The sequence below is a fragment of the Anomaloglossus baeobatrachus genome, chromosome 7, assembly GCF_048569485.1.
Source record: "Anomaloglossus baeobatrachus isolate aAnoBae1 chromosome 7, aAnoBae1.hap1, whole genome shotgun sequence".
Taxonomy (NCBI): domain Eukaryota; kingdom Metazoa; phylum Chordata; class Amphibia; order Anura; family Aromobatidae; genus Anomaloglossus; species Anomaloglossus baeobatrachus.
Window position 1 is genome coordinate 298,269,158 of NC_134359.1, and position 72,089 is coordinate 298,341,246.

Below are 72,089 nucleotides of genomic sequence, written 5' to 3' on the forward strand. Positions count from 1 at the left end.
TAGATCCCTCTGTGTGTAATGACTCTATATAATAGATATGTTTCACTTTTTGTATTGAATTACTGAAATAAAGTAACTTATTGAGGATATTCTAATTTATTGAGATGCACTTGAATATAAAATCCTAGCATGGGCTTTTTTTAATCTGTTTCTGGCTCAGACTCACCAGCTATAGCTCAAAAGAATGCACAAAAAAACACGGGTCACACGCAGGTCACCATCTGTATATCGTCTGTAAATAGGTGCAGGTGCTTTATTTTTAATTTGTCCACAGACAGAAAGCAGAACAATCACACCTTTATTATAATGGAGGAATACAGGGCTCTTTATAAGTGTCATATACTGCATGGGGAGTGTCCTGCTTCTTATAGATACGTTATTTTATTTACTTATTTTACTCACTTCTATAGCGCCTTCATATTCCGCAGCGGTTTACAGACATCATCACCGTCCTTATCGGGGCTCACGATCTGTATTACCGATCCAGGTTTGGTTTTATCCGCTTCATAACTTGAGACGCTGACCTATCCTCCTGTATTTCTGCAGTAAATATAGATTTTCCAGTAATTATTTACAGAGAATTTATAGCTCTGTTAAAACAAAAAACAACCTGTAATTAATTTGACAGGAAAAAGTAATAGAATCATATAAGAGGAGAGAAGGGAGAGGCGCTTTATAATGGTGTTAAAGGGAACCGGTCTTCAGAAATTTGGCTTTCAACCTAAATGTTCCCCCTCTACAGCTCCTGGGCTGCATTCTAGTAAGGTTTCTATACTTTTTGTGCCCCCTTTTAAACCAAAATAAATACTTTATAAAACTGTACCTTTCGGTTTGAAAATCTTGTAAATTTTCCATGGGGGCGGGCCGTGTGGCGTCCGTTGCTGTATCTTATGCCGTCCCCCATGCACCAAATCATCCCTCAGGACGCCGCCCACTGCGCCCGAGGTCCAGTGCACGCCGGGACACCTGGTGACGTGGTCGCAGGCACGAGAGTATGGGCGGCGCTGTGATTGCATCGCAAGTGCGCGCCCATACTCTCGTGCCCGCCCTTTCCCCACTGCCTCCAGTGTTCTGCGCCGGCCCGACGTCACCTCCTTCCCATCGTACCCTGCAGCAGGAAATAGATGGGAGGAGCGGAGCAGGCCACTACAGGAGAAGCGGAGGATCCGGGTGACGTACAGAGGGGAGAGCGCGCCCACGAGACTATGGGCGGGCACTTGCGATGCAATCACAGCGCCGCCCATACTCTCGTGCCTGCGACCACGTCACCAGGTGTCCTGGCGTGCACGGGACCTCGGGCGCAGTGGGCGGCGTTCTGAGGGATGATTTGGAGCATGGGGGATGGCGTAAGATACAGCAACGGACGCCACACGGCCCGCCCCCATGGAGAATTTACAAGATTTTCAAACCGAAAGGTACAGTTTTATAAAGTATTTATTTTGGTTTAAAAGGGGGCACAAAAAGTATAGAAACCTTGCTAGAATGCAGCCCACGAGCTGCAGAGGGGGAAACACTTAGCTTGAAAGCCAAATTTCTGATGACAGGTTCCCTTTAAATTGTGTGTTGTCAGTGTTTGTGGAGAGGACAGTTGCCATAGACCAGTGATGGCGAACCTATGGCACGCGTGCCACCAGGGGCACGCAGAGCCCATTCTGGTGGCACGCGTGCTGTCGCCTGATCCTGCCGCTTTGATCTGCTGGTGCAGTCGCGCCGGCAGATCAAACTGTGTTGGAGCGGAGGAGACATTTCTCCTCGCTCTGACACTCCTCCTCCCCCAGGCTGCAGGTCTGTTGCCTAGGAGACGGAGGAGCGTCAGCGAGCGGCGCCGGCGTAATGAGGTCTTCTGGCCGCGTGGGAACTGAAGTGACTGAGGACCCAGCGGCGCGCAGCGGGGGAGCGTGTGCAGGAAGGTAAGTTGTGTGTTGCTTTTTTTTTTTTTATATAACTAGTGTGCGGCTGTGCTAAGGTGGGGATGGGGGGGCCAGTGCCAGCATGGGGTGGGGGAGAACACACATGCCAGCATGGGGGGGGGGGATGACATGCATGCCAGGATGGGGAACAATGCATGCCAGGATGGGGAAAACATACATACCAAGATGGAGGAAACATGCATGGCAGGATGGGGAAAACATACATGCCAAGATGGAGGAAACATGCATGGCAGGATGGGGAAAATATACATGCCAAGATGGAGGAAACATGCATGCCAGGATGGGGAAACATGCATGCCAGGATGGGGAAAACATACATGCCAAGATGGAGGAAACATGCATGCCAGAATGGGAAAAACATACATGCCAAGATGGAGGAAACATGCATGGCAGGATGGGGAAAATATACATGCAAAGATGGAGGAAACATACATGCCAGGATGGGGAAAACATACATGCCAAGATGGAGGAAACATGCATGGCAGGATGGGGAAAATATACATGCAAAGATGGAGGAAACATGCATGCCAGGATGGGGAAAACATACATGCCAAGATGGAGGAAACATGCATGGCAGGATGGGGAAAACAAACATGCCAAGATGGAGGAAACATGCATGCAAGGATGGGGAAAACATACATGCCAGGATGGGGAAAACATACATGCCAGGATGGAGGAAACATGCATGCCAGGATGGAGGAAACATGCATGCCAGGATGGAGGAAACATGCATGCCAGGATGGAGGAAACATGCATGCCAGGATGGAGGAAACATACATGCCAGGATGGAGGAAACATGCATGCCAGGATGGGGAAAACATGCATGCCAGAATGGGGAAACATGCATGCCAAGATGGAGTAAACATGCATGCCAGGATGGGGAAACATGCATGCCAGGATGGGGAAAACATACATGCCAGGATGGGGAAACATGCATGGCAGGATGGGGAAACATGCATGCCAGGATGGGGAAACATGCATGGCAGGATGGGGAAAACATGCATGCCAGGATGGGGAAAACATACATGCCAAGATGGAGGAAACATGTATGCCAGGATGGGGAAAACATGCATTGCAGGATGTAGGAAACATGCATGGCAGGATGGGGAAAACATGCCTGCCAGGATGGGGAAACATGCATGCCAGGATGGGGAAACATGCCACGATAGGGTACATTTACCAGGAAAGGGAACATTTACCAGGAAGGGGTACATGCTAGGAAGGGGGACATTTACCTGGATGGGGGTACATTTACCTGGATGGGGGTAAATTAACCAGGATTGGGAACATTTACCAGGATGGAGGACATCAGGAATGGGGTACATGCCGGGATGCGGTTACATTTACAAGGATGGGCAATATGTCAGGATGGGGTACATTTACCAGCATGGGGGAACATGCCAGAATAAGGTACATTTACCAGGATGGAAGACATTTACCTGGATGAGGTATATTTACCAGGATGGGGCCTTGATGGGGACAAATATACCAGAATGTAGGAAATATATATCAGGATGGGGGACATGTTTACCAAGAAGTGGCCCAGGAAGGGGGACATAACTACACAATGAAAGGGGAGGGGAGCAACTCGTACGTCTTTATGGGATTTCAAGATGTTCAGACTTTGAAATGTAGATGTGGATTACAGGGTGACATCTGATTGCATTCCATGCGAAAATCTCTGTCTAATATGCTGCAATTTTTTCCAGAAAGATCAATCCAACTGCTGTGTCTGGAAAGGGCTCAGCTTCAATGTGTGGTAAGCATGCACGAGCGTGATGCCCCTGCTGAAGAGAAGACGGCAAAGGTAAGGTTACAATCAATTATTTACATAATAGGATTGGTTGGCACTTCGGAAAAAAAATTGGGTTTAGGGCTACAGTTTGGGCACTCGGCCTGTGAAAGGTTCGCCATGACTGCCCTAGATTGTGCCTGGTGAGCCGGTGCTAGAGCCGATTATCCTGGATCAGTGATGCACAATGAAAATTGAATCTTAAATCAAAGTTGACATTTTTGTAACTGCACATCCGCCTCATATTGATTAGAATAGGAGGTGGATGTGCAGTATCCGGCTGCGGCCACTATCAGAAGACGGAACAGCGCCAGAACTGAACAGCTGATCGGGGGGGGGGGTTGTCGGACCCTGGTCGATTAGACATTCATGACCAATGTAAAAGTAGTGGACAATCCCTTTAATTAGCAACGCGTTTCAGACTTTGAGCAAGTCTTTTTTCAGCTTAAAACACAATGTCCCCAATTTATCAAATCAATTTCAATAGGAAATTGGCATAAAATGCTTTGAAAAGTCACAAAGTTTTTACACTATGCAAAATTTCACATTTAGCATTATCACGTTTTGTCCAGCTGCACCAAATTGGCTAGAAATTGGCTAGAACAAGGCGTTGTGACGCTCTGCTCCTACGTTTTGTGGTGAGGAGCGTGACACTTTCAATATGCGGCAGATTTAGTAAGAAGCAAGCGACGTCGACTCCAACACGGCCCCTGATCAGGTCCAAAGCATTTAATAGTGCTGTACCCCATCCTGTTGTTTTTTATTTTGATATTTTTCCTCCTTTTATTCCAAGAGCGATAGGTTTTTCATTTTTCCTTCCACGTATCCATATGGGGGTTTGTTTTTTTGCATGACGAGTTGTAGTTTGAATGGCAGCATTTATTTTCCCATGTGATACAATGAATAATATGTTAATAACAATAATAAATAATAAATCTTTAACCCTTTAGTGACGGAGCTAATTTTCACCTTAATGACCAGACCAAATTTTGCAATTCTGACCAGTGTCACTTCATGAGGTTATAACTCTGGAACGCTTCAACGGATCCCGGTGATTCTGAGATTGTTTTTTCGTCACATATTGGACTTCATGTTAGTACCAAATTTAGGACAATATTTTTTGCGTTTATTTATGAAAAAAATTGAATATTGGCAAAAATTTTGAAAATTTTGCAATTTTCAACTTTTGAATTTTTATACCGTTAAACCAGAGATTTCTGTGACACAAAATAGTTAATAAATAACATTTCCCACTTGCCTACTTTACATCAGCACAATTTTGGAAACAACATTTTTTTTTCGTTAGGAAGTTAGAGGGGTTCAAAGTTTATCAGCGATTTCTCATTTTTACATCAAAATTTACAAAACCATTTTTTTAGGGACCACATCACATTTGAAGTGACTTCAATAGGCCTAGATGACAGAAAATACCCAAAAGTGACACCATTATAAAAACTGCACCCCCCAAAGTACTCAAAACCACATTCAAGAAGTTTATTAACCCTTCAGGTGCTTCACATGAACAAAAGCAATGTGGAATGAAAAAAAGCAAAAATTAAATTTTACCTAAAAATGTTTCTCTAACCCAAATTTATTCACTTTTAGAAGAAATAACGCAACAAAATGGACCCCAAAACTTGTTCCCCACTTTCTTATGAGTGCGCCGATACCCCACATATGGTCAGAAACCTCTGTTTGGACAAATGGGAGGGCTCGGAACAGAAGGAGCAATATTTGAATTTTGGAAAGCAAATTTGGCTGAGGTATAGTGAGCATTTTGGACCCACAGGTACTTCACAGATTTTGTTAACGTCACGTTGTCATATTGAAAATTTTAATAATTTTCTCAAAAATGTTGCTTTAGCATCAATTTTCTCACTTTTTCAAGAGGTAATTCCAAAAATTTGACCTCAAGGTTTGTTAACCACTTTTTTATGAGCGCGGTGATACCTCACATGTGGTCTGAAACCTTTGTTTGGACAAATGGGAGGGCTTGGAACGAAAGGAGCAATATTTGAATTTTGGAAAGGAAATTTGGCTGAAAAAGATTGCGGGCACCATGTCACATTTGGAGGACCCCTAAGGTACCTAAACAGCAGAAACCCCGCACAAGTGACCCCATTTTGGAAACTAGGCCCCTCAAGGAATTTATCTAGATGTTTGGTGAGTACCCTGAACCCCCAGGTGCTTCACAGAATTTTATAACGTTGAGCCATGAAAAAAATAAAATAAAATTTTACCACAAAATTGTTATTTCAACCAGGTAGCTTTTTTTTTTACAAGAGTAAAAGGAAAAAATTCAGCATAACATTTATTGTGCAATTTCTCCTGAGTTTGGCGATACCTTATATGTGATGGAAATCAACTGTTTGGGCGCACAGCAGGGCTCGGAAGGGAAGGAGTGCCATTTGACTGCAAAATTGGCTGGAATCAATAGCGGACGCCATGTTGCATTTGGAGAGCCCCTGAGGTGCCTAAACAGTGGCTGTCCCCCACAAGTGACTCCATTCTGGAAACAAGACACCTCAAGGCTTTTATCTAGGTGTATAGTGAGCAGTTTGAATCCATGAATACTTCACAGAATTTGATAAGCTTAGGTTGCCATATTGAAAATTTTCATTTTTTTCACAAAAATGTTGCTTCAGCATCAAATTTCTCACTTTTTCAAGAGACAACAAACCGTGGACCCAACAGGTTGTTATCCAATGTCTTATGAGCACAGGGATACCCCACATGTGGCCAAAAACCTCTGTTTGGAAAAATGGGAGGGCTTGGAATGGAAGGAGTACCATTTGAATTCTGGAAAAGTTGAGATAAATTGCGGGCACCATGTCACATTTGCAGGGCCCCTTGGGTACCTATACAGCAGAAACCCCCCACAAGTGACTCCATTTTGGAAACTAGATTTTATTCAGGAGTATAGTAAGCATTTTGAATCCACAGGTACTTCACAAAAATGTTGCTGTAGCAACAAATGTCTCACTTTTAGGCTATGTGGTCATGATCCAGCGACACGGCGTCTAGTATACAGTGTCAGCCTTCCTGCAGAGATGTGAGTGTTGTCCACGGGAGAACGCAGCTGCCCATGCCCACGATTTGGGTTCAGGCCGCTGTGGAGCTCTATGCTACCTGCAGAGAACACTCATCTCCGCAGCATAAATTGACATGCTGAGGCTCGGGAAGCTGCACCACAGGTCAGTGTATGCTGCGGAGAAAAGAAGCACAGTGGGCACGGGATTTCTAAAAATCCTTCCACTGTGCTTCTACTGCACAACGCAGCGCTATGGACGCAGGGAAAACACTCTGCGCCCAAAACGCTGCAAATACCAATTGTGGGCGCACAGTCTAAAATGCTACAATGGATGAATGGATAGATGTCAAACAAATATAACGTCCCACCCCTGCATATTCTAAGCTGGCGCCCTTTAGTGCTTTTCATGTGGCACTAAAGGGTGCCTAGCCTTGTATTTAGCCCCCCAAAAAATTAATAATTAAAATAAACGACGTGGGGTCCCCCCTATTTTTGATAGCCAGCTAGGGTAAAGCAGACAGCTGTAGCCTGCAAACCACAGCTGACAGCTTCACCTTGGCTGGTGATCAATTTGGAGGGCTCCCCAGGTGTTTTTTTAAAAAAAAACAAAAACGTGGGGTCCCCCCCAAATTAGATCACCAGCCAAGGTGAAGCGGACAGCTGGGGTCTGGTATTCTCAGGGTGGGAAGAGCCATGGTTATTGGACTCTTCCCAGCCTAAAAATAGCAGGCCGCAGCCGCCCCAGAAGTGGCGCATCCATTAGATGCGCCAATCCTGGCGCTTCGCTCCAGCTCATCCCGCGCCCTGGTGCGGTGGCAGACGGGGTAATATATGGGGTTGATACCAGCTGTAATGTCACCTGGCATCAAGCCCTGGGGTTAGTGATGTCACGGCATCTGAACAGATACCCGACATTACTAACCCATTCAAGTAATAGAAAAAAATAAAGACAAAAAAAAAATTTATTTGAAAAAAAAACTCCCCGAAACATTCCTCTTTTACCAATTTATTGAAAATAAATTTCGGTCGCTGTAATCCATTTTGGAGGTCCCACGTCGACTCTGGATCTTCTAGAATATGGGGGGCACGTTCAGGGAACGTATCCCCCATTTTCTGGAAGAGCAAGCTCTCCATGAGCAGTGTGGGTGCAGTAATCTGAGAATACTGCACTCACACTGCCCCGGTCCAACCTAGGGCAGAGTGACCTGCAGTAACCTCATTCTAGAATATGAGGGGCACGCTCACAGAACGTACCCCCCATTTTCTAGAACAGCAGTCTGTCCTTGTGAGGAGTGTGGCTGCAGATTACCGCACTCATCCTCCCCCGGTCCACAGTGGAGCAGCCTGTGCAGTAGCGACGTCAGCGTCCCTGCTTGCAGGGATCCAGCTGACAGCCGCTGTCTGCGCATGCGCCGCCAGCTTTCAAGAAGGAGGCGGCGTGATCGCGGGGCCGGAGCACCAGCAGCCAGGTAACGTAAAACCGGGGGCTGGGGGGGTGACGGCGGGACCTGGGGACAACTTTCTGCCGCATGTGACGTGTCACATGCGGCAGAAAGAGCAGGATGAATGCGGCCGCCATCTTCCACGCTCCGGAGGGGGGAGGCGGCTCTGGAGAACCGGAGGGGGCTCCGGGGACGAGATCTCCGGTGTACCGGAGGAGGGGTCAGGGGGAGGACATTTCCCTCCGATCTGAAATGTTTGATCATTTCAGATCGGAGGGAAATGAATGCAGAGCCGGCGGCGGCGGGAGTTTTCAGCGCGCGTCGGCGCCATCTTGGATTTTCCGGAGGGGGGTAGGGGTGGTGGGGGGACTCTCCGGTACCGGGGGCTTTGGGGGCACTAAGGGCTCATATTTATTTCTCATCTGACATGTTTGATCACGTCAGATGAGAAATAAATCAATTTTACCGGCCATTTATTTTTTTTTAATGTTGTCGCCGGTATACGGTGTATACCGGCGATCGCATTAACGGGGTCCAGAAAAAACACCCCGATTCATAATCTGGGGGGTCTCAGCTACCCCCGGTAGCTGAAACCCCCGAGATTTTCGGTCGCTGGGGGGGCGCTACAGGGTTTTTTTCGGGCCGCCGCTTTAAAGCGGCGGAACAGAATAAGTACCCTGTTTTGCCGCCGCTTTAAGTCGTACGGCCGTCGTTATGAGGTTAAATGACTGTTTTTACTTGTTTTTAGGCGTTCATCGTGCGGTAACATAGCAATATGATTTTTCAGATCAGTATGATGGCAATAAAATCCAATTTTAATTTTATTTTAGTTTAGAAGTGAAAAAAGAAAAATCAGCATCTTGCAAGAAATAAATGATGTGTTTACATTTTTCTGAAACCTGTAACTGATTTATATCATCAATGATGGATCTGTGAGTTGTTATTGTTTTTGTATACGGCATGTTGATCGCTTTTAATTGGATTGGAATTGACTTAAAAAATGACAATTCTGGCTCTTTATTTTTGGGGGCATTTACCATTCGGATTATATAACATAGTTTGATCGGGTTTTTAGGGACACGGGAATACCATTTTCTTTGCTTTATTTTTAAAACAAGAAAAGGAGGTTGATTCTAATTTCTATAATTTTTTTTTTTTTCACTTTATTTTTTCATCCCAATAATTGACTTAAACCTGCTATCCTTGTTCAACAGTGCTGCAGTAAATAGGTAAGATGATGGTCCTCCATGTACCAAAATGGCAAATGGAAACCCATCGACTCCACAATCAGTTGAAGGTGGGGGATGTGGACGCCTGAAATAGCGGAGCTCTCAGATTTGATGGCGACATTACGCGGATATCATCAGTGATCAGAGTTGGCTCCGGTCGCTGCGGTTAGAAGCAGATGATGGATGTGTCACATAACTGGCATCGGCCAAGTATGGATAAGACAGTGCTGAGCTGGCGTCATACACCGATGCCTTATGTGTGACGTACATCTGCTGAAAGGGGTTAAACTGAAGAAAGGGTCAGTCCAAGTCCAAATTTTTGAATAACCACTAGTTAGAGAAGAGTATACCACTTTTTTAACACTCTGATTGAAAAATGTTGCTTATAAGAGAATCCAATATTCATTTTGTGTGACAGATTCATGGGTGAGGACTGGTATGGCGGCCATTACACTGACTCTCCCCTTCTCTGTCACCAGCTGTGATCTCATCCGATGAGTCCTGTCTGACTGGCTAGGTACTTTGTATACACAGCTAAAGGACTGGGGGCGACCAAATAATATATAGAGGGATCGGGGCCTCCAGAGTGGGATCTCTCCTGCTCTGCCTCATAGATGGACCCCGTAAGTCTAAGACAGAGTGCACATACCGGGTGCTTCCTCCGTTAAAAGTAGAATCTGCTGTTTGTCATTTTTAGATAATTTTTTTCTCAGAGTTTAGTACAAACACAAGACTTCTATACACAGCCCACAAAATAACACCATAAGGCCACGTGCACACGTTGAGTATTGGGTGAGTTTTTTACCTCTATTCGTAAGACATAACCAGGAGTGGAACAATCTCTGATCCATTCCCGTGGTAAAAAATGTGATAAAAATTACTCGTGTGAGAAAATCCCAACTGTTCCAAAACCAAACCATTTTTATAAAAGCAGCTGAAGATTTGCAGTAAATAGGAAAATCGCTGTAATAATGATTTGTATAAATGCGTCTACCCGTGCACAGTGCCGTCACATAGATGTAGAGTGATCGCTGGTAACAAAAGTAAATATCGGGTAACCAAGCCCTTGGTTACCCGATATTTACCTTAGTTACCAAGTGCAGCGTCGCTTCCACTCGTCGCTGCTGGCTGGTAAGATCTGCCTGATTTGACAGCTCACCAGCGACCATGTAGCGACGCAGCAGCGATCCTGACCAGGTCAGATCGTTGGTGGGATCGCTGGAGCGTCGCTACCCTTATGCTTAGCCAAGGACACTCTGCTGAAAAATAAGACTTATGTTATGCTTCGTTGAGAAATGAAACTTATCTCTCTGTACAAGACACAGCTACACCCCTATTAGCTTGATAAAAACCTGTATGTGTAATAAACGTTGGTTCAGAGCACACTCTCTTGCCTTAAGTGCACATACTAGTCTCCGTCTGTATCTCATTGAGGTTGGGAGAAACCGAGGGGGTGACCGGGACCCTCTTCGCATTCGGACATCACTGGCAACGGTTGTGACCTATTGAGGGGTCAACCTGACATTTCTGGTGCCTAAACAGGGACCCGCATACCCCCCAGGATCCAGTGGACCGTCTTGCTATCCTGAGGACGAGGGGACCAGACGTGCAGACCAAAAACACCTGGCCAGGTAAGAGTTGAAAGCTTTTCTGCTCTTTTGCTCCCCATCTCTGTCCTCTTTCCTCGCCGCTGCAAGATTTTACGTGCCTTTACAGGAGTTGTGCCTTTCACAATTCCATTTGGTGAGTAGGATTGCTCATTGTGTTTACCCCATATATATTAGGGTAAGACCCTATTGCGCTTTTCTTTCCACAGCTTTTTTTTATCTTTACGTTTTTGGATTTGTAAGTTTCAAGAAAGGATGATGGACTAACTAACTACCAGCTTATACCAGAAGACAACGGCAACAAACAGTCTATTACAATTTAACAGTTTCCACCCGGCTCATGCTAGAACTATGCTAGAGGATACAGAAGCATGTTTCCACTATCAATCTAGCGACTTCAGACCAAAAAAAGGGTAAGCCACTTACGCCCATAGCAACCCACTTTTTTCACCATCATAAAGCTAACCCTAGGGGGATACGAGTATTGGGCTTGCAGAAGTTTAAGGGCAATGGTAGGGGAGGTTCTTGTCATAAATGGCTACTCCAAACAGAATCCAAATGGATCTTTAAATTGAACTCTATTGTACCATACGGTCTAAATGAGGAACTTCTTTTTACCGGCTTCTTAGGTTAACTGATGAACTGTACATCTGAACATCCTCACTTTCACTTCAAACAATGATCTAGTCACAAGACAAGACTGCTGGACCTGCATATGGCTGGTTGGATTTTAGATATGGACATATCCTTAATAGGAAAACTGGACATTGTTGGATTTTTTTTCCATCTCTGTGGCACCCTGGATTCTGAGTGGAAAATGTATGCAAGATCTCATATCGGAACTTTATTTCATACGTCACAATAGGCAACAGGATATTTCCAACTCAAATTGCTGTGATTGAATCTTGGAATACGGCTTTATACATTACGGGTCGAAGATTCTTTGTTATGTGTCCACTTGGGAAGATTTGATAACTTGGCTTACCTGTATATGTATACTAGACAGGTTAGGTACTGTAATGGACATATTATAAATGAATTTATATGTATTAAGTGCCCCAACAGCCACTCTCCTAATAATTGACTTAGGTTCCATTGTGACCGGTGTGTATATATATATATATATAATGATTTATAAAATGGTATTCATATATTCATGGTTACATTATTGCCATATGGGTGAATCATTGCCATGTGGCGTGTAACCTTCCTTATCTTTCTTCACACTCCATGCAGACCTTCACGTGGAGTTGGGACGTTGCACGCCTCATGGAAATACCTCCTTATCTAGATGTCTTGACTGGGTACCTTCTGGCTCCTCGATAATTGTCATATAATCTGGCCGTCTCCATTGCGCATGCGCGGTAGGTGCACCTACGTATGTTTGGAAAAACCCCCACAGCGCTTGCGCGCCTATTGCTTGGTGGTTCCTATGCTTCTCTCCATCTCCAGGATTATATCTTTGCCACATGATCAAGATATGCGCCGTGACTATAGTGAGGGGTTTTGTTAGCCTCCTCTCTTTCCATAATACCTACTACTGTATGTATTGTGCACTCCCTGCGCATGCGCGATCGGCGCCTCTATATTTTATATATATATATATATATATATATATATGGCATTCCCTAAGTGCACCCATGTGTCTTGTGGGGTTGTCTCTACATAAACGCTCATCACTATGGTAACATCCCACGCCCGCCTCCTGATTGCTCGCAGCGCACGTATACTATTAATGATGGGGCGGTCTTTGTGCCAACCCCCATCTCCATAACAACTAACGCCGGATACGTAACCTGCTACTGCGCATGCGCAGTGGAGGCTAAGTGACGATGTAAATCATTCCCCTGCTCCTTACGCCTGCGCAGTATCAACTATGGCCCATGTGACCCATGGCTGATGCTGCCCACACGTGGAGCACCTTATGTTCCAGCTGGTCCGGACCAAGCAACACCCCAAACACACAGGTAAAAACGGTTTTTAATTATACTTTATAGACATATAAGGTAGACTTTGTGTGAATTCTGTACACGAAGCCTATACGCGTGTTGTAAACCCCGGGCCCTCCCCCATCTGGAGCTGGTTCTATAATTGTATGGGTTACCTTTGAATTGCTACTATCTTGCTTCATGTGTAATATGCAGTTCATGCTGTTTAATTTCCATTATATGCATACTTTGATGCTTTGCTATTATTGTACTAACTGCAGCTGCATTCTCATGTAAATTCTTGTTACTTATGCTCCTGTTTTGATATAACTAGTTGTGGTGCACTGACCCAGGTATATGGGTGTTTATTGTGTGTGCTCTGTGATTTTGCCACAAGGTGGGGGGACAAGATACCCTGGTGTGGATACATAAGTTTTTAATTGTTTTTGTCCTTTGAATCAGTACTCCTTACTGCATGTGGTAGCACCCTTCAATGATGATTTATATGTATACATTGCAGTGCACCCTACTCTTTTTCAAATTACTATTGTAACCGAGGCTCCTTTATCCACATAGAAGACGACATGTAGGGGTTCAGTGAAGGAGGCGGTGAAGGTGTGTAAGTGTCTGATGGGGTCACACAGCTCATAGAAGGACAGATGCCCGGCCTCATAGTCTAAGAAGACTCCAAGTGTCGCACATGTTGGCTGTAAAGAAAGAGAATTTATGATGGAGTCATGCATCACTGAGTACTCGTCACCTTCCAGGGTCAAAATCCAAGATTTATCATTTTCTCCAATCACAGACTTATCTCCTTTCCTTTTTATACTGGGATAGCACATGCCGATGTCACATATTCCTGTCTGGTTCCACTCTACCTCCCAGTAATGTCGTCCTGAGGAGAGGCCACATCTGCTTAACGCCTGGGGGTAAGTTACAAATCTTTTTGATGATTTTGGTCTTTCTTGTAGAATTCTGGAATATCTTGCGGTCTTCAAATTTTCTGAAATCTTAACATTTTTATGAGCAGCGACCACATCCAGCAATATGTCTGGCACATAGACCCTGATCACTGATGCTACATTGGTGACAATATCCCTCATAGATCGGTGTAAGGTCAGTGAGATCAGAACCTCATCCAGATCATTAGTGATCATATGCATATCATCAGTCGTCTCATGTAGGTCACTGACTAGAGATGTGTCTTCAGATGCCATACTTGTATTATAATCCACTCCTTGGTCTGATTTTCGTAGCACAGTTATTGGGTCAGTACCGTTATCCTGCACTTTGGTGTTAGATAGAGGAACATTAGCCACATCCATATTATCTCCAGAACTGACCTCTCCACCATCTCCCCCTGTGTCCTCCTCACCTCCATGACTACACTCTGTAATGTCACTTTCTTCTAAGAGTGTTATTGGGTCGGTGACACCACACATCTCCTCCACGTGATGCATCTTCTTGGACAGTTCGTCCTCCTGTATTTCCAGATTCTGGATCTGATGAGATATCTGGGACACAATCTTCTCCTCCTGCCTGGAGACCTCACTCAGCACTTTCTTTTCTGCCATTTCCAATTGCTTCTTCATATCCATAACTATGTTACTGACGTTCTTCCTCTTATCCGAGGCTTTCTCCTGAATTTTTGTCTTATGATTCTGAAGATCCTGGACTTGTTTCTGAATTTCTGCTTTTCCTTCTTTTAGTTCATCCAGATATTTCCTCAGGTTCTCCTTCTTCTTCTCAGAAGCCTCATCTAGAAGTTCCACCTGGTGTCCTCGGTGTTCGCCAACCAGACAGCAAGACACACACAGACAAGCTGCGTCCACCGGGCAGAAATACTCCAGAACCTTCTTGTGGAAGGAACATCTTTTGTTACCCAAGCTGCCAGTGGGTTCTGTTAACATATGATCCATCGTCTTGTTGTGGACAGTCAAGTGGTCGTCACACAGGGAGTTCTCACAGTGTAGACAGGATTTCACAGCCGGGACAGGGGACTTTGTACAGTAACAGCAGAAGATTCTGGGCTCCTCCATCTCAGGCTCAGTAGATAATTTTTCCACTATATTCTCCATCTTTGTTTTCTTTTCCAGGGCCGGACGTTCCGGATATTGTGCTCTGCAGTCAGGACAGGAATACACTCCAGCCGCCTCCTGTGCATCCAGCGCACTGATAATACAATAGCGGCAGAAGAAGTGTCCACATCTCAGGGATACGGGATCTGTGCAGAGGCTCAGGCAGATGGAGCAGTGCAGCTCGTCCTTAAAGTCACCAGACTCCATTCTGTAACCAATGAAAACGGAACATGTGTTAGATTCTGGGACGCATCAGGCAATATGGCAGCTCATGTGAAACATTTTGTTGTTTTTCGAGCAACCACATTACAAAGCAGTCACAATCATCCAAAATATAAGAGGCCGATCCCAGAGCAGGTAATCAGCTTCTTTGTTCTAAACTAGATGGTACTTCAAAAATGAATTAAGGAAACTAATTACTTACTTTCTCTTTGGTAGGTGTCAGGCATTAAGCTCATTAATATCCTTTGACTAAAACCCCTTTAGTTCATGGTCTCTCCACACCAGCAGCCCACTACACAAGCGTGTCACCTGCTGCAGCGAAGCCCCCGGTCTACAGCCAGCTAGATTACTGCACCCAGCCTGGTACATCGCTACACCCACTGTCCCAAGTCTGAAACCCGCAACATCACTCCGGCCAGCTGTCACCTGCTACATCGCTGTATCCAACTTGTCACCCGCTACATCACTGCAGCCCACCTGTCACCTGCTACATCACTGCAGCCCACCTGTCACCTGCTACATTGCTGTATCCAACTTGTCACCCGCTACATTACTGCGGCCCACCTGTCACCTGCTACATGCTGTATCCAACTTGTCACCCGCTACATTACTGCAGCCCACCTGTCACCTGCTACATGCTGTATCCAACTTGTCACCCGCTACATTACTGCAGCCCACCTGTCACCTGCTACATGCTGTATCCAACTTGTCACCCGCTACATTACTGCAGCCCACCTGTCACCTGCTACATGCTGTATCCAACTTGTCACCCGCTACATTACTGCAGCCCACCTGTCACCTGCTACATGCTGTATCCAACTTGTCACCCGCTACATTACTGCAGCCTACCTGTCACCTGCTACATCGCTGTATCCAACTTGTCACCCGCTACATTACTGCGGCCCACCTGTCACCTACTACATCGCTGTATCCAACTTGTCACCCGCTACATTACTGCGGCCCACCTGTCACCTGCTACATGCTGTATCCAACTTGTCACCCGCTACATTACTGCAGCCCACCTGTCACCTGCTACATTGCTGTATCCAACTTGTCACCCGCTACATTACTGCGGCCCACCTGTCACCTGCTACATCGCTGTATCCAACTTGTCACCCGCTACATTACTGCGGCCCACCTGTCACCTGCTACATCGCTGTATCCAACTTGTCACCCGCTACATTACTGCGGCCCACCTGTCACCTGCTACATGCTGTATCCAACTTGTCACCCGCTACATTACTGCGGCCCACCTGTCACCTGCTACATGCTGTATCCAACTTGTCACCCGCTACATTACTGCGGCCCACCTGTCACCTGCTACATCGCTGTATCCAACTTGTCACCCGCTACATTACTGCGGCCCACCTGTCACCTGCTACATCGCTGTATCCAACTTGTCACCCGCTACATTACTGCGGCCCACCTGTCACCTGCTACATGCTGTATCCAACTTGTCACCCGCTACATTACTGCAGCCCACCTGTCACCTGCTACATCGCTGTATCCAACTTGTAACCACTACATTACTGCATGGTGCACTATTTTGTCCAGTAAAAAAAGACACCATTATAATCAGAGATTATTTATGAGATTGATCAGACGCCAGCTTGAATTCTGCTTCTCTATTCCAGTACTAGGAGGCAGAAACAGCGCAATGCGGAACATAGATGATCATATGCGCTCACCTCGGTGGATGAAATTAGACCTATAAAGTATCGCAGATACAGATCCACATGCTCAAAGAGCCAATAAGTAGGAAAGAAGGATGATTAGTGGTTGTTTTGCGCTGCCGGTCAAAGATGATGCTGTGCGTTATTCCAAAAAACGTAGTTCATTAATTCAAAGCGTTTCAAAGCTGCCTCACTTCTGAAAGCCACAATACAACAATACAATACCAACAATCGAATAAAGGTTTGAACGCTTAATTCATTCAACGTGCTTCGATGCTGGCTCAGGACAGATATATTAATGTTTTCATATTAATATTTCAATCATCTGTTTTTTAGTTCTAGGTTTTGATCCTACCTGCTTAATACTTACAGATTTATTTCAGTGAGGCCTAAGCCACACGGCATGAAAATCGGAGTGAGTGGAGTGTGATAAAACATCGCATTCCCCTCGGACCAATTCTAGCCTGTGTGTCAGTGCAGGAGCCATTATTTTCTCAGCACCAATCGGATCGAGAAAACAATTGCAGCATGCTGCGACTGTAATGCGAGACTCTTTCTCTCATATCTATTCAAGTCTATGGGGCGAGAGAAAGATCGCCCTGTACTCGCAGCACACCGGTATACCGCGAGTGCAGAGCAAGAATGGCAATAGCCAGCAACGGAGGAGAGGGAGATAAATCTCTCCCTCAGCTCTGCAGCACCGGCCCCCGCTGCTGTGGTATGATCGCATGATCAGTCCTCAGTCACAGTGACACTTGCATGACACTCGGCACTCGATACCGAGGATTGCTGGACTTCTCTCTGTGTTGCAGCCTCCTCCTCCTCTAGCCAGTGTAACACCCACACCACCAAATTCAGCACAGTCACGGGGAAATGACAGCAGGCTCTTCTGAAACTCATCTGTTTAGGGGAAAAATCCCACGCCGAGCAGGGATTGAGGATGGGAATCAAACAATAGACAGATGAGCGGCAGGTGCTGCTGAACTTCAAGTCCGGCTTGGTGGTAAGCGATAACAGACAAAATATCGTAGCAGCTCTGGGCCCAGCCAGTTTGACGCACATCCCCTGTCGCATGTGCTGAATTTAGTAGTGCAGTGCTTCCTGAAAAATTACCCCGAGATGTCAGAGCTGCTGCAGAAAGTGCGGCCCGTCAGTGCGTGCTTTCAGCATTTTCATCCTGCTGCTCTTTGCCCTCCTGCACTTGTGGCTTCCCGCTCAACGCCTCATATACAATGTACCCTCAAGGTGGAACTCCATCTAGTATATGCCGGAGAGATTGTGGGGGCAATAGCGGAGTTTCAGCTGCAGCACACGAGTGGGCCTGCATGCGGGACGTGTATGTCGTGTTGTGCTGCTTCGAGTACTCCACAAACATGGCCAGCACTGATGACTTCTTCATCAGCTTTACTATCCCACTTCTATGTCTCCATGAAAAAGATGCTTCAGGCGATGGATGAGGAGGTGGGTGGCACAAGAGGAGGAACAGGGACCACACAATGAACACAATAATCAGGCCAGTCGTCCACGCATGGCTTGGATGGTGGGTTCCTGCACCAACAAGAGGTACACAACTGTCCAGCCAGGGGACCGTTTTTGAGGATGAGGAGGATCAGTGTTCGGCCTTAAGCCCGCTTTACACGCTGCAATGTTATCTTACGATGTGTCGGCGGGGTCACGTCGTAAGTGACGCACATCCGGCATCGTAAGGTACATTGCAGTGTGTGACAGGTACGTGCGATTGAACGTTAAAACGTTCATCGCACGCACGTCGTTCAATTCTCTAGAATTGAACGTCAGATTGTTCATCGTACCCGGGGTAGCACACATCGCAGCGTGTGACACCCCGGGAACGATGAACAGATCTTACCTGCCTCCTGCGGCTCCCGGCCAGCAATGCGAAAGGAAGGAGGTGGGCGGGATGTTTATGTCCCGCTCAGCTCCGCCCCTCCGCATCTATTGGCCGGCTGCCGCGTGACGTCGATGTGACGCCGAACGTCCTTCCCACTCCAGGAAGTGGACGTTCGACGCCCACATCAAGGTCGTATGGACGGGTAAGTGCGTGTGACGGGGGTTAATCGTTTGTGCGGCATGTTCAACAAATTGAACGTGCTGCACATACGATGGAGGCATTGCAAATCACATACAATATCGTATGCGAAATTGCAACGTGTAAAGCAGGCTTAAGACACACGGCATGAAAATCGGAGCTAGTGGAATACGATAAAACCTTGCATTCCACTCGGACCAATATTAACCTATCTACCAGCTTCCATGAGTGATTATTTTCTCAGCCCTAATCGGACCGAGACAACAATCGCAGCATGCTGCGAGTGTAATGCAATCCTTGTTTCTCTCGCACCCTTTCAAGTCTAAGGGGTGAGAAAAAAATCGCATTGCACTCGCAGTACACCGGTGTACTGCGAGTTCAGAGCGAGAATGGCAATAGCCGGCAACGGAGGAGAGGGAGATAAATCTCTCCTTCAGCTCCGTAGCGCCGGCCCGACCCCTCTGCTGTGGTATGATCGCATGATCAGTCCTCAGTCGCAGTGACACTTGCATGACACTCGTCTACCGCTGTGCTGCCAGTATGAGCCGAGTGTCATGCAAGGATCGCAGTAGTCCCCCGTATGGCCCCGGCCTTCATAACAGTGTGGCACTCAAAGCAGCTCAGAGGCATCACTGGAGCATAGCTGGTGGGACACAGATGATACACCTCCCACCGAGGATAGCTTGTCATTGCCTCCCGGTGCATTGCACACATGTGCGAATATATGCTGCTGTGCCTGCGCAATGAACGCCGACTTGCCCGGATTGTTACCAGTGCTGGATCCCTGCTACAAGAACAATGTGCCATCCTTACTTCCGTTACTGAAGTGTGATTGGAAAATGAGGGAATGCAAGGGCACGCTGGCAGACATACTACTCTTGGTGTGCCCACCTGACAGCGGGGGCTCAGTGGAACCACAAGGCAGAGGAGGAAGTCGCCAATGCAGCTGGGCCACCGGCAGCACCTCGGAAAGGAGGGTTAGCCTGGCTCAAATGTGGAATAACTTCTTCAGCACGTCACAACATCTGGCACCATCATCTGTACGACTGATACGATGTACATAAAGCCCGCTTTACACGCTACAATATATCTTACGATGTGTCGGCGGGGTCACGTCGTAAGTGACGCACATCCGGCATCGTAAGGTATGTTGTAGCGTGTGACAGGTACGTGCGATTGAACGTTAAAACGTTCATCACACGCACGTCGTTCATTTCTCTATAATTGAACGTCAGATTGCTCATCGTACCCGGGGTAGCACACATCGCAGTGTGTGACACCCCGGGAACGATGAACAGATCTTACCTGCGTCCTGCGGCTCCCGGCCAGCAATGCGGAAGGAAGGAGGTGGGCGGGATGTTTACGTCCAACTCAGCTCCGCCCCTCCGTATCTATTGGCCGGCTGCCGCGTGACGCCGAACGTCCCTCCCACTTCAGGAAGTGGACGTTCGCCACCCACATCGAGGTCGTATGGACGGTAAGTATGTGTGACGGGGGTTAATCGTTTGTGCGACAAGTTCAACAAATTGAACATGCCACACATACGATGGGGGCGTTGCAAATCGCATACGATATCGTATGCGAAATTGCAACGTGTAAAGCAGGCTTTAGCAGGCGGCAGCCTTTCAACAACATGGTGGAAGAGTATGTGTGTGATGGGTCTGCCCTATATAACTTATGTCTCCAAATTCTTTTTGCCATTCTCAATGTTTTGGGGCCTCCCCAAATAAAATCAAACAAACAAACAACCAGAGGAGAAAAAAAAACAACTGTTGGTGACCGCCTCCTCCTCTGCCTTTTCCACCCACATCCTCAACCTCCGCCTCCTGGTTCAAGATTGTTTTTTATTTTATGTTATTTCACTTTTTATTCTATAGTATATTAAGTAGTTTACCTATCCACGATTGTTTGCAGGGCAATTGTGCTGTTATTATCTCCATTTTGCAGCCATCTACCCCTTACAACCATTTTACAGCACAAAAGTTCAGACTAAAAGGTGGCTTTACACGCTACGATATTGCTAGCGATATAGAGCGCGAAAGCACCCGCCCCCGTCCTGCATGCGACTGTTTGTGATCGCTGCTGTAGCGAACATTGTCGCTACGGCAGCGTCACACGCACTTACCTGGTCGGCGCCGTTGCTGTGACTGCCGAACAATCCCTCCCTCAAGGGGGAGGTGCGTTCGGCATCACAGCGACGTCACCGCGACGTCACTAAGCGGCCGGCCAATCAAAGCGGAGGGGCGGAGATGAGCGGGACGTAACATCCCGCCCACCTCCTTCCTCATTGCCGGCGGGATGCAGGTAAGGAGACGTTCGCCGCTCCGGCGGTGTCACACGAAGCGATGTGTGCTGCCGCAGGAGCGACGAACCACATCGTTAATCAACTATTAACGATTTTTGGTTTTAGGACGACCTCTCCATGGTGAACGATTTTCACCACGTGAGAGGTCGCTTAAGATCGCACATACCTGTTACACGCTGCGATATCGTTAAAGACGCCGGATGTGCATCACAAACAATGTGACCCCGACAATAATTCATTAACGATATTGTAGCGTGTAAAGCCCCCTTAACGTTTAATTCCATGGGGTTCGGTGTCAAGTTCAAGGACCGAACAAAACTCTTTAAGGGAACCTGTCAGGTCCCATATGCGTTCTAACCTCCAAGCAGGGTGATGTGTGGCCTAGAAACCCCTTCCTACCCATCCCTGTGTTGTAATATTTATGTATTAAATTTTTTTTTTAACTTACATGTTCCCTATGTAAATAGAGGGGCTAGTCCCCTGGGCGTCGCATCGCCCCGTGGGCGTTTGCACGCTTTCCATGGTATTACACCCCTGTGGGCGTCACAGCATGGATTTACATGAGCGGCATCACCGTTAGCAGCTTGAGATCCCGCACGTGCACGCTTGCCATTCCTGCAGCCTTGTTATCCAGGTACTTGCTTGTCTGCTTCAGACACGCACTGCAGATGCTCACAAGACTCCTGCGGTTCCGACCAACAAAAATCAACGTGCGCACAGCATTTCTGAATTCTCATAGACTTTGCTGGGTCGCAGGTGCGATACCTTGTGATCGCTGGCGTAGCGAATATTATCGCTACGCCAGCTTCACATGCACTCACCTGCCCTGCGACGTCGCTCTGGCCGGCGATCTGCCTCCTTATTAAGGGGGCGGGTCGTGTGGCGTCATAGAGACGTCACACAGCAGACGGCCAATAGCAGCGGAGGGGCGGAGGTGAGCGGGACGTAAACATCGCGCCCACCTACTTCCTTCCGCATTGGGACGCAGGTAGATGTTCCTCGCTCCTGCGGCTTCATACACAGCAATGTGTGCTGCCGCAGGAACGAGGAACAACATCGTAACATCGGTCATTTCCAAATTATCGAAATGACCGACGCTACACCGATGATACGATTACGACGCTTTTGTGCTCGTTAATCGTATCACAAAGGATTTACACACTACGATATCGACAGCGACGCCGGATGTGCGTCACTTTCGATTTGACCCCACCAACATCGCACCTGCGATATCGTAGCGTGCAGGAGCTGCACATTTACTTATTTACATTTTTTGGGTCCTAGACAACCCATTTAGGTATTCAAGCTTCGTCTTGTCCACTGCCCTGGAATGAGAGGTCTCTGCCTACATGAACGTATAAGGCTAGTTTCACACTTGCGTTCAGCGCATTCTGTCACTATGGAGAATAGCGCAGTCCGTTAACGCACTGCGCTATTCTCCATAGACTTGTATGGATGACGCACTGTAACGCAAGTGTCTGCGTTGCATCCGCTGGACGACGCAGCGTCGTTATTTTGACGCTGCGTCGGGCGGAAGGAACGCAGCATGTAACTTTTATTTTGCGTAGCGCAATCCGTAGGATTTCACTGCGCATGATTTTTTTTTTTTTTTTTAAATCAAACTTTTTTTTTGTTGTCTCTCGGTGGCCGAAGCTGAGCGCCTGCCCGCCGGCATGCCCGGCCGCCAGCATGTGACAGCGCTCAGCTGAGCGACCGGCCGCCGGCAAGTGACAGCGCTCAGCTGAGCGACCGGCCGCCGGCAAGTGACAGCGCACAGCTGAGCGACCGGCCGCCGGCATGCCCGGCCGCCAACAAGTGACAGCGCTCAGGTGAGCGACCGGCCGCCGGCATGCTCGGCCGCAGGCATGTCAGGGCGCTCAGCTGAGTGCTCGGCCGCCGGCTATTGAGAGTGATCGGCTGATCTTTCACAATAGTCGGCTGCCGGTAAACTGTAAAGAAGAAGAAAAAAAAAATAAAGTTTTCCGTTGTTTTGTACGATCCGTAGCATAGCATTGTGCCACTATATGCAACGCATCCGTTGCATCCGTCACACAACGCAATGCTACGGAAGCCGTCCAATGCAAGTGTGAAACTAGCCTAAGGGGCTCAGGGCAGATCAAAGTATTGTAGTGCGCCTGTGCAGGACCTCAGTGCCGGCAAGTGTGTATGACATGGATGCGTCATGCACACACACTTCAGAAGACTGAGGAGCAAGATGGCCGAGAGAGGAGGCGCCGGTCCCGGAGAACAGCGCCGCCCACCGGGCCAACCAGCACCGGGTGAGTATTATAAAGTGTTTTTTATGTTCTCACAGCGGCCTGCGCTCTTATATACGGCATGTTAGAATGTTGTATACAAGAGCCCCACTGGTGGTGACCACAGCTTATAGACCATAAAACTGGTGACAGGTTCCCTTTAAGGGGGCCAAAACGGACTAGCCAAATCTCTCCTTATTGTCCTGTGAAATCTATTCAAATTATGTTTTCTATGAAATGTCGGAGCCTTTTAGAGGAAAAAAAAACCCAAAAAACCCCAAAACACATGCCTGGTTACAATCACGCAGGCAGATTCTTATTCATGCCGTTCGTGGTTTGGGCAGCATGAATCGAATGACAGGTTTCCTTTAAGAGTGCATGAAGAATGGAAGACCAGCGAGTGTTAAAAGACTGACACTCGTGTACGTGGAAGCTGATTTAGGCTTTGTGCCCACGTTGCTTTTTCAACTGCAGCGTTTAATGTCAAAATGCATGCGTTCTGCTTTTCAAGCAAAGTCTATGGGAATTTGGGTTTGTGCGCACTATGCTGGTCAAAATGCTGCCTTTTTGTGGCAGAAATGTGGGCAAAAACTCTGCTTTTTAAAGAAGCAACATGTCAATTGTTTTTGCCATTTGCGTTTTGAACTGTAAAGCTGAGTTTTTGCCCAAATTTCTGCCACAAAAAGGCAGCATTTTGAACTGCATAGTGCGGACAAGAAACCCAAATTCATGTAGACTTTGCTTGAAAAGCAGAACACAGCCATTTTGGCATTAAACGCTGCAGTTGAAAAAGCAGCAAAAAAGCAGGTAAAAAGCAACGTAGGCACAAAGCCTTAGTCGTTTGCCTGTGTAGGCAGGCTGACAGCACTTTAATGTGCACACAACGATCAATCATAAACACTAATGTACTGTCTCGAATAATGATTTTGAAGTGTTAAAATCATTTCACCCAACAATTGACAATTTTCCATGTTCAGCGGGTTATTGGCAGCCTGTTTACACTGGCCAACTATAGGGAAACGAATGGAGAGGATTAGGGTAATGTATTGTGGCAATATTTATGAAGACGTTTTCGCCAGTTTCCAGCATACAGCTTAAGGCTATGTGCGCACAGTGCGTTTTTGGCCTCAAAACTGCAGGACTTTGCTTCCCCAGCAAAGTCTATGAGTTTTCATTTTTGCTGTCCGCACACATCTGTTTTTTTTACCTGCGTTTTTGAGTTAAAAAAAAATAAATGGACATGTCAGTTCTTTCCTGCGTTTTTTCTGCGTTTTCCGCCCATGCAATGCATTTGAAAAACGCAGCAAAACGCAGAGATCAAAAACGCACCAAATCGCGGTAAAAACGCATGCGTTTTTTCGACGCGGGTGCGTTTTTAGCGGCCAAAAACGCAGCGTCAAAACAACGCAGCGTGCGCACATAGCCTAAAAGGTCGCATTTTTTTTTTTCACAACTCAGAAGCAAATTTTTTTTTTCCCGGTTTTACATCAATCGTAGCTAACTTCGCCGAAGTGTAGGATGGGAGTGGTGAAGCCAGCCCAGGAAAATCATAAGTTAATCATTTGGTGGTGTAAAGAGTGCTATACACGCTGCGACATCGCTAACGATGTCGCGAGCGTTACCACCCGCCCCCGTCGTTGATGCGATATGTGGTGATCGCTTCCTTAGCGAACATTATCGCTACGGCAGCGTCACACGCACATACAGTACCTGTTCTGCGACGACGCTGTGACCGCCGAACAATCCCTCCTTCAAGGGGAAGGTGCGTTCGGCATCACAGCAACGTCACAAAACGGCCGCCCGACAGCAGAGGAGGGGCGGAGATGAGCGGCCGGAACATGCCGCCCACCTCCTTCCTTCCACATTGCCGGTGGACGAAGGTAAGGAGATGAGCGTCGCTCCTGCGGTGTCACACATAGCGATGTGCGCTGCCGCAGGAACGAGGAACAACATCGCTACGTACGAGTCAACCATTTTTGGTAAATGAACGACCTCTCATATACCAATGATTTTTGGCTCTTTTGCGATCGTTTAAGGTCGCTCCTTGGTGTCACACGCTGCGATGTCACTAACGGCGCGGGATGTGCGTCACTAACACCGTGACCCCGACGATATATCGTTAGCGATGTTGCAGCGTGTAAATGGCCCTTAAGTGTTAGCATAACACAAGATGATTTTCCCATCCCAGCTCCAAACTTTGGTAAAGCAGGCCTGATTAGAGTAATATTTCTGGCAGAGGTGCAAGCTACTGATAATTTACTAAGTGGAGCCCCTTAAAAGGGTTGTCCACTAATTTTACATTGATGGCCTATCCTTTGGAAAGGCCATCAATGTCAGATCGGCCGGTGTCTGACACCCCGCACCCACGCGGATCAGCAGTTTTCAGGCTCGGCAGAAGGAGACCGGAAATGCTCAATTCTGGCGCTGCTTCGTCCTTGATAGCGGCAAAGGCCGTGTACTGAACATCCGCCTCCTATTGATTAGAATGGGAGGCAGATGTGCAGTACCTGGCTGTGGACACTATCAGAAGACGGAGCAATGCCAGAACTGAGCATTTACGGCCGCCTGCTCTCGCTAACAGCTGATCAGCGGGTGAGTGGGGTGTCAGACCTCAGCCGATCAAACATTGATGACCTATCCTAAGGATAGCCCATCAAAGTAAAAGTAGTGGACAACCCCTTTAATGAATTAAGCACATCTACCATCAGCAGTGCCTTCATTAAAGGGAATCTGTCACCACTTTGAGTTGGTAAACTGTTAATATGGACATACAGGTTAGAGAATGCTGAAAACTGTCCTACCAGTCTGCCTCATATCAGATGTTTTGTGGACAAGTCATCTTATCACTTTATATAAATGAGCTGTTCCAGGCTATGGGGTGGACTATGCCTGGAAAATAACTCTGCCTCCAGCAATACCAGTGTGAGTCAAGTAAGGCTACTTTCACACATCCGGTTTTTGCCGTCAGTCACAATCTGGCAAAATGCGGATAAAACGGATCCGGAGCCGGATCAGTTTTATTCACCATTGACTTGTATTAGCGCCGAATGGCCTTGCGTTGCATGTGGCGTCAGCCAGATCTGGAGAAATTTCTTCGTCCGGCTGAAAGGTTTTTTGCCTCTGGTAAAAAAACGGACCACACCGGATCAGGCGCCGTGCAACATGTGATTGAATAACAGGCTATGTGCGCCAGATCCGGGGGCATCCGGCAAAAGACAGAAATAAGGGCTGGATCCAGTTTTTTTTTTTACAACTGAGCATGCCCAGAACAGGGAGAAATTATTTTCTGGTCAGAAAATCAATCTCTCTCTCGTCGGTCGGTCTCTCTCTCTCTCCGTCGGTCTCTCTATCTCTCACCCCCTCTCTCATACTCACCGATCACCGGCGCGGCTCTACACAGCTGTCACACTGCTTCCGCAGCTTCTCCTGCTTTGAAAATGCCGGCGCCGCTCATTATTCCATCTTGTATTCACTGCTCCCCCCCACCTATGATTGGTTGCAGTCAGACACGCCCCCACAATAAGTGACAGCTGTCTCACTGCAACCAATCACAGCCGCCGGTGAGTGGATCTATATCATGCAGTAAAATAAATGATTTTAACATAAAACGACGTGCGGTCCCCCCCCAATTTTGATACCAGCCAAGATAAAGCCACACGGCTGAAGGCTGGTATTCTCATGATGGGGAGCCCCCCAGCCTAAAAATATTAGCCAACAGCTGCCCAGAATTGCAGCATCCATTAGATAAGACAATCTCGGGACTCTACCCGGCTCTTCCCGAATTGCCCTGGTGCGGTGGTCCTAGGTTAATCATGGCAGGCATCTATGAGACATCCCCCCCTGGTGCGGTGGTCCTAGGTTAATCATGGCAGGCATCTATGAGACACCCCCCATGAGTAATCTGTAAGTTAAAGAATATAAACACATACACCTAAAAAATCCTTTATTTGGAATAAAAGACAAAATAAAACCCTCTTTCAGTACTTTATTAATCCCAAAATACCTCTCCAGGTCCATCGTAATCCACACGAGGTACCACGGCGCTCCCAGCTTTCCTACATGAAGCTGAGAGCTCCACGCAGCAACTTAAGTGAGTCGCACTATCAGCGATGACGTCACTCAGGTTACCTGCGGCCACCGCTCTCAGGTGGAGGACTCCAACTGGCCGCGGGTAACCTGAGTGACCTGTGGCCACAGCTGGATATCGGTACAAACTGCTACGACGGATCTGTTTTTTTTTACCGGATCCATCGAATCAGTTTTTACACAATGTGCGCTGAATCCGTTGCATCAGGCACACACCAGATTATGCCTATCGACAAAAAACGGATGTATGACAGTAGCCTAAGGCTATGTGCGCACGTTGCGTAATTACATGCAGTTACGCTGCGATCTGCATGCAGGGGACCTGCATAATCTATGGAGATTATACAGTAGACGTGCACACGTGGCGTCTTAGAGCGCAGCGCTTCGGCTGCTGCCCGAAGCGCGCGTTCTAAGAAGTGACATGTCACTTCTTTCCTGCGCTTTGCCTGCAGCCCCCGCTCTGTCTATGGGAGGAGCTGCAGGCAGAGTGCATGGAATCGGCTTTTTTTTTTTTTCATTACGGACTGTTTCTGCAGTGACAGTACGCAACGTGCGCACATAGCCTAACTGACAGAAACACATTTTTTTGCAGCTCCCAGAGCTCTGCTTCATTGGAACAATGTTGCAACAGTGCCTGGCTGCAAGCTGGAGACTGAAGCTGAGAGGAATCTGCAGAAGTGTCATAATCACATACGGCTCTGAAGAGAGCGGCCGTCACACATCACACTGGTAACGCCCCTTTTATTTACAGTAATATCTGGAGGCGGAGTTATCTGCCAGACAGCATCCGCCCCATAGCCTGGAACAGCTCATTTACATAAAGTGAGAAAAGATGATATTTCAACAACAAAACAAAAACGCAGTAAAAGATGCCCCTTGTGAACTTAGCCTAGGCTATGTGCACACGCTGCAGATTTGGTGCAGAACTTTTCAGCACCAGTTCTGTACGCTGTGACAAAAACACTCGTCAAAACTAGATGCAGGGTTTTTTTAGGCCTTGAAGAAAATCAATGAATTGAAGTCAATGGGTGAAAACCCGCTGCTGCACCTTATTAATAACTGACATGCTGCACATTGTTTATGCAGCATCAAAACCGCAAGGAAAAAACCTGCACCATGTGCTCAGCAAAAAGGAAAAAACCTGCACATGTGCACAGCAAAAAGGAAAAAACCTGCACATGTGCACAGAAAAAACCTGCACATGTGCACAGCAAAAAGGAAAAAACCTGCATCATGTGCACTGCAAAAAGGAAAAAACCTGCACATGTGCACAGCAAAAAGCCTGCACCATGTGCTCAGCAAAAAAACCTGCACATGTGCACAGCAAAAAACCTGCATCATGTGCACAGCAAAAAACCTGCATCATGTGCACAGCAAAAACGAAAAAACCTGCATCATGTGCACAGCAAAAAACCTGCACATGTGCACAGCAAAACGGAAAAAAACTGCACCATGTGCACAGCAAAACGGAAAAAACCTGCACCATGTGCTCAGCAAAAAAAACAAAAAAAAAACGCAGCATGTGCACAGGACCTAAATGTAGAATGTATTTATTTTGCAAGGGTGACTGCTTCCATTTAACAATGGGTGGGCGCAAGGCTCAGAGGGTATTAACCTACATGGGCCATAGCCGGGATCAATAAAACCTGCCTAATGGGACCACATACTAAGATACAGACATTGTATATAAGGGCTCAGAGGTGGCCGCAGCTATAGGGGGCAAACCTGGGGGCAGCTTCAGCTTAACACAGGCCATCTCCTAATATAAAACTATGGGGGTGTATATATATATATATATATATTCTCGTACATATATACATACACCTACCTATACATATATATCTATATATAACCAAAAGCGTTAATAAATCTCCCCTAACACTCCTGATATGTGTGTGTGTGTGTGTTAATGGAGAGCACAAATTCTACTAATGCCCGGTTATAGCAGACACCATGTAATTACAGACTGGCTAGTGGCTGCCCTCAGACACCGTCGTCACTTACCTCACAGGCCGGGTATCCGTCTCCTCTCTCCGCCGCTCACCTCCCGTTTGCCGCGTTTTTACCTCAGGGTCAGTATATAAGCGGAGGCGGGGTCACGTGGTCTTAGAGCGCGGGAAGACTCTCCAAGCTGCGTGTCTCATGTAGTGGGCGGGGTCAGTCGTTTGATTGAATGTTCCAGCGGCAAATGAGAAGCTGTCGATCAGAGATCCCTCCGCGCAGTCCCGGGTAGCCCCGCCCATGAAGGTCAGTTGTGTGGAATGGCCGCTGGTCCCGCCCCTCCCCGGCTCCAGTAATGGCGGCGGGTGCAGTGTGAGGTAAATCTGCCCGTGTCGCTGATCTCAGGCTCCTCAGTTACACAATGATTCCCATCTGTGTGAGGTAAATGGTGTTATGTGAGATGTGACATTTCCTCACAGAAGACGATTTACCTCACACAGAGGAGAAGAAGGCTTTAATGTGAGGAGAAATAGGACATTTATTATGGTGCTCGCGTTTCTTAATAAACAAATTCAAAGGAGCAGAGATCCATCAGTGGCCGCAGCAGATATCAGAGACCCCAGAAGTGATCAATCAGAGGCCTCAGCAGTGATCAATCAGTGGCCTCAGCAGTGATCAATCAGTGGCCCCAGCAGTGATCAATCAGTGGCCTCAGCAGTGATCAATCAGAGACCCCAGCAGTGATCAATCAGAGACCCCAGCAGTGATCAATCAGTGGCCTCAGCAGTGATCAATCAGTGGCCGCAGCAGTGATCAATCAGTGGCCGCAGCAGTGATCAATCAGTGGCCGCAGCAGTGATCAATCAGTGTCCGCAGCAGTGATCAGAGACCCCAGCAGTGATCAATCAGTGGCCTCAGCAGTGATCAATCAGTGGCCTCAGCAGTGATCAATCAGTGGCCTCAGCAGTGATCAATCAGTGGCCCCAGCAGTGATCAGAGACCCCAGAAGTGATCAATCAGTGGCCGCAGCAGTGATCAATCAGTGGCCGCAGTAATGATCAATCAGTGGCCCCAGCAGTGATCAATTAGTGGCCCCAGCAGTGATCAATCAGTGGTTGCAGCAATGATCAATCAGTGACCACAGCAATGATCAATCAGTGTCCCCAGCAGTGATCAATCAGTGTCCCCAGCAGTGATCAATCAGTGTCCCCAGCAATGATCAATCAGTGACCCCAGCAGTGATCAGTGTCCCCAGCAGTGAACAATCAGTGGCCACAGCAATGATCAATCAGTGGCCACAGCAATGACCAATCAGTGGCTGCATCAGTGTCCACAGCAGTAATCAGTGGCAGCAATGATCAATCAGTGGCAGCAGCAATGATCAATCAGTGGCCGCAGCAGTGATCAATCAGTGGCCGCAGCAGTGATCAATCAGTGGCCGCAGCAGTGATCAATGAGTGGCCTCAGCAGTGATCAATCAGTGGCAGCAGCAAAGATCAATCAATGGCAGCAATGATCAATCAGTGGCAGCAGCAAAGATCAATCAATGGCAGAAATGATCAATCAGTGGCAGCAGCAATGATCAATCAGTGGCCGCAGCAATGATCAATCAGTGGCCACAGCAATGACCAATCAGTGGCCGCATCAGTGATCAGTGTCCACAGCAGTAATGAGTGGCAGCAGCAGTGATCAACCAAAGGCAGCAGTGATCAATCAGTGGCCTCAGCAGTGATCAATCAGTGGCTGCAGCAGAGATCCATCAATGACCTCAGCAGTGATCAACCAAAGGCAGCAGTGATCAATCAGTGGCCTCATCAGTGATCAATCAGTGGCAGCAGCAAAGATCAATCAATGGCAGCAGTGATCAATCAGTGGCCGCAGCAGTGATCAATCAGTGGCCGCAGTAATGATCAATCAGTGGCCCCAGCAGTGATCAATCAGTGGCCCCAGCAGTGATCAATCAGTGGTTGCAGCAATGATCAATCAGTGACCCCAGCAGTGATTAATCAGTGTCCGCAGGAGTGATCAATCAGTGACCCCAGCAGTGAACAATCAGTGGCTGCATCAGTGATCAGTGTCCACAGCAGTAATCAGTGGCAGCAGTGATCAATCAGTGGCAGCAGCAATGATCAATCAGTGGCCTCAGCAATGATCAATCAGTGGCCCCAGCAGTGATCAATCAGTGGCCGCAGCAGTGATCAATCAGTGGCCGCAGCAGTGATCAATGAGTGGCCTCAGCAGTGATCAAAGGCAGCAGTGATCAATCAGTGGCCTCATCAGTGATCAATCAGTGGCAGCAGCAAAGATCAATCAATGGCAGCAATGATCAATCATTGGCAGCAGCAATGATCAATCAGTGGCCGCAGCAATGATCAATCAGTGGCCACAGCAATGACCAATCAGTGGCCGCATCAGTGATCAGTGTCCACAGCAGTAATCAATCAGTGGCAGCAGCAGTGATCAACCAAAGGCAGCAGTGATCAATCAGTGGCCTCAGCAGTGATCAATCAGTGGCTGCAGCAGAGATCCATCAGTGACCTCAGCAGTGATCAACCAAAGGCAGCAGTGATCAATCAGTGGCCTCATCAGTGATCAATCAGTGGCAGCAGCAAAGATCAATCAATGGCAGCAGAAATGATCAATTAGTGGCAGCAGCAATGATCAATCAGTGGCTGCCGCAATGATCAATCAGTGGCCCCAGTAGTGAACAATCAGTGGCCACAGCAATGTCCAATCAGTGGCCGCATCAGTGATCAGTGTCCACAGCAGTAATCAATCAGTGGCAGCAGCAATGATCAATCAGTGGCAGCAGCAATGATCAATCAGTGGCAGCAGCAATGATCTATCAGTGGCCGCAGCAATGATCAATCAGTGGCAGCAGCAATGATCAATCAGTGGCAGCAGCAGTGATCAGTGTCCACAGCAATGACCAATCAGTGGCCGCAGCAATGACCAATCAGTGGCCGCAGCAGTGACCAATTAGTGGCCGCAGCAATGATCAACCCGTGGCCCCAGCAGTGATCAATCAGTGGCCGCAGCAATGATCAATCAATGGCCACAGCAATGACCAATCAGTGGCCGCAGCAATGACCAATCAGTGGCAGCAGCAATGATCAATCAGTGGCTGCAGCAATGATCAATCTGTGGCCCCAGCAGTGATCAATCAGTGGCCGCAGCAGTCATCAGTGTCCACAGCAGTAATCAATCAGTGGCCGCAGTAATGATCAATCAGTGGCCACAGCAATGACCAATCAGTGGCCGCATCAGTGATCAGTGTCCACAGCAGTAATCAATCAGTGGCAGCAGCAATGATCAATCAGTGGCAGCAGCAATGATCAATCGGTGGCAGCAGCAATGATCAATCAGTGGCAGCAGCAATGATCAATCAGTGGCCGCAGCAGTGACCAATTAGTGGCAGCAGCAATGATCAATCAGTGGCCGCAGCAGTGACCAATTAGTGGCAGCAGCAGTGATCAGTGTCCACAGCAATGACCAATCAGTGGCCGCAGCAATGACCAATCAGTGGCCGCAGCAGTGACCAATTAGTGGCCGCAGTAGTGATCAGTGGTCGCAGCAGTGTGAACAAGCAGTGGTCAATCAGTGGTCAAAGCAGTGAACAAGCAGTGGTCGCAGCAGTGATCAATCAGTGGTCGCAGCAGTGATCACTATCCTCAAAGCCATGGTGATTTATAATAAACTGCTAGGCATGCTGGGATTGCACAAGATGGCAGTTCAGAGCCGACTCTAGTAGGGAGGATTAATTTTGGGGGCTTATTAATTTTTCCAATAAAATTGATAGCCTGTGTCTGGGGATAGCTCCTTATATTTGATTAGTGGGGGTTTAGTTCCAGGACCCACAACAATACTCTGAATTTAGGGGCTGCGGCACATGCAGAAGTGCTGCAGCCTAGAGGTGAGATTTTCAGCTACCCTAGTCCTCCGTGGTTCTCATACCTGGGCAGTGCTCCCTTCTGTGCACACATCCTCTGCCCTCATGACGAGGCCTAGTAAGTGCCGGGCGTCCAGGATTCTGAACAGAGTTCCTAGTGCAAAACTGAACTCTTCCTGACTACAAAATTACATGATGTCAGCGCTGACAACCGCGACCGGCAGCGATCACTCTACATCTACGTGACGGCACTGTGCACGGGTAGACGTATTTATACAAATCATTATTACAGCGATTTTCCTATTTACTGCAAATCTTCAGCTGCTTCTATAAAAATGGTTTGGTTTTGGAAGAGTTGGGATTTTCTCACACGAGTAATTTTTCTCACATTTTTTACCACGGGAATGGATCAGAGATTGTTCCACTCCTGGTTATGTCTTACGAATAGAGGTAAAAAACTCACCCAATACTCAACGTGTGCACGTGGCCTTATGGTGCGATTTTGTGGGCTGTGTATAGAAGTCTTGTGTTTGTACTAAACTCTGAGAAAAAAATTATCTAAAAATCACAAACAGCGGATTCTACTTTTAACGGAGGAAGCACCCGGTATGTGCACTCAGGTGTCTTAGACTTAAGGCTGCTTTACACGGTACGACCGATTGTGCAATTTCACAATCGATTGTACCCGCCCCCGTCCTTTTTGCGTCACGGGCAAATCGCTGCCCGTGGCGCACAAAGTCAGTAACCCCCGTCACACGTACTTACCTCTCTCTGTGGGCGGCGAACGTCCACTTCCTGGAGTGGGAGGGACGTTCGGCGTCACAGCGACGTCACACGGCCGCCAGCCAATGGAAGCGGAGGGGCGGAGATGAGCGAGACGTAAACATCCCGCCCACCTCCTTCCTTCACATAGCCGGCGGCGGCCGCGTGACGCAGGTGAGCTACTGTTCATCGTTCCCGGGGTGTCACACGGAGCGACGTGTGCTACCCCGGAAACGATGAACTACTAAATTAAACGATATTATGGAACCTAGCGAGCAGTACACGACTCACGATTTGTGAGCGATTCTGCGTCGCCAGCGATGCCGGATGTGCATCACAAAAACCGTGACCCCGACGATCTATCGCACGATAGATTGTCTGGTGTAAAGCAGCCTTTACAGGCTCCATCTATGAGGCAGAGCAGGAGAGATCCCACTCTGGAGGCCCCGATCCCTCTATATATTATTTGGTCACCCCCAGTCCTTTAGCTGTGTATGCAAAGTACCCAGCCGGTCAGACAGGACTCATCGGATGAGATCACAGCTGGTGGCAGAGAAGGGGAGAGTCAGTGTAATGGCCGCCATACCAGTCCTCATCCATGAATCTGTCGCACAAAATGAAGATTGGATTCTCTTATACGCAACATTTTTCAACCAGAGTGTTCAAAAAGTGGTATACTCTTCTCTAACTAGTGGTTATTAAAAATTTTGGACTTGGACTGACCCTTTCTTCACTTTAACCCCTTTCAGCAGATGTACGTCACACATAAGGCATCGGTGTATGACGCCAGCTCAGCACTGTCTTATCCATACTTGGCCGATGCCAGTTATGTGACACATCCATCATCTGCTTCTAACAGCAGCGACCGGAGCCAACGCTGATCACTGATGATAACCCCATAATGTCGCCATCGAATCTGAGAGCTCCGCTACTTCAGGCGTCCACATCCCCCACCTTCAACTGATTGTGGAGTCGATGGGTTTCCATGTCCGCCATTTTGGTACACGGAAGACCATCATCTTACCTATTTACTGCAGCACTGTTGAACAAGGATAGCAGGTTTAAGTAAATTATTGGGATGAAAAAATAAAGTGCAAAAAAATTATAGAAATTAGAATCAACCTTTTCGTTGTTTCAAAAACAAAGGAAAGAAAATGGTATTCCCGTGTCCCTAAAAACCCGATCAAACTATGTTATATAATCCGAATGGTAAATGTCCCTAAAAACGGAGAGCCAGAATTGTCATTTTTCAGTCAATTCCATTGCAATTAAAAGCGATCAACATGCCGTATACAAAAACAAGTCCTCACACAGATCCATCTTCGGTAATATAAAGCCGTTACAGGTTTCAGAAAAATTTCAACACAAATCATTTATTTCTTGCAAGATGCTGATTTTTCTTTTATCACTTCTAAACTAAAAAATAATTACATTTTGTCGCAATCATACCGATCTGAAAAATGATGTTACTTTGTTACTGCACGATGAACGCCTAAAAACAAATTAAAAAAAAGGAATTTAAGGATTTTTTTTACCTATTGTTCATTGCATCACATGGGAAAATAAATGCTGCCATTCAAAACTACAACTTATCATTGGAAAAACAAACTGATATAGATACGTAGACGGAAAAATGGAAAGCTTATGTCTCTTGGAAAAAAGGGAGGAAAAATGAAAACAATGCATTGGACCCGATATAGCAGTCTTAGGGGTACTTTGCACGCTGCGACATCGCTAGCCGATGCTAGCGATGTGCGGCGCGATAGCACCCACCCCCGTCGCACATGCGATATGCGGTGATAGCTGTCGTAGCGAACATTATCGCTACGGCAGCCTCACACGCACTTACCTGGTCGGCGACGTCGCGGTGACTGCCGAACAATCCCTCCTTCTAGGGGGAGGTGCGTTCGGCGTCACCGCGACGTCACTAAGCGGCCGGCCAATAGAAGCGGAGGGGTGGAGATAAGCGGGATGTAACATCCCGCCCACCTCCTTCCTTCCGCATTGGCGGCGGGACGCAGGTAAGGAGATGTTTGTCGTTCCTGCGGCTTCACACACACAGAGATGTATGGTGCTGCAGGAGCGACAAACAACATCGAATCAGCAACAGGAGTGACATTAAGGAAATGAACGACGTGACACAGATCAACGATTTTTGACAGTTTCACGCTCGTTCATCGTCGCTCCTAGGATTTACACATTGCGATGTCGTTACCGGCGCCGGATGTGCGTCACAACAACCGTGACCCCGACGATATTGCAGTAGCGATGTCGCAACGTGCAAACTACCCCTTAATCAGGGACCATGTTGGAGTAGAAGGCACTCACTTCTCACTGAATCCAGCGCGTTTTGAAAGTGGCACGCTCCTTGCCAAAAAACATATGAGGTGAGTGTCACAACGTCTTGTCCTGGCCATTTTGGTGCAGCTGGACAACAATGGTGAAAATACTAAAAGTCAGAAAAATTTTGTAAAACTATGCATTGTGTAAAAATTTTGCGAATTTTCAAAGCATTTTACGTTAATTTTATTCCGAAATTGCGTCGGTAAATTGGGTTTATTGTGTTTTAAGCTGAAGAAAGACTCGATCCAAGTCTGAAATGCGTTGCTAATTAATACAAATAATAGAAGCATTGTAAGAAAAAAATGTAACTCTGATTTCAGATCCAATTTTTGTTCCATACGACTGATCCAGGACAACCAGCTACAGCACCGGCTCACCGGGGACGATCTATGGCAGCGGTCCTGACCACAAACACTGCCAACGCACAATTTTACCCAATCATAAAGCGCCTCTCCCTTCTCTTTTCTCTTATATGATGCTACTCAGGGGCGGGCTGGCAATTGCCCCCCAGGCTGCTCTTCCAGCTGCTTTATTGGGCCGCCCGCCTGCTTCATAATGTCATTATAACACACATGGCCGCGCACAGTGAATTGTGCTCGGCCATGTCTCTTGTACAATGATACAGCCGGGCACACTGACATTACAGGCGCAAACAGTGCTGACCGGCCGCATAGTACAGGAGACACGGCCGCGCGCAGTGCACAGTGCGCGGCCATGTGTGTTATAATGACGTCATGCAGCGCACTTCCTCCGTCCAGCCGAGGGTTGGGGCTACATCCCAGTGGCTAGAAGCTGCCTGGGTAGTGGGCCTGACCGACTTTGTTAATGGGCGTGGTCATTTTTCCTCCCGTCCACTATAATCATGCAGGCTTTGCCCCCACCCTCTCCCCCTGCGCCCCCCCCCCCCCTCCTGCACCCCCCATCTGGAGGTCTTACCTCGATCCCCGCTTCTATTATAAAGAACTCCAGGACACCTGGAGTTTCTTTCTGTTATCAGCTGTGTTGCTGAGGCCCCGCCCCTTCTGATCACATGGGCATGACGTCACCACAGGTCCTTTAGCCTACAGGGAGTTACCATCTAACAAGTCTGTGGCCGCACAGGAGAGAAGAAAAGCAGAGAAGAAGTGTCCCTAATCATCAAAAGTAAAAGCCCCCCAGTATGGGTCTGTGTGTATAGGATTGTGTCTGTCTATGTGTATGATTATTTGTATGTGAATGTTTTCAAATATGTATATGCGTCTATGTGGCTATATCTGTGTATGTGTCTATGTGTGTGTATATGTCTGTACGCAGGTGTGTGTATGTGTATACGGGCGTAAGCAGGTGTGTATGTGTATACGGCTGTATGCAGGTGTGTATGTGTGTATCCGGCTGTACGCAGGTGTGTGTATGTGTATACGGCTGTGCGCAGGTGCGTGTATGTGTACACGGCTCTGCGCAGATGCGTGTATGTGTATACGGCTGTGCGCAGGTGCGTGCATGTGTACACGGCTCTGCGAAGATGCGTGTATGTGTATACGGCTGTGCGTAGGTGCGTGTATGTGTATTCGACTGTGCGCAGGTGCGTGTATGTTTATACGGCTGTGCGCAGGTGCGTGTATGTTTATACGGCTGTGCGCAGGTGCGTGTGGGTAGGTGTATACGGCTGTGCGCAGGTGTCTGTATGTGTATATGGCTGTGCGCAGGTGTGTGTATGTGTATACGGCTGTGCGCAGGTGTGTGTATGTTTATACGGCTGTGCGCAGGTGTGTGTGGGTAGGTGTATACGGCTGTACGCAGGTGTCTGTGGGTAGGTGTTACAATAGCTGAAATATTTATATTTTTGCAAACCCACAAAGAATGGGGAATAGAACTTAGCAACAAGGTTTGAAATACTAAAATCTCCTAGGAGACACTAACATAAAACTTAACATTTATTAAGACTAAAATAAAAAGTGAACAGGGTCACTGGTAATCGTGATTATATTAAAATAAAGAAATACACACATCTGGTGTCTGATCACAGCCTCACACAAGCCATTCCTAGTGCGTATGTTCTATGCAATGGCACATAGTCTCTGACTCCGGCTATTCAAGGATCAACACCAATGTATGTGACACATGAATGATATCCATGCATAAAGTGGTCACAACAGACCAACCCCACTCCAAAAATGGAACAACCACTCATAGGAGAGTGGATATTGAAGTGGTCATGGAAAATGAGGCCTAAACCTAATTTCTGTAGCTCAAGACACTACCCTCATCCCCAGGGGGTCCTGCTGAAAAAAGGAAAGGTCTCACCAAACTTTAGGCGGGCTTCATAAAGGTAGTAAACCTGGAATAATATTCCTCATATATCAAGTATGCTTGCTTCATCGGTTTACTCAATTCCAAATCAATAACTTCCGACGCGTTTCATTGAATTCTTCAGGGAAGTCAATAATGCTAAGAGTAATCCACAATCATAAGGGCAACCAATCCCAGTGGAAACTCATTGCTGGAATAAGTCCTATAGATCCCGGTCCTAGACCATATTAATTGTCCATTACCGGACGCACACCAACACGTCCTTCATATGTATCTTCAATTTAAATGTGCCGCAGGTGCGTGTATGTGTATACGGCTGTGCGCAGGTGTGTGTGGGTAGGTGTATACGGCTGTACGCAGGTGTCTGTGGGTAGGTGTATACGGCTGTACGCAGGTGTCAGTGGGTAGGTGTATACGGCTGTACGCAGGTGTCTATGGGCTCACAGTCTACAGGAGGAGAGAGGACCCTGCCCACGAGGGCTCACAGTCTACAGGAGGAGAGAGGACCCTGCCCGCGAGGGCTCACAGTCTACAGGAGGAGAGAGGACCCTGCCCGCGAGGGCTCACAGTCTACAGGAGGAGAGAGGACCCTGCCCGCGAGGGCTCACAGTCTACAGGAGGAGAGAGGACCCTGCCCGCGAGGGTTCACAGTCTACAGGAGGAGAGAGGACCCTGCCCGCGAGGGCTCACAGTCTACAGGAGGAGAGAGGACCCTGCCCGCGAGGGCTCACAGTCTACAGGAGGAGAGAAGACCCTGCTCGCGAGGGCTCACAGTCTACAGGAGGAGAGAGGACCCTGCCTGCGAGGGCTCACAGTCTACAAGGAATGGGTGAGGGTACTTTAATGAAGTATCCTGCAGTATTTAACTTTTTTAGCTGTATGGACACTTCATTGTTGAACTGCAACTAGGGTTTATTTTCGAGGTAGGGCTTATATTTAAGCCTTACTCCAAAAAGGTTAAAAACTCCTGGTAGGGCTTATTTTCGGGGTAGGGCTTATATTCAGGGAAACACCGCAAGAGAAGTCTAACGGAGAAGGATCTGGGTGAACATGTAGATTATAGCCCCATTATGCTGCTCTACAGAAATTTTGCTGACTACAAGATAACCTGATCTTTATGAATTTTAGTGTGCGGAGTATAAAAATCACATCCGTTTTCTCCATTCACATCCAGTTTGTTTTGTTTGTTTTTTTTATAAAATGCTGTTTACGAAGTAAACAGAGTAATACTGTAAAAATTATATATAATTTTAATTACCGTATACAGTATACCCGAGTATAAGCCGAGGCACCTAAGTTTACCGCAAAAAAACTGAGTAAACTTATTGACTCGAGTATAAGCCTAGGATTATAAGACGCACCCCAAATTTAGTAAAGGAAAATTGTAAAAAAAAATTTTAATGTTAAAATCAGGCCGTCTTGTAATTCCAGGGTCTTACTAATTAGCTCATCAGGGCGGTGGCGGCGGCAGAGTGTTTCAGGAAGCTGGGTCGGCGATGCTGCGGGCTCAGAGGACGAGGCTTTCCGTGACTCAGGAGGGTCACAGGACAGAAGGTCGGCAATACTTAAGGCTCGGGGGTGTCACAGCTCAGGAAGGTCGTCCATGCTGTGGGATCAGGAGTGTCGCAGTGGGTGCTATTGAGCCTGCTGGCGGGCTGCCAGTTCTGTTGAGCCAGCCGGCGGTCCTAGATCTCAATCTGAGCATGCCCCGCTTAGGCAGCCATTTTCTTAATATCTATCGTGTCAACCAACGGCTGGCTCAGTAGAGCCTGCAGCCCCCCGGCAGGTTCAATGGGGTCCGCCACCCACCAACAGGTTCAATGGTACCCACCGCGACATCCCTTAGCTCCCAGTATTGCCGACCCTCCTGAGCCACGACACCGCCGCAACAGCTCTGAGCCACAGTATCGCCGGCCCTCCGTCCTGTACCCCCGCGCCGACCTGGTAAGCGTTCTCTGGATTATAAGACACACCCTCATTTTCCCCCCTGGTTTTGGGGGTGAAAATGCATCTTAAAATCTGGAAGTGGGACCCTCACTCGAGTATAAGCCAAGGGGGACTTTTTCAGCATAAAAAATGTGCTGAAAAACTCAGCTTATACTTGAGAATATAGAGTAGCTTATGCTGAATACTCAATAAGAAATTCTGAATCTGCAATCTGTATAAATAATTGGAAGACTACTTAACAGTTAAAAACTGCCGACGTTGGAATTTTATGGCTATATAAACAGCGTGAAAGCCAACGGCAGCATTCAGTTGTTCAAGAGGCTTACAAGTCGCAGTAAATTTAACTCTTAAGAAGGTTTTTATTGAATATCCACTCCTCAAATAGTTCGTGGACTGTGCAGGAACGATCCTGATATATTCTGTTACATTTGTGGTTGTTTTACAACATGCAACCAAAGGACACATACAGTGTCTACAAGTAGTATTCAACCCCCTGCAGATTTAGCAGGTTTACACACTCGGAATTAACTTGGCATTGTGACATTTGGACTGTAGATCAGCCTGGAAGTGTGAAATGCACTGCAGCAAAAAAGAATGTTATTTATTTTTTTATTTTTTTTTTTAAATTGTGAAAAGTTTATTCAGAGGGTCATTTATTATTCAACCCCTCAAACCACAAGAATTCTGTTTGGTTCCCCTAAAGTATTAAGAAGTATTTCAGGCACAAAGAACAATGAGCTTCACATGTTTGGATTAATTATCTCTTTTTCCAGCCTTTTCTGACTAATTAAGACCCTCCCCAAACTTGTGAACAGCACTCATACTTGGTCAATATGGGAAAGACAAAGGAGCCTTCCAAGGCCATCAGAGACAAGATCGTGGAGGGTCACAAGGCTGGCAAGGGGTACAAAACCCTTTCCAAGGAGTTGGGCCTACCTGTCTCCAGTGTTGGGAGCATCATCCGGAAGTGGAAGGCTTATGGAACTACTGTTAGCCTTCCACGGCCTGGACAGCCTTTGAAAGTTTCCACCCGTGCCGAGGCCAGGCTTGTCCGAAGAGTCAAGGCTAACCCAAGGACAACAAGGAAGGAGCTCCGGGAAGATCTCATGGCAGTGGGGACATTGGTTTCAGTCAATACCATAAGTAACATACTCCACCACAATGGTCTCCGTTCCAGACGAGCCCGTAAGGTACCTTTACTTTCAAAGCGTCATATCAAGGCTCGTCTACAGTTTGCTCATGATCACTTGGAGGACTCTGAGACAGACTGGTTCAAGGTTCTCTGGTCTGATGAGACTAAGATCGAGATCTTTGGTGCCAACCACACACGTGACGTTTGGAGACTGGATGGCCCTGCATACGACCCCAAGAATACCATCCCTACAGTCAAGCATGGTGGTGGCAGCATCATGCTGTGGGGCTGTTTCTCAGCCAAGGGGCCTGGCCATCTGGTCCGCATCCATGGAAAGATGGATAGCACGGCCTACCTGGAGATTTTGGCCAAGAACCTCCGCTCCTACATCAAGGATCTTAAGATGGGTCGTCATTTCATCTTCCAACAAGACAATGACCCAAAGCACACAGCCAAGAAAACCAAGGCCTGGTTCAAGAGGGAAAAAATCAAGGTGTTGCAGTGGCCTAGTCAGTCTCCTGACCTTAACCCAATTGAAAACTTGTGGAAGGCGCTCAAGATTAAAGTCCACATGAGACACCCAAAGAACCTAGATAACGTGGAGAAGATCTGCATGGAGGAGTGGGCCAAGATAACTCCAGAGACCTGTGCCGGCCTGATCAGGTCTTATAAAAGACGATTATTAGCTGTAATTGCAAACAAGGGTTATTCCACAAAATATTAAACCTAGGGGTTGAATAATAATTGACCCACACTTTTGTCACGCTCCCCGGCTCCCCTGCCACGCTCCCCGGCTCCTCTACCACGCTTCCCCGCTCCCGGACCACGCTTCCCCGCTCCCGTGCCACGCTCCCCGGTCCCTCGCTCCTCAGCCTCCATGCTCCCTCACCTGCGTCCTCTAGGCAACCCGGTCCCGGCGCCCGTCTGCTATCTTGAGCCAGCCCGGCACTCCTGCCTCCTGTACACCGCATCCTGCTCTGGCTTCTGGCACCCGGGCCTCGCGCATGCGCATTAGGGCGCGCGCGGTCATTGACCTTTTCTTAAAGGGCCAGCGTCCTCCAACAGGATATTGAAGATGCAGGTACAGGGTATATAGGGGGTTCCTTTCCAAGTGGGCGGGGCCTGTTCTTCGTGTTTGCTAAGCTAGGAGTCAGGTCTCCCTGTGCCTTGTCCCGTACTTACCTATCTCTCTTGTAGAGTCGCTCCTGTCTCGCCAACCGGTCCTGACGATTCCAGAACCCCGAACGGTGACTGTCCGCCATCTCGTCAGTCCCTACCATCTCCGATCCCTGGATCCGTGTGGTGACCGACCTCCTCGCTCCGCTGGTTCCGGACTCTGCCTAACATCATCTCGGCCTCCGAACCTGAGCTCCGTCACCCGGACTACCTTCAGAGACTCCGTGGTCCCAGGGACTTCTTCATTCCACTCCTCTGAACGGACTCTCCTGCTACCCGTAGTGCTCCGGCTACCGGGCACCTTGCCTTCGGTGAGGTGCTCTGTCCAGTGGATCCACCTCCTGGGCCTACCCGTCCTCCTGGTCCTAACAACTTTTATGTTGAAAATTTATTAAAATTTAACTGAGCAACATAACTTGTTGGTTTGTAAGATTTATGCATCTGTTAATAAATCCTGCTCTTGTTTGAAGTTTGCAGGCTCTAACTTATTTGCATCTTATCAAACCTGCTAAATCTGCAGGGGGTTGAAGACTACTTGTAGGCACTGTATATGTGACTGTGCGTAAAGATTATCATGCATATTTTGGGGTTCAACTGAGGTACCAGGAAAAACCTAACAATTAAAATTTACAAAACTATTACTCTCTCAAACAACAGACTCGGGTTTTTTTTGCATGAAACCAATATTACATACTATCGCCTCTTCAAAATCTCTTATTACCCCTGATACTCGACTTTAAAACCTTTAATCAAACATTTCAAATTTGAGAATTTTTTTATGACTTCATATCTGGAATCGGCATCTTTCGTTTGCATAAAATCAGTAATAATACTTTGGCCAGCAGAAATTTTTGACACCGGTGTTATCAATCTGCTATTTTCAATGATTTTCCATTGAAACCAGACTTGCATATGGCCACCGTGGGGGTCAACATCTGTAGTAATAAGGGACGTCACTTCCATTTATTTTTCCATTCTGAACCCAAACTCAGAGAATTTCAAAACCCAGTATAAGTCACATTAGGGAACCCAGATTTTTTATTTTCCCTGAGCTTTCCGAATAGATGGTTATAGATGTCCCCTCCCCATCGCCCCTCTGTTGTCCTCCGTAGATGTTACTAATCACACACACAGCTGCCCGTTATCTCTGCACCAGGCCTCGTCATCTATTACTGGCCCGGCAGCCGCATAATAGAGAATATCAGCAGCTATAAATACAGATGTTCAGCTTCTGAAGGCTGCTTTACACGGTACGACCGATTGTGCGATTTCACAATCGATCGTACCCGCCCCCGTCCTTTTTGCGTCACGGGCAAATCGCTGCCCGTGTCGCACAAAGTTAGTAACCCCCGTCACACATACTTACCTCTCGTGCGACCTCGCTGTGGGCGGCGAACGTCCACTTCCTGGAGTGGGAGGGACGTTCAGCGTCACAGCGACGTCACACGGCCGCCGGCCAATAGAAGCAGAGGAGCGGAGATGAGCGGGACGTAAACATCCCGCCCACCTCCTTCCTTCCACATAGAGCCGGCGGCGGCCGCGGGAGGCAGGTGAGCTGCTCATCGTTCCCGTGGTGTCACACGGAGCGGCGTGTGCTACCACGGAAACGATGGTCAACTAAATTAAACGATATTATGGAACCTAGCGAGCAGTACCCGACTCACGATTTGTGAGCGATACTGCGTCGCTAGGAGGTGTCACACAGGCCGGCATCGCCAGCGATGCCGGATGTGCGTCACAAAAACCGTGACCCCGACGATCTATCGCACGATAGATTGTCTGGTGTAAAGCAGCCTTGAGAGGTCACACATGATGCGGAAAAGGAGAGGACACTACAAGATGGAGATTAGACCGGTGAAGAAAGGGCACATGAAGTGGCATCGATGGGAGGTGAGCGCTGCCAAAGGGGGTAACTATATTACTCCACATAGTATTATTATTATTATTATTATTTTTTTTTTTTTAAATAAATCAGTTTATTGGATTGGTGTGAGTTGTGTATGGACCAACAAGCAGGGAATGATGCATCAAAGCTGTTTGGGAAATGACATTGTTTGAAAACAGACGTCCGAAAAGTAAGTGAGGTCTGAAAATAAAAAAAAAAAGCTTTAGAAAAAGGGCATGCATATTTATTTTAATTTTAAGCCCAACCTTGCAATTTTTTTTATTTTTACTGTTTTGTTTTCTCTTCCCCTTTTTCCTACAGATTTTCAATTTTTCAACAACCACCAGATCATATATTCATGCCACTTCCATAGACTAGATCAACTCAGACAATTGTCCCCCAATCAGTGGTTCATGCTGAAAAATCAATTTTATTACATTAATTAAAAACACATATTAAACATTAAAAAAAAACCAGAATTATCCTGTAAGGGACACAATTAAATACCCAGAAACTAAAGTTTACATCTAAGGAGGGAGCTGGGACTTACATTAAACAATTAAATACATTGCTACCATAGATAGAGCAAATTACATAGAACAGTGCTGCTAGTAAAATAACCATACATGCACTGTAACACTGATTACATCCAATAAGCTGCCAAAAAGAGGTAAAGTGCGTAGTGACTTAAAGTGTCCACTGCCCTGTTGTAAACAATAGTAACCCAAGGTTAAATGCTATAAATAGCTACCTGATGGTAATAGAACAAAGCCTGGGTCTGGGTAAACAGTCCCTCCACCCCAACGCCGTTTCGCCCTTCCGGGGGTGTCCTTCCTAGCGTCGCTATACAGGTTCTTTCAACCTGTAAGTGAGCAGGATCAGCTGGTCCTAAACTCACGTTTCCTAGTGAGTAGGCCGACGAGTACACTAGACTCACCACTATACTATTAAACACAAAAGGAAAGACAGACGGGGGAATAAAGAGAAGGATAGAAAACACAAAACTTCACCATAGCAGACGGACTCTAAAGTAGTAGGTGATGAACACAGGAGAAAACCTCAGCAGTTCCTTCCACCAGGATGGCCAGAGTATAAATTAATTCTAACGGCAGCAAGGACTGATGGGAAGGCTCCAGTATTTAACCTAAATGGGCGCTACAGCTGACCTGCCCGGCTCAGAGCTGCTGGCAACAAAACCTGAAATTAACTCTTGAGACGCCAAAGGAAAAGAAACCTTGTTTAAATGAGTCGGGATGGAGTTGGGAGGCACCAGTCCTAAGGTTTTCACTAGTCTGAAAACAGCAGGGAGACGACTGTGACACTTTGATGTGGGCTCACTCGCCTTTCCCGCACATATTGGCTGATCTGAGGAGGAGGCAATGTTACATCTTATGAATATGGCAGCAAGGATAGAAGAATCGCTCAGTCCCACTGTATACCATGGGTAAACCTGCCGCACTCTCCCGCAGCTCCTGACCGTATCCAGCGCGCTGCTCTGCCTGTTGTATATCTGGATCTGGTAGAAGAATTTCCACGTCTCCCACTTCTACGCCCAGTTGGGTTACCCCAGCGCCCAGCACGTGGTGGGGCAGAGATACCGGAGAGGTAATTGGTCTTCACTCCGGCACATTTTATGTTTTCATTTCAGTCTGTTTGATTCATTGGGGCATAAAAATAGTGTTAGTCTACGGCAGCAGTCAGATTTCTGCTCCGAGGCCTCTAGAGAAATATTTCCGTAAATCTCACATTATTGTCCATTTGTGTAACGTTTTGTTTACTAAAGATAATAAAAAAAAAATTGCTCATGACGCCAGATCTGAAGGTCCTTTTTGGTTGCGCGGTTGTCTACACGTGATGGAAGTCTGAGGGTTGTGTGAACCCCGCTCTTTACTTGTGTCTTGTGTATACAGGAGTCGGCGTCCACCTGGACCCAGCAATGGCTTCCTACTGGATCAGGTAAGCGTGAAGGAGGATCCCAAGCACCTTCTGCAAACATCGTGATCGCGGTTACACTTTTTTCCCACACTCTCTTTGCAGCAGCTATCCTGCTTTATGGCTTCCAGGTAGGATTTTTTTTTTTGTTGAACCGAAACCAAAAATAAGTGAAGAGTTCTGCTCCTGCTCACTTACTAGTTAATGATTTTCATACTAAGAAAATAAAAATGAAAAGGTTCATTGTGGGATTCGACATGAGGACTGTCGTGATGATGATGATGCAGATAACACTGGACTTTGTCTCCACAGCCGCGCTGCAGCCGGAGGAGGAAACCAAACTCTGACCTTCAGCAACTCAATGCGTAACTTCAGGGGTGACTCCTGTAAACCCCACGAGACCTGCCGTTTTGGAGCTGCTCTTTACATTGTATGTCCTTGTTTATCAAATCCTTCCAACATCAAATTCGAGAGCTGCTTGTTCACTTGCTGCCGGATACATCCCCCCCCTGCAGTCATTCCTGGATAAGTGGGACCCCACGAGGACTGTTCCTGCAATATACTAGGCCAATTTTTAGCTGTAGTGTTGGGGCGGTGCATGACAGAGGCGTTCTGAGCCCTGATCATGTAAGTTTCTGCCCTGGATTTCAAATACATCGACGCTGGCTGGAGCAATCAAAGGGAAAAGACGTCAGGATTAGTAATGTCTATACACAGTGATTGCACCAGCAGAATAGTGAGTGCAGCTCTGAAGTATAATACAGAAGAGAACTCAGGATCAGTAATGTACATAGTGAGTGGACCAGCAGAATAGTGAGTGCAGCTCTGGAGTATAATACAGGAGGTAACTCAGGATCAGTAATGTATGTACACAGTGATTGCACCAGCAGAATAGTGAGTGCAGCTCTGGAGTATAATACAGGAGGTAACTCAGGATCAGTAACGTATGTACACAGTGACTGCACCAGCAGAATAGTGAGTGCAGATCTGGAGTATAATACAGGAGGTAACAGGATCAGTAATGTAATGTACACAGTGACTGCACCAGCAGGGTAGTGAGTGCAGCTCTGGAGTATAATACAGGAGGTAACTCAGGGTCAATAATGTATGTACACAGCGACTGCACCAGCAGAATAGTGAGTGCAGCTCTGGAGTATAATACAGGAGGTAACTCAGGATCAGTAATGTAATGTATGTACACAGTGACTGCACCAGCAGAATAGTGAGTGCAGCTCTGGAGTATAATACAGGAGGTAACAGGATCAGTAATGTAATGTACACAGTGACTGCACCAGCAGGGTAGTGAGTGCAGCTCTGGAGTATAATACAGGAGGTAACTCAGGGTCAATAATGTAATGTAAATACACAGTGACTGCACCAACAGAATAGTGAGTGCAGCTCTGGAGTATAATACAGGATAAGTAATGTATGTATACCGTGACTGCTCTAGCAGAATAGTGAGTGCAGCTCTGGAGGATAATACAGGAGGTAACTCTGGATCAGTAATGTAATGTATGTACACAGTGACTGCACCAGCAGAATAGTGAGTGAGGCTCTGGAGTATAATACAGGATAAGTAATGTATGTATACCGTGACTGCTCTAGCAGAATAGTGAGTGCAGCTCTGGAGTATAATACAGGATAAGTATTGATTACACATATATAAGAAGTAATTATGCTGAACTAGAAATTCCCTTTAATAACACGTTACACAACAGAAGTAAAGAATTGATAATTTATAAATATTTTGTGGAGAAGAGACTTCGGTTAGTGAGCAGACTCTTCTTCCTGCACAGAAATGAGAAAACCGTCAGGTTCAGAGTTCAGTAATGGGTTTTCGGCCTCTTGATCTAACCCTGGTGAATCTCGTGTCTGTACATGAGCTGATGGAGGAGGCGGCTGCAGCTGTGATAATGGACTGTCCGACACCGACAACCCTGATGATGAAATCTATGGATGGCTCTGAATATGTCAGGTGTAGTCACCCTTCTTGGTGCCCTTTGTTGTACTCCCTCCCCGCGCTCCTCAGCTCAGATTTGTGTTCTAATCCTCATGCATCCAAGATGGCCACCACAATGATGTATGGAATAATGGTAAATCCGATCCTTCACAGTCTATGGATAAAGTCAGGGTAGGTGGTCGGACGTAGCCTTACGATGGCCATCGTGGATTGTCTGAGTAGGAGGTAGCGGGAGGCAAACATGGCACCAGGTAAGGGGACTATGACAAATGTATAGTGCTTGGGTGGAAGGAGGACGTACTAAAGCGGGCTTTACACACAGCGATATCGCTAGCGAGCGTACCTGCCCCCATCGGTTGTGTGTCACGGGCAAATCGCTGCCCGTGGCGCACAACATCGCTAACACCCGTCACATGGACTTACCTCCCTGCGACGTTGCTGTGGCCGGCAAACTGCCTGCTTTCTAAGGGGGCAGTTCGTTCGGCGTCACTAAGCGGCCGCCCAATAGAAGCGGAGGGGCGGAGATGAGCGGGACGTAACATCCCGCCCACCTCCTTCCTCATTGCGGCCGGCCGCAGGTACGAGGTTGTTCCTCCTTGCAGTCACACATAGCGTTGTGTGCTGCCGCAGGAACGACGAACAACATCGTAGGATAGGAATGACGTGTCAACAATTAGGTAAGAAGTTTTGATCGTTAACGGTTCCTGCGTTTCACACGCAACGACGTCGCTAACGAGGCCGGATGTGCGTCACGATTCCGTGACCCCCAACGACATCTCGTTAGTGATGTCATTGCGTGTAAAGCCCTCTTAAGGCCCTGATTTACAAAAAAAATGGCTTTGTACACGGTAACATCAATGAACTTGGCGGCTGGAGCACAATGCAACTAATTACCCGGATTTACCAACTGGCAGAAATGTTACTCCGGTCACAGACTAGAGAATATTTCTTGGGATAAAGCAGGAAAGTGGCAAACATTTAATATATGTGAGGGGCTTAGCCACCTTCCAAATTCTGCAAAAATATTTCATATTATTTAGGTGTTTTATGCCAAAATTCCAGTGTAATTTGGCCCCTAATTTTCTCTAGAGGCGCTGCTCCTCCTGGAGGCCGACCTGTGACACGCTCCTTCTTGACACCCCTGTCCTCCAGGACCATCTTTTCCTCCTCTCCACCCCCCTCACCTCTTTTGCTCTTCTATTTTCAGCCTGCATATATACAGTCAGGGCCAGAAATATTTGGACAGTGACAAGTTTTGTTATTTTAGCTGTTTACAAAAACATGTTCAGAACTACAATTATATATATATATAATATGGGCTGAAAGTGCACACTCCCAGCTGCAATATGAGAGCTTTCACATCCAAATCGGAGAAAGGGTTTAGGAATCATAGCTCTGTAATGCATAGCCTCCTCTTTTTCAAGGGACCAAAAGTAATTGGACAAGGGATTCTAAGGGCTGCAATTAACTCTGAAGGCGTCTCCCTCGTTAACCTGTAATCAATGAAGTAGTTAAAAGGTCTGGGGTTGATTACAGGTGTGTGGTGTTGCATTTGGAAGCTGTTGCTGTGACCAGACAACATGCGGTCTAAGGAACTCTCAATTGAGGTGAAGCAGAACATCCTGAGGCTGAAAAAAAAAGAAAAAATCCATCAGAGAGATAGCAGACATGCTTGGAGTAGCAAAATCAACAGTCGGGTACATTCTGAGAAAAAAGGAATTGACTGGTGAGCTTGGGAACTCAAAAAGGCCTGGGCGTCCACGGATGACAACAGTGGTGGATGATCGCCACATACTTTCTTTGGTGAAGAAGAACCCGTTCACAACATCACCAGAAGTCCAGAACACTCTCAGTGAAGTAGGTGTATCTGTCTCTAAGTCAACAGTAAAGAGAAGACTCCATGAAAGTAAATACAAAGGGTTCACATCTAGATGCAAACCATTCATCAATTCCAAAAATAGACAGGCCAGAGTTACATTTGCTGAAAAACACCTCATGAAGCCAGCTCAGTTCTGGAAAAGTATTCTATGGACAGATGAGACCAAGATCAACCTGTACTAGAATGATGGGAAGAAAAAAGTTTGGAGAAGAAAGGGAACGGCACATGATCCAAGGCACACCACATCCTCTGTAAAACATGGTGGAGGCAGCGTGATGGCATGGGCATGCATGGCTTTCAATGGCACTGGGTCACTTGTGTTTATTGATGACATAACAGCAGACAAGAGTAGACGGATGAATTCTGAAGTGTACCGGGATATACTTTCAGCCCAGATTCAGCCAAATGCCGCAAAGTTGATCGGACGGCGCTTCATAGTACAGATGGACAATGACCCCAAGCATCGGCCAAAGCTACCCAGGAGTTCATGAGTGCAAAAAAGTGGAACATTCTGCAATGGCCAAGTCAATCACCAGATCTTAACCCAATTGAGCATGCATTTCACTTGCTCAAATCCAGACTTAAGACGGAAAGACCCACAAACAAGCAAGACCTGAAGGCTGCGGCTGTAAAGGCCTGGCAAAGCATTAAGAAGGAGGAAACCCAGCGTTTGGTGATGTCCATGGGTTCCAGACTTAAGGCAGTGATTGCCTCCAAAGGATTCGCAACAAAATATTGAAAATAAAAATATTTTGTTTGGGTTTGGTTTATTTGTCCAATTACTTTTGACCTCCTAAAATGTGGAGTGTTTGTAAAGAAATGTGACAATTCCTACAATTTCTATCAGATATTTTTGTTCAAACCTTCAAATTAAACGTTACAATCTGCACTTGAATTCTGTTGTAGAGGTTTCATTTCACATCCAATGTGGTGGCATGCAGAGCCCAACTCGCCAAAATTGTGTCACTGTCCAAATATTTCTGGACCTAACTGTATACTCAGAGTATATATATATATATATATATATATATATATATATATATATATATATATATATATATATATTTATATTGTTTAGTATAACGTACCTCCGGATAATGATCTTGGGTATTTGGACTTCTTTGCAATGTCTAAAGGAAAAAATGTGTTAGTTGTCAGAATACAAAGCTATCATCAATGCACACGACGGGAAAAGGCGAGACAACCCCTGCACGTTTTCTGTTATTCTGTTTAATGATGTAATTGAAAAAGAGGAATATACTGCATTTTTTGGATTATAAGACTCACTTTTCCTCACAAAAATTTGGGAGGAAAATGAGGGGTCGTCTTATAATCTGAATGTAGCTTACCGGGTGTGGTGGAGAGGGGTCGCAGGAGGCTGGGGGAATGCTTCGGCGGTCGGGCTGGTGCTGCGGCAGCTGTGCGGGGTCTGCGGCGGCTGGTGTTGCTGGTGTAGGGTCTGCAGCGGCTATGGCTGGGTTAGCTGTGTGGCGTCTGCGGCGACTGGTGTTGATGGTGCTGAGTCTGCGGCGGCTGGTGCTGGGTTAGCTGTGTGGGATCTTCAGCGGCTGGTCCTGAGTCTGCGGCGGCTGGTGCTGGGTTAGCTGTGTGCGGTCTGCAGCGGCTGGTGCTAGGTTAGCTATGTGGGGTCTGCAGCGGCTGGTGCTGGGTTAGCTGTGTGGGGTCTGCAGCGGCTGGTGCTGGGTTAGCTGTGTGGGGTCTGCAGCGGCTGGTGCTGGGTTAGCTGTGTGGGGTCTGCAGCGGCTGGTGCTGGGTTAGCTGTGTGGGCTCTGTAGCGGCTGGTGCTAGGTTAGCTGTGTGGGGTCTGTAGCGGCTGGTGCTAGGTTAGCTGTGTGGGGTCTGCAGCGGCTGGTGCTAGGTTAGCTGTGTGGGGTCTGCAGCGGCTGGTGCTAGGTTAGCTGTGTGGGGTCTGTAGCGGCTGGTGCTAGGTTAGCTGTGTGGGGTCTGTAGCGGCTGGTGCTAGGTTGGCTGTGTGGGGTCTGTAGCGACTGGTGCTAGGTTAGCTGTGTGGGGTCTGCAGCGGCTGGTGCTGGGTTAGCTGTGTGGGGTCTGTAGCGGCTGGTGCTAGGTTAGCTGTGTGGGGTCTGCAGCGGCTGGTGCTGGGTTAGCTGTGTGGGGTCTGTAGTGGCTGGTGCTAGGTTAGCTGTGTGGGGTCTGCAGCGGCTGGTGCTAGGTTAGCTGTGTGGGGTCTGCAGCGGCTGGTGCTGGGTTTGCGGCAGCTGGTGCTGGGTCTGCGGAGCGGGCGGTGAGGACTTCATATAATTGCACCCGGAGTCGGCACGTGCGCAGATGGAGCTCTCGGCTCAAGATCTCATCTGCCCTAGCGCCGCATCCGGCCCACTGATCTCCCAGCAGCAGACTTAAGGAAAATGGCAGCCGGAGGTAGCGTTTGCACAGATGCGATCTAGGCTTGCCATTGAGCCAAGATCTCAATCTGCACCGACTTCGAGCACTATTTCTTTGAAGCCCTCACTGCCACAGCCCGAACCTCAGCACAGCTGCCCCAGCTATAGCCCCTGCACAGCTGTCAGTTTGTGGGACACCCACCGCTTCTGCTTCCTGTGGCTCCGCTGCACTACCGCTGCTGCCCTCTCCGTACGACACCTCCGGATTATAAGACGGACCCCATTTTTTTTATCACCTTCTTTTGCTCTGAAGTTGGGGTGCATCTTATAAACTGAAAAATACGATAAATGAACTCCCAGGAAATTGGTCTTTGGCTCCTTTTATCTGTAAGCCAGCTGACCGCAGCAGGAGCCCTCCCCCACACTGTAAAGCTAGGCCGCTCCCTGTATGCTAATATAAATATATTGATTCGCTCCCGTGAACCGATAGACGCATGTATCTACCTGGGCCACGTCCAGCCAGCGGCCTGAAGATCTGGTTTCCAAAGATATGTCCATAGTGCTATGGACTCAACTTCGTATTCTGAACTAGAAAATGGACATAAACCACAGAGCGACCACCAACAACAGCTATCTACCACCATCGCTTGTGGAAGATGAAGATTGCGGGTGTGAAGACGTCTATTGGTCTACGTGGTCAGAGGGATGGACATTACAACAACTTAAGAGTCCGGCCAGAGGATGAGATTAGAGCCACCTACAAAACTGAAGCCCCCCACAAGCTGCACGGTCAATGGGATCCACTTACCATGCCTGAAGGAAGGAAGGCGAGGCTCTGCAGAGGATCCAGCGGCATTTTATCTGTGGGTTTTTCCTCTGATGAAGGATCTGGCTCCGGTGTTAAAGATCTTGACGATGACAATATAAACACTGGACTTAAAGGGTCAAATGGGGATACTGGTGACATTAGGGGGAAATGTGTAGAAGGGGCGCATAATGGTAATTCTGTAGAAGGTCTTGAAGGGATGGTGGATTCTGCCAACTGTGATGTAGAAGGTCTTGAAGGTGCGGATTCTGGTGACTCTGGACATGAAGATTCTAAAGGCTCCTGGAGCTCTGGAGACTCGAACACCTCCTCATTACCTGCACACCGGACCCCTGTACAACACCATGGAATGTAGCCACAAAGACAAAATAAGAAGCCATCAGGGAAACAAAGTCTTATGGTATATTGTAACTTTCTAACCTCCATCTATAAGGCCACGTGCACACTTTGAGGATTTGGTCAAATTTTTTAACCTCAGCATTTGTAGCCAAAATCAGGAGTCCAACTGACAGAGGAAAAGTGTAATGGAAACAGGGGCACCACTTCTACATTTCTCAGGGAGGGACACAGCAGGGATAAACATAGACCCTGAAACAAGCGCCACCGATGACGCTTCGTTTCAGGGAGGGGGCAGGGATTGTGACAGGGACCTCTGCCCCATGCTCTGATGACGATTCGTTTCAGGGAGGGGGCAGGGATTGTGACAGTGACCTCTGCCCCCAGCTCTGATGATGCTTCATTTCAGGGAGGGGGTATAGATTGTGACAGTGACCTTTTCCTCCTGCTTTGATGATACTTAGTTTCAGGAAGGGGGTAGGGATTGTGACGGTGACTTCTGCCTCCTGCTCCGATGATGCTTTGTTTCAGGGAGGGGGCAGGGATTGTGACAGTTGTCTCTGCCCCCTGCTTTGATGATGCTTAGTTTCAGGGAGGGGGCAGGGATTGTGATAGTGACCTCTTCCTCCTACTTTGATGACGCTTTGTTTCAGGGAGGGGCAGGGATTGTGACAGTGACCTCTTCCTCCTGCTTTGATGATGCTTAGTTTCAGGGAGGGGGTAGGGATTGTGACGGTGACTTCTGGCTCCTGCTCCGATAATGCTTTGTTTCAGGGAGGGGGCAGGGATTGTGACAATGACCTCTGCCCCCTGTGCTGATGATGCTTTGTTTCAGGGAGGGGATAGGGATTGTGACAGTGACCTCTTCCTCCTGCTTTGATGATGCTTAGTTTCAGGGAGGGGGTAGGGATTGTGACGGTGACTTCTGGCTCCTGTGCTGATGATGCTTCGTTTCAGGGAGGGGATAGGGATTGTGACAGTGACCTCTTTCTCCTGCTCTGATGACGCTTTGTTTCAGGGAGGGGGCAGGGATTGTGACAGTGACCTGAGCCCCCTGCTCTGATGATGCTTTGTTTCAGGGAGGGGGCAGGGGTTGTAACAGTGACTGCGGTCTCTCCCCCCTGCTTTGATGATGCCTTGTTTGAGTATTCCAGCATCCACGAAATTCTGAAATGAAGCATCATCAGACAGAAAATAGAAAAAGTATTGAATATTGAGTTAGGGAACTGTAGGAAATTTTTAATACAAGTATATTGGAAATTATCTTAGATTACAGCACTAAATAGATAGGGATTTAGATGGAAATTTAGTTCGACTTGGGACCACCCCTTTAGGGGAAATAATGACGTTGCACTGGGCCTTGTTATCAGAAGAGGCACTGTGGATGAAGGCAGGTTGGAGGCGGTTCTCACGGCCAGAATGGGCGACAGACTTATCGCTGGGCTGGGGGTCCTGCAAATGTTTTTAATAAAACAACAAAACAGCGGTAACTCTGGGAATGTGATTGCTGTTGGGTGGTTACCACATCATTAAGATTAGATCCCTCGGCATCAACCAGCCCTGTATATATGGTGCTCGGGTGTCCACCATACGACCACAGATCTGACCGAGGTGGATTTACTTTTACCACGGGACACCATGATGGTTGATCGTGCATATATGACCATCAGCATTACATAAGTATGATGGTAACACATCTTCACATTTCTCACCTCGAGTCTTGAATATCCACCACGTCAGCAGTACGACCACCATCAGCAAGATGACTGGGATGGCGATGAATAGACCTCTGAAACTGGAGTCAGACTGGTCCGCAGAGCCTTCCGAGAACCGACTGACTGCACGCTCTTGGGGTACAGGAATAACATGGTGTCACAGACTGCTGTAATGTCGTGCTGCTTTCTGCTCAGGTCTTACAAACAGCAAACCTGTCCTGGTCATGTCCAGGGGACACAGGTGTTTAGATACTTATTTTGTGGTAATACTCAGGACCAGGGTGCAAATAGGAATGTTCCTATTCACTGGCAGCAAGCAGAAGTCTTAAAAATGGTGATAAATAAAAACCACCACTATATTACAATAAAGAAACACTGTTATACAGTGTCTTATCGCCATCTGCAGGATGAGTGATGGTACTGCATGGCTCAGGTGTAGAAACTAAAGAAATCAGTTACGGAAATCTCCTTTAATCCTATTAATTTAAAAGCATTTTTATTAACACGGAGATGTGTTTCATAACATGCTAGGAGAAATTAGGGAGTTGAATACTCCTTACTCCCTCTGTTCTAGCTTCAAGGTTAATGATGCAAACTGTATAATTGGGTTTCTTCCAATACACGAGCTCAGTTGGTGATGCTGGCTCAAGGAGAACATATCTCATGTAGTCATTGTCTGATACATTAATATCGGCTCTGATATATATAGCTAATACGGCACCGTCTCTGGATACCCTGTATGAAGATACCATTAGCTATCTTTACCCAAAATCTCTACCTTGACACTATTAATTTAAAAGCATTTTTATTACACTATATCTCCAGGACCTTTAAACATTAACTCTTTGTCCCTGAGATATTATTAGTAAGCTTGAGAACACCATGGATATTATTTACAACATATTTTTGATTCCTACATTGCCAGGAATAATTGTAAGCAAGTCTATAACTCCATAAATATTATTTGTGACCACTAGACCACCAGGGATTATATTTAGTAATTTGCAGAAAATTTAGGATATAATTTATTAATGTGTATTTATTATTAAGTGCTTCTCCACCAGGGATATTATTTAGTAACTTGTAAACCATCAGGAATATTTATTATCATTAATAATAATAAATAATAATAATTAAAAGGGAATATTTTATTTTAAAATTATTACTTGCTTGATCACCAGGCGTATTATTTACTAAATTCCAGACCAGAAGTTGGGTTGTTTATATTCTAGTTTATGAACCTCTAGCTCACCAGGAAAATAATTTATTTTAATAACTGGTTGACTACCAGAAATATTATATACTAACCACTAGACCAACAGGATTATTGTTTATATGATTTAACTGCTAGCCCACAAGGGATATTGAAATTATTAATTGCTTGGCCATCAGGGATATTACTTAAATTAATAACTCCTTGACCACCAGGAATATTATTTACTAACTACTAGAACACTACATATTTAAAAATTGTTAGCTGCTAGATTACCAGGAGTATTATTTATATATTTTCATTATTTATTTTTTTTTTAATTATTAACCCTTAGAAAACCAGGGATATTATTTACTATCCTCAGGAGTACCAGGGGCTTCCTTTTCAGCACTCTTTCTCTTTGATCTGCCTGAACAAGGCAATGTGATGAAGGCCTGAACTGAAAAGACCGAAACGACACATGATTTGTGATTGCACAATAAACTGGTTTTGTCATCTTGTGTGCTGGATTCTTTTTGTATAAATTGCATAGCAGAGTGATATCTCACCTGTGCACTCACCGAGACAGTGAGGTGTATCCTGCTTCATGTAACCTCAGGATCATCTAATATATAAAGCTGAATATATGTCTATGTGTATGTATGCGTGTGTGTGTGTGTGTGTGTGTGTGTGTGTGTGTGTGTGTGTGTGTGTGTGTGTGTGTGTGTGTATATATGTGTGTGTGTCCACTAAAGGAATCCATACCATCGCATTTACAATCACAAACTGTGGCACAGACACCACATTTGATTCAGGGAACATCACAGACTATGTTTTGAGAGAAAAATTTAACCCCGCGCTTTACAGTTATTTGCCAAAAAAAGGCTTTATATTAAAGTCAATGGAGCTGGGAACGGATCTGTTATTATAGACTCCTATTGTGGACAGAGAAAAAAAAAAAACACACAGACCAGACAGAAAGACACACAGAAGGACACACACAGGAAGAGATAAACAGAGAGACACACAGGACACATTCACAGACACACACACCAAAAGAAAGACACACACCAAAAGAGACACACACAGACGGAAACATACACAGAAAGACACGCAGGAAACACACACACACACACATATCCCAAAAGAGAGACACACACAGACAGAAGCATACACAGAAAGACACACAGACAGACATATGGAGAAAGACACACACACACACACACCAAAAGAGAGACACACACAGACAGAAGCATACACAGAAAGAGACACACACAGGACACATTCACAGAGGCACACACACACCAAAAGAAAGACACACACCAAAAGAGACCCACACAGATGGAAACATACACAGAAAGAAACACACAGGACACACACACACACACCCCCAAAAGAGAGACACACACAGACACAAACATACACAGAAAGACACACAGACAGACATATGCAGAAAGAGACACACACACACACACACACACCCCAAAAGAGAGACACACACAGACAGAAAGAGAAACACAGACAGACATATGCAGAAAGACACACACACCAAAAGAGACACACACACACACACACACCCCCCAAAAGAGAGACACACACAGACAGAAAGAGAAACACAGACAGACATATGCAGAAAGACACACACACACACACACACACACACACACACCAAAAGAGACACACACAGATGGAAACATACACAGAAAGACAAACACAGACAGACATATGCAGAAAGAGACATACACAGAAAGAAACACACAGGACACATACGCTAAAAGACACACACAGACGGAAACATACACAGAGACAGACATACGCAGAAAAAGACATACACAGAAAGAGACACACACACTCAGAAACTGGATGTTTGAGGTAATATATTGGCTGTTTTCACAGTTAACCTGGACATTTATCAGGTGGTCTATAGTAACCAATCACAGCTCTGCTTTTATTTTGCTACCGGTCATTAATAGGAGCTCTGATTTGTTGCCTATAGTAACCAAGGACATTCTTAGTATAAGACACCTTATATGTGAGGTAATAGGATTTCTATGGAGAGAGGGATAGAGACAGACAGGGAGAAAGTAAGAGAAGAATGGGAGAGTGGAAGAGAGACAGTTACTGTCCTGGGCACTGCCAGGTCCTACAGCTAGTTGATTATATTATTATTTATTCACCTCTAGGCCACCAGGGATAGCATTTGTTAATATCTATTATTAACTGCTTGACCACCAGGGATTTTATGTTTCTAGCATCTAGATCACCAGGATAAACGTTCTCTCCCATTAGCAATATTATTTATAAGCATTTAATTGTTAGAAAAGAAAATAATCAACAGCCGGATGTTCACTCTTCAGGACTTGATCTGCAATTCTAAATATAAAAAAGGAGGTATAGACCGCACGCCAATGAAAAACAAGCCCTTTATTATTTATTAACCTCTACACCACCAGGGATGTTTGCATTATGTTTTAAGACTAAAAGATATTGTATAACTTTAGGAGTATAAACTCATCATAATTTCTTTTACTAACCTCTAACAGTCAGCTGGAAGGTTTCCTTGAGCGGGTACCGGAGTGACACATGAGTGACCCTACAGGTATACGTCTTATTCTGGTTGTCATCTGCGGGGATTATGGCCGCTGTGCTGCTCACATTGTAGGTGCCATCGTCTTGTCTCTGAGGTTTATAGGTTTCATAGGATTGTATAAATTTACCTCCCAAGAGCCACGTGATGGAGATGTCAGAGGGGTAGAAGCCGCTGATTGTGCAGTGCAACATGTTCTCTTCATCCTTTATCACAGGTTTAGTGGTTATTCTCACTACAGGACGAGCTAAAATTGGAAGAAGTCACAGGATCCCGATTAAGAGGACCCGTAAATCGATCTCACCAAGCTACCGAAACCCATCAACATCAAGAAGCCACCACATTAGTTGTCTTTTGTTATAAGTTCTATTTAGCCATTTCTTAGTTACATCTAGTTTTAGAGAACCCGAGTGACCACCAATATGGCCACCATTCCAGTTTTCACAAGGGTAGTCGAATAACAACCCAAGGTGTCATGCCTACCTACCATTTCCACCAATACTGTCTTGGAGAATGTATAATTCAGCTCCTTACCTTGTACATCAAGCGTAATAGCTTTCACGCTGGATTCTGGGCTGTAGACGACCCAACACTTATATTCACCCTTATCTGAAATCTTCACATTCGAAATGATCAGGGATGCGTCCCCCATAAGTGCAGCTTGAAGATCCATAGACAGTTCCGGTCGAGAAACATTTAATGTATTGTCATAAGCTAGAATCTGGTTTCCCATAAAAAACCAATGTATCGCCAGAAATTTTGTATCTAGAGGCAGCCGGTCCATGGTAAAGGAGCATCTGAGGATGGCTTTGGATCCCATCAGAACTTTGTGAGCACCTGGCCCGGACAAGTCAAATGCTTCTACAATGGGAGAGTAAAACCTCTGTTATAGCGTAAATGTGCAAATATTGTGCTGCTATTATATTTAAAACCTCCCAGACCCCCATTTTCTTCCTCTCCACTATTAAATAAATCTTGTCTTAGGGTACCGCAATGGGGCCGTGCCCAGAGAATAGCATTGTAAAAATAGAATTTGGTGTTAAAATAGTCTATGTAGATAAAGCTCATTACAGATCAGTGATCCACATGCATTTACTTTCCAACATGTTTGGAAATGTAGTTCCCAAATATAAATCATAGGGTACAGTAATGGTCAAATGATGGGGCCATGACAAGAGAAAAACATTGTAATATTAAAATTTTGTGCTTAAGCCATCTATGTAGACACAGTTCATTATAGATCAGTAACCCACATCCACTTACTCACAAACACTTTTGGAAATGTAGCCCCCAAAAATAAATCTTAAGGTACCGTAGGAGTCAAATGATGGAGCCATGGCTAGAGAAAAGCATTGTAAAACTAGAATATGGTGTTAAAACGGCCTATGTATATAAGGCTCATTATAGATCAGTGACCTACATCCATTGACTCAAAAACACTTTTGGAAATGTAGTTCCCAAATATAAATCTTTGGGTACCGCAATGGTCAAACGGAAGGGCTATTACCAGAGAAAAATATTATAATAATAGAATTTTGTGCTGAAACTATCTAATGTAGATACAGTTCGTTACAGAACAGTGACCCACATCCACTGACTAGGAAACACTTTTGGAAATTTAGCTCCCAGAAATAAATCTTTGGGTACCGCAAGGGTCAAATGATGAGGCCATGACCAGAGAAAAACATTGTAATAGAATTTTGTATTGAAGTTATGTGGGTAAGGCTCATTTTACATCAGTGGCCCGCATCCACTGACTCTCAAACACTTTTGGAAATGAAGCTCCTAGAGATAAATCTCAGGGAACCGCCATGGGTTACAAGTTGATGCTATCATAATACAAGAGTAGCTATTGCTCATGCAGTTGCATAGGAGGATAGTGATGGACACTCACCTGTCCTTTGGCTGTTGAACCACAGAAGCAGTGGAAGGAAAATACCACTATAGAGCTTCATGTTAGCAGGCAGCAATGTAACTCATATGTTTCCACACTTATTTAATAATGAAAATCCACCAATAGAATTACTGGTGGCATAGGAATTTCTAATGCAAATTATACAATTATATAAATAACTTGCAGAACTGTTCCAGCAACACCCATGAAAAGCACCTTATCAATCTCCAGAGCATATAGTAGAGGAGTGTATACAGATAGAAATATATAGGACTTCCCGGGACTTTAATGTTTTAAGATTTATGGTTATTTATTCGTACTTGTTCCACAAATAGCAAAAGAGGTTAAGAATGGCCAATGCCATCAAACATCTGTACAGACTGAATGGTGAGGAATAAATTCTGCAGTTTCTTAGCTTATATATATGTGACTATAGGTGATAAAACTACAAAAAAAAAGTAAGAGACCACAGCTCATTGATATTGTACTGAAGGCAACTGCTTTTATACAATAAAGAGAACCGACCATAATGTGCAATGTACAGGACTAGGGAGCAAAAGAAAATGTTAAAATTCTCCACATAGTTCTATTAATTTTTTTCCCCAGTATTATAGTGGTAGTTATATTCCTGTACATAGGGGGCAGTATTATAGTAGTTATATTCTTGTACATAGGAGCAGTATAATAGTAGTTATATTCTTGTACATAGGAGCAGTATTATAGTAGTTATATTCTTGTATATAGGGGGCAGTATTATAGTAGTTATATTCTTGTACATAGGGGGCAGTATTATAGTAGTTATATTCTTGTACATAGGGGGCAGTATTATAGTAGTTATATTCTTGTACATAGGGGCAGTATTATAGTAGTTATATTCTTGTACATAGGGGGTAGTATTATTGTAGTTATATTCTTGTACATAGGGGGCAGTATTATAGTAGTTATATTCTTGTACATAGGGGGCAGTATTATAGTAGTTATATTCTTGTACATAGGGGGCAGTATTATAGTAGTTATATTCTTGTACATAGGGGGTAGTATTATAGTAGTTATATTCTTGTACATAGGGGGCAGTATTATAGTAGTTATATTCTTGTACATAGGGGGCAGTATTATAGTAGATATATTCTTGTACATAGGGTCAGAATTATAGTAGTTATATTCTTGTACATAGGAGCAGTATAATAGTAGTTATATTCTTGTACATAGGGGGTAATATTATAGCAGTTATATTCTTGTACATAGGGGGTAGTATTATAGTAGTTATATTCTTGTACATAGGGGGCAGTATTATAGTAGATATATTCTTGTACATAGGAGCAGTATTATAGTAGTTATATTCTTGTACATAGGAGCAGTATTATAGTAGATATATTCTTGTATATAGGGGCGGTATTATAGTAGTTATATTCTTGTACATAGGAGCAGTATTATAGTAGTTATATTCTTGTCTATAGGGGGCAGTATTATAGTAGATATATTCTTGTACATAGGAGCAGTATTATAGTAGTTATATTCTTGTATATAGGGGTAGTATTATAGTAGTTATATTCTTGTACATAGGGGCGGTATTATAGTAGTTATATTCTTGTACATAGGAGCAGTATTATAGTAGTTATATTCTTGTATATAGGGGCAGTATTATAGTAGTTATATTTATTCCTGAAAAAAAAAAATGATGTTTGAAATTTCATTTGGAAATTTGTTTTACTAGTCTGTTTTCACTATCATATATGGACAATGAAGCTGAATAGTTTTTATCCAGGTGATAATGCTAGTTCCATTTCTTTCTTTGTTATATAAGATCCTATAATACTTCTATGTACAAGAATATAACTACTATAATACTGCCCCCTATGTACAAGAATATAACTACTATAATACTGCCCCCTATGTACAAGAATATAACTATGATAATACTGCCCCCTATATACAAGAATATAACTACTATAATACTGCCCCTATGTACAAGAATATAACTACTATAATACTGTGCCTATATACAAGAATATAACTACTATAATACTGCTCCCTATATACAAGAATATAACTACTATAATACTGTCCCCTATGTACAAGAATATAACTACTATAATACTGCTCCCTATGTACAAGAATATAATTATGATAATACTTCCCCCTATATACAAGAATATAACTACTATAATACTGCTCCCTATGTACAAGAATATAACTACTATAATACTGCTCCCTATATACAAGAATATAACTATGATAATACTGCCCCCTATATACAAGAATATAACTACTATAATACTACCCCCTATATACAAGAATATAACTACTATAATACTACCCCCTATATACAAGAATATAACTACTATAATACTGCCCCTATATACAAAAATATAACTACTATAATACTGCTCCCTATATACAAGAATATAACTACTATAATACTGCTCCCTATGTACAAGAATATAACTATGATAATACTGCCCCCTATATACAAGAATATAACTACTATAATACTACCCCCTATATACAAGAATATAACTACTATAATACTACCCCCTATATACAAGAATATAACTACTATAATACTGCCCCTATATACAAGAATATAACTACTATAATACTGCTCCCTATATACAAGAATATAACTACTATAATACTGCTCCTATGTACAAGAATATAACTACTATAATACTGCCCCTATGTACAAGAATATAACTACTATAATACTGCCCCTATGTACAAGAATATAACTACTATAATACTGCTCCCTATGTACAAGAATATAACTACTATAATACTGCTCCCTATGTACAAGAATATAACTACTATAATACTGCTCCCTATGTACAATATAACTACTATAATACTGCCCCTATGTACAAGAATATAACTGCTATAATACTGCCCCTATATACAAGAATAGAACTACTATAATACTGCCCCCTATGTACAAGAATATAACTACTATAATACTGCCCCTATGTACAAGAATATAACTACTATAATACTGCTCCCTATGTACAAGAATATAACTACTATAATACTGCTCCCTATGTACAATATAACTACTATAATACTGCCCCTATGTACAAGAATATAACTGCTATAATACTGCCCCTATATACAAGAATATAACTACTATAATACTGCCCCCTATGTACAAGAATATAACTGCTATAATACTGCCCCTATATACAAGAATATAACTACTATAATACTGCCCCTATATACAAGAATATAACTACTATAATACTGCCCCTATGTACAAGAATATAACTACTATAATACTGCCCCTATATACAAGAATATAACTACTATAATACTGCCCCTATATACAAGAATATAACTGCTATAATACTGCCCCTATGTACAAGAATATAACTACTATAATGATCTTTTTATTTAAAATTGCCAACCAAAATTTACAAAATATTTACATTTAAATCATAAAATACAAGAAATACAAGAAATATTGAAGTGATTTCACCTTCACAAAACATTAGGTCTCAGTAATGAATCCTGACACATGAATGTTCCTCCAGCTCAGGTTCCCTATGTTACTCCGTATATCTTTCTTATACACGGTCTTGAGACTTTCTAGGATCTTACACCTGACGTTCTCACAGGACAGGAGCTCCTTATTGATGAGCAGGTAGCACCGCGCACACCACAGATGGTAGATGGTCACCACATTTATGATATACAGGGAGCTTCTGCTGTAAGCCCTGAGCCCCGGCTGGAAGTCTCCGTACAGCAGCTGAGGGTACGACTGTCCCACCAGGTGCGGTAACTTTAGCGACCTAGACACAGACCCCCACACTTGAATGCTGAAGGGACACTCCAGCAGTAGATGCTCCATGGTCTCCTGCACATTGGGGCACTCATCTCTAGGACAGGATCTGTCTGATACATTCCTACACTTCAGGTTATCTCGGACGTACATTTTACCATGCATCCCCAACCACGCTACATCTCTTATATGAGGGGGAACTCTGGGGTCTCGCAGGGTTTTTGCCGCCTGTTTTACATCTAGATGTGGAGCACCCTTCAGTTGTATTTGGGCTCTGAAGTGAGAGGACAGAAGATTTTTGTACAGTTCCTTCCTACTGAGCTGCTTAACATCATCATACAGGATCTTCCATCTAATGATCTTACTTATTACATGGACACCATACCAAGACACGTTATTCTTTATGCGCCCGGAGATCCTCTTGATGGGGTCTCCTACCGACCACACCGACACAAACTGCTGAATCTGTCTCTTAAACAACCAAGACCACGGCGTCTTCTCTGACTTCTTACAAAATGAGAAGTTTTTCATCAAAAACAAGAGATTAAAGAAGAGCTCGGGGCATGGCATGGAGAGGCCGCCCTCCTCATAGGGGAGATAGACAATATTTCTCCTGACCACATTCACTCGGTTACCCCATAAAAAGTGGAAGAAAACATTGGTGAGCCTAGGGAGTAACGTATCGGGCACCGGGAACACCACACTGATATAGAGGAAGAGCGGGAGCAGGAACGTCTTCAGCAGACGGATCTTCTCCTGATACGTCATCCTCCAGTGCTTCCAGCTCCGCACCTTCTGCTCGCACACCGACAACCTCTCTTCCCAGTTCACCTTCCCATCGTCTACAGCACCAAACACAACTCCCAAAATCTTTATCTGACCCTGAACTGTCCTAAAGGGCACAGAGAAGACATTCTGGTCATCCCCCAACCATAGAGCCTCGCTCTTCTCCATGTTCACAGAGGAATTAGACACATGGGAGAAAGCTGCAATCTCCTGCTGTAGAGCCGCACAGTCTTTTCTAGAAGTCACCACGACCGACACATCATCCGCATAAGCGCAGAACTTCACATCCTCCACTTTACTCTGCAGGTGACACCTCAACCCTGTAAAATCTCTATGGTCCTGCAACTTTCTAAGGAAAGGATCTAGACTGAAGACATACAACAAAGGGCTGAGAGGACAACCCTGCCTCACCCCCGACATAATCCTGAAAGGCTCGGCCAAATGGCCATTAATCAGCGGCAGACTAATGGCCTCCTTATACAGAACCTGCAACCACTGCACAAACTGCATGGGAAGACCATAATGCGACAACACCTCATACAAGTAGCCATGATGGACTCTATCAAAGGCCTTACTCTGGTCTAACCCCACAATATACGCTCCCATATTGTGCTGCTTAATATACGTCACGGCCTCTCTCACCAGCAGTAATGAGTCCTCTATAGTGCGACCCTTCACACCACACGTCTGGTTGGCGATGAGCAGCTCACCCGCCACCTCACTCAGCCGAAAATACAAGATCTTAGCCAGGATTTTATAATCCGTATTCAGTAAAGACAGGGGACGCCAGTTCTTTAGATCTTTTAGATTTCCCTTCTTTGCCAGAAGGACCAGAACAGATTTATACTGGGACTGGGTAAGCTTCCCAGCAGAGAGACACTCATTATAGACCTGCACCAGATCTGGAGCCAACAAGGCCCTAAACCCCCTATAGAACTCACTGGTCAGGCCGTCCAGCCCCGGGCTCTTGTTGGGCTTTAAGGAGTCAATGCTCCTTTTTACCTCCTCCTCAGTTATGGGCCTGGCCATACTCTCCGCCTGTACAGGGTCTAACGTTGTCCGAGACGTCCCCTTCAGATAGTCTTTAATGCCATCCTCTCTGATCTGGACCCCTTTATACAGATCTCTATAATAGTCCCCAATGATGTTATGGACTTTCTCCTGATCTGACTGCTCCACCCCATTCTCATCCAACAAGCCGGTCATTAGCTTCTTACTGACTCTGTTCTTACAAGCTATAAAGGGGTCCGGAGTATGGACACCCCAACTATCAAACTGTCCCTCTGCCTTGAGAGACTTGAGGCGATCGTACTGTAACTCTCTCATCCTCTGCTTTATCTGGCTAACGTTCCGGCTGTCCACCTCCTCTCCACCATTCATCCTGCTATATAGCCTGCTCAATTGTAGTCTCAAGGCCGAGTATCTCATATACTCCATATTACTTCGTCTTTTAGCTGCCCGTATAATAAACTGCTTGATGTCACTTTTCATGATTTCCCACCACTCAGCTGTGTCCTCACACATACACTGCGTGGTCCTCCGCTCATTATAATAGGTGGTAAAGGCATCTCTAAACCCTGGCTCCTGAATTACGGAGCTATTCATCTTCCAGTACCCCTTACCACACACCCCAGTGCCGTCCGAATCCAGTGTCACGCTCACCATACAATGGTCGGAGTACTCCAGAGGGCTGATCCTGTACTGCGCACATCTCACCTCTCTCTTTACATACACCCGGTCTATTCTACTGGCATTACCGGCTTTATGGTAAGTGAACATCTTACTGGTATGATGGGTTCTAAAAGGGTCTACTAGATGGGCCTGCTGGACTATATTATTAAGAAAGGTCTCATCATATCTCAGTCTCTTGTGATTACTGGTTCGGTCCACATTACATGACACATTATTAAAGTCTCCACACAATAGAAATACTTTTGAAGTAAAACAATATGACTTCAGATGATCAAATAACTCCCTCCGCTCCTTTCTGGTCTGCGGAGCATAAATATTTATGGCTCTATAATGGACGGAGTCCAGCGTAAAGTCCAGCATCAGACATCGGCCCGGACAGATCTCCAAGACTCTATTCACATGAACGTCCATGGTATTGAAGAGGATCCCCACACCGTCATTCCTCTCCAGACCGAAGGACCAGAATGACGGCCCGAGTCTCCAGTCTCTCTTAGCTGCATACACATGGGCATTACTCTTCAAATATGTCTCCTGTAAAAAGAAGACATCGGATCTCTCATCAGACAGACGCTGGTATATAGCCTGCCGCCGGTTCCTGGTCCTTACACTGTTCACATTAATAGAGCTTATCCTCAGCCGCATCTAGATCACTTAGACTTCCTGGTCTTCTTCCTCCTTCCACTGCTGTCACCTGTAGTTCCCCACCTCTTTGTGGACACTGGGGAAACAGGATCCACCTCATGAGAGTCACTTTCAGGAACATATGAAGGACTTTGCTCCATTTGCGTCTCTTCTTCCGGTCCTTCTCCCAGCACACTATAACGTCCCGAACTGACTGATAATTCTGGAGGCTCAGAAGTCTTCTGTACAGTTTTTATTTTTCTGGAAGGATTCGCAGCAATATTTTTCCTTTTTACGGTAACGAAACCTTCGTCATCGACACTGGACGAAGTGGCCAGTCCAACTGATTCTGCAGAAGTACTAGCCCGGGGACTGGGCGGTTTGACATAAGGCTTTTTAAACACTTTAGATTTTCCTTTAATGACTGACAGTTTAGTTTTGACTGGAAGGATTTTTGTTCTTCCTTTAGTGACTGATGGCCATTTAGCCCCTTCTTGATTAATTGATGGTAGGTTAGGAGTTGATAGCACCTTAGGGGTGTCTTCAATGACTGGTGGTACCGTAGACTTTTTTTCAGTGGCTTGTGGTCTTTGCAGAACAGCTTTCTTTGGTGGTATCACAGACTGGAGCTAATTCAGTGACATTAAGACTGCTATCACGATCATTGCCGACTTCAGGGACAACATCAAGACCTCTGGCAACATCTTCCTGACCTTCCTCCATAGGTACTGGGAAGATCTGATCATTATATTGATTATGTTCAGCAAAAGGACATTCCCTGAATGTGTGCCCTGATTCTGAGCACAAGTTACAGATGACAGGTCCTGTACACTCGCTCTTTACATGCCCCAACTGTCCACATAAGGAGTACTTCACACGAGAACAGTTCATGGCGAGGTGACGGCCTCCACATTTATGGCACCGACGTGGCTGACCAGGGTAGTAGCATATCCCCCTCTCGGAGCCCAAATAGAAGGAGTGCGGCAGATGACAGGTCACACCATTCTGTTGTAGGAGCTGAATCTTCACCGTATAGCCTCCATTCCACAACTGTTCCTCATCATAGATCTTCTCAGGATGACTTTTCACCATACACTGCCGACTCAGCCAGTGCTGTAGATCCGCCAGTGCCACCACCTCAGACCGGAACAGGACAGTGGCCGTCACCTCCTGCGGCTTAGACAGCTGGACACAGTAGAGGTCATCCCAGATCTTATCATCTCTGGTGTCATTATAGATGCTCCAGAACGCATCCAGATCATACTGCAGCTTAAAACTGACATCAAAGACTCTGCTGGGGGGAACGTGTATCAGAGCATGGATTTCAGACGCCTGAAACTTCATGAAACCTTTCAGAAGGACTTTACCAATATAGATTCTGGAAGGGATCTTCTCCTCTGGCCCGGTGTACTTGATCCTCACAGCATTTATTCTTTGAGGTGGAGGGTTCACTAGTCTTGTGACATTGGAGAACAGTCTCCTGGGCTGATGCTGGTCGTCAGATGGGTTAGAGCCGGCATTTTCCCCATTCACAGGCGGATCGGTGCTGGGATTCTCAGCTGCAGGCGGCTCAGTGCTGCCGCTCTCCCCGGCCTTATGCTTACTGGACCCAGATTGTGCTGCAAACATGGCCAACTCCACTACTGATTGCTGCTGCACATTACATGCCAGAGAGTCCACCAGCCCCGACTGTTGCACATTACATGGCAGAGAGTCCACCAGCCCCAACTGCTGCACAATATTATCTCCATTGTCTAACACCGACGATCCGGAATCCATTAATACCACGATATTGTCGCCACTTACTGCCACAGACGGCCGAGAGTCCATTATACTTTCTGCTGCCAGAAGGTCTTCATTACTAGCACCACTGAGCGCGGTCTCAATCATATTGCCTAGGGTCTCACCCACCGTGCCGAGCGGGGTCTCACCCACCATGCCGAGCGGGGTCCGCGGGGTCCCACCCACCGTGCCGAGCGGGGTCTCACTTACTGTGCTGAGCGGGATCTCACTTACTGTGCTGAGCGGGGTCTCACTCACTGTGCTGAGCGGGGTCTCACTCACTGTGCTGAGCGGGGTCTCACTTACTGTGCTGAGCGGGGTCTCACTTACTGTGCTGAGCGGGGTCTCACTCACTATGCCGAGCGGTGTCTCACTCACTATGCCGAGCGGTGTCTCACTCACTATGCCGAGCGGGGTCTCACTCACTATGCCGAGCGGGGTCTCACTCACTATGCTGAGCGGGGTCTCACTCACTATGCCGAGCGGTGTCTTACTCACTATGCCGAGCGGGGTCTCACTCACTATGCCGAGCGGGGTCTCACTCACTATGCCGAGCGGTGTCTTACTCACTATGCCGAGCGGGGTCTCACTCACTATGCCGAGCGGTGTCTTACTCACTATGCCGAGCAGGGTCTCACCTACTGTCTCTGTACAAGGTGTACTTCCATTCTCAGTAGCAGGATTAATGTTCATTTCATTGTTGCACACAGAGTGCTCTGCAGTTAACCCCTCTTGTGCTGACACACATGGCTCTGCAGTTAACCCATCATTTGCTGACACACATTGCTCTGCAGCATTTTCGGATGTCTCTGACCGCTCACATTGCGCCCCTGATATTAATGCCGCGCTCCTCACCGGATTGCCCTGACTCACAATGTCATACACAGTCTCATAGTCTTTGTCCTTTGATTTAATGAAGCGCTGTCTCTTTACACTCTGGGCTCTGGATTCCCTTTGTTTTTCCTTAGTCCGTGTCTCCACTCTGGTCACAGAGGTCAGGTTTTTCTCCAGTCTTTCTTTCCGCATCGCCAGCTCACGTGTACAATCATCCAAGCACTCACATTTCATCAGCTTCAGCTTTGCATCACTCTCATTACTAATTTCTCTTTTTAGTCTGCTAATTTGCATTTCCAACTTAAAAATACTTTTCCTTGTATCTTTGGAACTTAATCCAGAAATATTGCACTCAGGTTTCAAGGACTCACCAGCCACCATTTCCACTTCTCCACCACCATCAGATCCATGCTGCAGGCCACACTCCAGACTGTGGACTTCTCCTGGATCATCAGCCCAGCTCCCCTCCCCTCCACCTGGGTCTGAGGCCATGGCCTCCGCCCTGCTGAGAGCTCACAAACACACGTCTATCCTCTCCTATGTACAAGAATATAACTACTATAATACTGCTCCCTATATACAAGAATATAACTACTATAATACTGCTCCCTATGTACAAGAATATAACTACTATAATACTGCCCCTATGTACAAGAATATAACTATGATAATACTGCCCCCTATATACAAGAATATAACTACTATAATACTGCCCCCTATGTACAAGAATATAACTATGATAATACTGCCCCCTATATACAAGAATATAACTGCTATAATACTGCCCCTATATACAAGAATATAACTGCTATAATACTGCTCCTATATACAAGAATATAACTACTATAATACTGCCCCCTATGTACAAGAATATAACTACTATAATACTACCCCCTATATACAAGAATATAACTACTATAATACTGCC

The 72,089-nt window shown here is 46.0% G+C and overlaps 1 protein-coding gene and 1 long non-coding RNA gene across 3 annotated transcripts; both read right to left on the reverse strand.

Annotated features, from left to right (window-relative positions):
• Positions 1-499: 499 nt before the first annotated feature.
• Positions 500-29,728, reverse strand: LOC142246491 (E3 ubiquitin/ISG15 ligase TRIM25-like). 2 transcript variants are annotated; one of them, XR_012724898.1, is made up of 3 exons: positions 29,631-29,728; positions 13,137-15,246; positions 500-540 (listed from the first exon to the last, which is right to left on the reverse strand). XR_012724898.1 is itself a non-coding variant. In XM_075319555.1 (2 exons), exon 2 carries the CDS (start codon positions 15,243-15,245, stop codon positions 13,497-13,499), a length of 1,749 nt encoding a protein of 582 aa, XP_075175670.1. In that variant the 5' UTR covers position 15,246; positions 29,631-29,728; the 3' UTR covers positions 12,995-13,496. The 2 variants fall into 2 exon arrangements, 1 of the variants encoding a protein (XP_075175670.1); XM_075319555.1 differs by lacking the exon at positions 500-540 and having other exon boundaries at positions 12,995-15,246.
• Positions 29,729-48,476: 18,748 nt separating this feature from the next.
• LOC142246492 (uncharacterized) lies at positions 48,477-54,234 on the reverse strand. Its single transcript, XR_012724899.1, has 3 exons — positions 53,936-54,234; positions 51,850-51,891; positions 48,477-48,710 (listed from the first exon to the last, which is right to left on the reverse strand). It is a non-coding gene; the product is annotated as an uncharacterized LOC142246492 (long non-coding RNA).
• Positions 54,235-72,089: the final 17,855 nt, after the last annotated feature.

Excerpts from the sequence above, each read along its gene's own strand:
- LOC142246491 (XM_075319555.1), bottom strand. The coding sequence starts at position 15,245 with ATGGAGTCTGGTGACTTTAAGGACGAGCTGCACTGCTCCATCTGCCTG.